Genomic DNA, 72,089 nt, shown 5'->3' on the forward strand with positions numbered 1-72,089 from the left:
AAATGAAGAACACTATATCTGCTTTTGTATCAAAGTTTTCCATATTCTAAAATTATTCATTTTACTTTATGCTACAGAGCACAAAGTCAAATCCAAAGGTTCTTCTCTGTATTATGGCTCTTCAAAAGAATTGGGGAAAGCAAGAATTATGCCTCAAGCACCACACAGACTTGGCTAAGTTATCATATATACCCAGTCTTAAGACCTGTACCTGCTTCATAATATCCCTTTGTAGAGTCTAATCATGGGGAAAAAAATGCTACTGAAAACATTTCTCAGAAAATGGCAGGTGCATAAAATTTCAAGTTGGTCCTTTTCACAGGACAGATACTTTCCTTGACCTACAAAATCATGAATTTTATCTGTAGGCCTTTTACAGATGGACAGACAGAAGGATAGATAGATAAAACAGATTATACATGTTAACTGTGGGAAGACTCTAAATACGAATTCATTTGTAAGACTATGACTGGAAGCACACCCTCTTCTGCTGAGTTTTTATTAATGCTGATGATTTGCAAGGCAAGATCTTGCAGAACTAAAGTTAAGTTTGCAGGACTGGCTATGTTGAAAGTCAAAAAGCTGAAAGGAAAAATTTGTCTTTTTACTTTGTTTAATTTTTTGGGTGTGCTCTCTGGATCAATTTTATTCTTAAATTCCTGACAACTCACTGATCATGAAACCCTCCATAAGTAATTTTTACATTCATAGTTCAAAGCAGCACAGTCTCCTAAGAGCAATCAAATTAAGTGACCAGCATTTAAGAACTCTAACATTCATCCTTTAGTCCTTTACAACCCCCCCCAAAAAACTTCAAACAAATTAAATGTAAAAATCAAATTAAGTTAGAAGCAAGTGAACCACTCCCAACAAGAAACTTAGCATGCTACTTGGAACTTTTCATTCGCTCATGTGTGATATTAGACAACATATAACTGTTAAGAGTTCAGATAGATACAGATAGATATTTCTAGTAAGCAGAAGTTTCTTTTACAAAGTGCATATTTTGCACGCAACATAGATCCTAAGAATCCAGTCATGAATCATAGTGCCCCCTTTGTACCAGGTGGTTGTAGAAAGTGTCCAGCAAGATCAGTAGCAAGTGTTCATGAATATACTGCACCAACTTACCAGACCTTGAAAACTATGCTGGGAACATGATGTTTGTCACTTTCTAAACTGAAGCTTGGATAGCTACCACACTGAGTAAAACAGTAAGTTACCCAACATCACCAGATTTGTGACAAAAATATATAGTTGACAACACTGATTTCTGTGTTAATGTAAACTTCAATATTGCAAGAATTGAAGAGGCTGCATATGCCATGCAGATTGTATAACTGAAGACAGAGCTGAAAATTACATTCTGCCTGGCAGGGTAGTGAAACAGGCAGCGGCATTTCCCAGAGGCCAGGCTGGGCTAACAACTGTTGGCCAAATGCCTTAGTGGGTAGCCAGCTGGGACCTCCTTCTCTCTGTCAAAGTGGAAAAGAATTTGTTATTTCAGTAGTTGTCTCCAGAAGACAAAAGTAATACTAAGGGCTATTTCCACAGATTAAGTATGTATGCAAAAGGGCTTGGGCACAGCCCTGGTCAACTGGGGAGAAAGGGAATGATGCACACAAAAGTGCTCACATCATAGTGCCAGAAACACCTGCTGAATCAGCTGCTGCAAAAGCAGAGTTGAAGGTCCAAGAACTCTTCCTTCCCTTGTTTCTCTCCTTTCCTCACGCCCATCAGTAAATCTATGCTTAATATGCAATAAAAGAACATGCAGCAATTTTGGTTTGATCCAATGACATGTCTAGAGCACACTGCATAGCAACACTTATGATCCTTACTAAGGAAGGAGTCAAGTACAGACCTGAGCTATGCAATATGTAACCTACTGAGTCCAACAAGTCACATCAACTTTCAGTCAGATTTCAGAAACATTTAAGTGTCTCCTGAATGTGTACCCTTAAATTTTTTACCATGGGATTATACTATTTCTTGTGTTTAACATGTACCCATGTTACAACAAATACGAACAAAACTGGCATGTGTGTTGTGAGTTTTCTATTTAAAAAAAGAAAAAAAAAGAAAAGCACCAACAACAGCAACAAAATTTTACTCCTCAGGAAAAAATAGGAGCACTTCAGAATTCAAAGAAAAGTAACATTGTAATTGACTGCCTGTAATGTATAAAAGAGATTCCTTTTTTTCCCTTAATCACACTGTTAGACTATACTCCAAGAAACAACTTTTAAGTTGTATCTAATTTCCATTTCAGGTACATATAGTAGTATTTGACCCATCAATTTAATATGCAAAAGCGATTTCCAGTGTTCCGCATAAGTGAGATGACAGGGCTGTCTGCAGAAGTTCATTGCTGTTCTGAGAGGTACAGAGACAAAGTTGATCAAATACAATTCTTCACATTTTAAGACTAAAATCTGTGTAAAGAGTTTCTAAGAAAGATGCAAGGAATATTGTCAAGTGCAGAAGTTAGTGATTAGAAATCACTTAAAGAGACCTCAAAAAAGAGCTGACTAGCTGCGCAGTAATCCCACAGGCGCTCATACTAACAGTTATACCATGGCTAACACTAGCTTTATTCCAATAATATCTCCAGGAAGATCTGCAGACTTCACTCAAACACCTAGTCAACACTAACAGAAAATACACTAAAACTTCAGACTTCACAACTGGCAGAGAGTTCTCATCTGATGAACTCTCATCTCAAAAGCAGCAGAAGTGGACTTATGATACATTAATGGAAAAAGCAAAATATTTATTGAAGCCAGCAATGCAACTGTAATTATACTAAATTAAAATATTCATTTGAAGAACATGTGCAAGTGCAATTTGCTTTACAGTTGTTTTACTAATAAACAAATTATGCCAACAGCAGTCTGTTTCATATGAAACTGGGTATTTGGAACTCATGGTACTACACTAAGGTAGCAAATTAAGAAGGATGGGCATCTGTCTGTGCAGGCATGTATAATGAAGAATAAATGAACAACTGGCTGAGTGCACAACAAGAACATAAAAAAAAGAAGGGACATGAAAGTGGAAAGGATACGGTAAATAGAGAAGATACAAAAGGTAAAAGTATCCTGGGAAGTTCAGAGGAAAAAGATGATAATCACAAGAGGAACCTGGGGTGGGTGAAAAAAACACCGTGGAACACACACAATACACTGGACTGGACAGTTTGTGGTGGCTGTGCACATATTCCAATCACCTTCTAAGGTAATTAGGAAATTTTTCCCATGTTGACAGATTGCTATATCCAAAACAAGAGATTAATCAAAGACAGAGATTAATCTCTTCAAAAGTACAAGCAGCAATAGTAAGTGCACATGATGAACTTACAAGTGAACAATGTTAACGACCTCACAAGAACTAATACAGCATATTATGGGAGAACACTCTCTAAATGGGGAAGACAGGTAAGAGTCTTCTTATGGTAGAATAGCACATTAATAAAACCACTTCCTCACCTGTTGCCATCATCCAACAGGAAGGCAGTGGAACTCAGGAAGAGTAGAGTGCTGAAACAAGGTTAAAGGGTTTTACAGGAGGAAGATTACATTCATACTCCAGGTGAGACAGAGTGAAAGCTTGGAGACAACCTTCTCTCCTCAAAACAGTCATCTGCACAGGAAAAGTTAGTGATGGATCATTTCCAAAATGTGTTAATAAAGCTGCTGGCTACTTGAATCATATTCAACATGTCTGTCTTCCTGTGGTGTCCACATCAATGAAAATAGACAAGGAAAACTACAGAATTTAAGTTACACAAATTAAATGGAATCCCCCTCCCTCATTTCACTCCAAACTTCAAAGTTTTATTTGCATTCATACAAAATCTGTTTACAGTCAACTCCTCTGTGACACTGGGGCAGTGGGGGGGGGGAGGGGGCTTCCCCCCCATCTCCAAGTAAGACACAAAGCAAAGCTGGCCAGGTGTCTCTAAACCACAGAGCCAGCTGCTCCTAACCAAGCTCACAGGAAATAGCAAGGAAAATATGCAGCATTTGACACATCTGGAATAGATTGCACAGTCTTTGAAAACAGCGTCCCAATTCCCTTCCTCCTGCTGATGAGATTTCAGGCTACCAAACTGCTGCATCAACTATAGAGGATTAGATAACATGTACATTTTTAACCCAAATCGTCTCTCTGTCTGAAGGAGAATTCTTCCAAGCTAGCCCAGAAAAAAAACAAGTATCTGGATGAAGCATTCTGTAAAGTGTTAGTGGAGCAAATGGAAATAAAGCAACTGGAAGACTGCTATTTAATTTGGGAAAAAATTCATACAGTTGGAAAATAATACTAGCTAACATTGGTAAATATAAAAAAGGAATCAATATTGCATGCCTGGCACACTTGTATTAACTCATTAAGAGAAATGTCCTTACAGTATGCTCCAACAAAACATGAGCTGAAAAGGAAAAGAGAACAGAGGATTGGTTAGTATTTAGCCAATTTGTTTGTAATTCCATGTTAACACAAACATTGCAGTGTGTAGTTTTCAATGTGAAGTGCAAAAAACCAAAAAGCAGAAGTCTTACTTAGCAAAACAAAGCAATGTTTTATTATTTGCTTTTTCATAAGGACAATGAATGCAAAAGAACATAGAAAAAGAAAAGGTAAGTATAGAGGGAAATTCCAATCAGATATCGAACATAATACTGAACTTTTTTCCCCATGAAAAGCTGAGAAGTGGAGGTGCCCCTTAAGTTAGTCTATAATCACTTTTAATATCTCTGAAAGATTAAGAAAATGAATAATGTGACCAGTTTATATATGCATTTTTAAACATTATAGATAAAAAATTGAATACAGCCCTAGCTTAACAACAACATAAACCTCATCATTTTTAACATTAGTAATAAAAAAAGCAGAATTCTAATATAAAAGGAAAAAAAACTGGAGGAAAGGATCTGCATCTTTTTCTTCCCAAAGGTGCAACCCATAACTACTGTATTTTGCAACTGAGATTCCAGTTGTACAAAGGATTGAGAGATGTATTCTCCTACTTAGGGAGAAGCATAAACTTCACAAACATTTAAGGAAATTCAATGTGCATGAACAGAAAACAGTAACCCTTAAGAGATGATATTTTTAAGAAAGTAATGGTATAACTTAAATGAGTACGGGGAGAAGTGTAACACAATTTTTCCACTTTCAGAGTCTTAAAAATATGATTTTTCCCTTCATAGATTATTTCCAAAATTACCTTGAATTTAAACTGATTTTTATGAAGTGACAATGTATTTACTCTAAACAAACATTGTAAGATACCTGTATGAACTTTTTTTGAGAAGACTCCCAAAGGGGATGTTGTGTTTGTATTGAACTCAAGACTCTAAAATAAAGCCAGTGTTATAAACCAGGAAATGCATGTGCAATACTCTGTTTTAGGAACAAAGGTGCACCTACAAGGATCCAACTGCATAATCATGGACTAAGGATACACAGCTGCCCATCCCTGCTAACATGAATAAATATCATCTTTTAACAGGATTAGGCATATGAATAAGGACATTCAGGCTCAGGCCAAAATCAATTAATAGAAATTCATGTGAGCAAACTTAGGATGAGACAATTCAATGCCTTTACGTCCAAAATTCTACCTAACAGTAACTATATCCTTAATAGACGTATCAACAACAACAAAAAATATAGGTAGCTCATATGAAGATTAAACATAATTTAGAGGATATGCTGTTACAAAATATATTTTGACATTTCCTAAGAAGCAATTTAAACAGTAATTTATGCAGAGTTATTTACAGGGGACTCAAAGTGATCTATCAGTTTTAAGCAAACCAGTATATTGGTTTGAATTTGATAAAGTATTGATGAATACAAGTTTGTGATAACAAGGAACTTCAGGTTTTAGTAAACTTAACAAAAGAGTTCTACACAATCATTAGATGAATCTAAATTATATAAAAAATTGTCTGATCTGGTTAATCTGAATCATCTGATGCATTCATTTTTACTCAAACTTCAGATCAGTAAGTCAGTGGTACATACGTGCTGTAAAACAAATTACCACTTAAATCTTTCAGATATAACAAACACAGATTAACCAAGTCTGACTATACTTAATCTACTATACTAACAGATGATTTGTTCTTACTTCAATACTATCCTCAAAGCACATATGCAAATGTGCTGAAAGAAAAGGCAGTAATTATAAATATTTACTAGAATGACCAGAACTGGCACTTGACCATAAACCATCCTGGCCCTCATTTCTGAAGCTGTATCTTCACTAATTTGTCTTCTGCTTTTAGTAGTCTTGTATCCTATTAACTTGGAGAGTTACAGATCATCTGGAAATTTCACACTGGTATAGGAAAGGAATGTCTGTTCGATGCAGTCTGGAGATAAAAAAGAATTGTACTTCAGTTCAGAGTGATTAGCCATAAGCAACACTGCTAACTGAGGTAAGAACTAGAAGCAGTAAAAAAGCAGCTTCCCCTCCCCCTGGCCCTGCCATGTCAGGATGGCAGAAGAAAGTGAATGCTTTATTATTATTTTCTCAAAGTTACATTCTGAAAGAACACTTGAGAATGTTTTACAATTTTAGAGGTAACATTTGTTATTTATTTAATAAAATTAATAGTCATTGGTCAGGACTTATCTGTCTGCATAAAAACAAAGTCATTTAAGCTTGGTAGAAATTAATTTGAACTTCTTGTTTACATTTCATACTTAAGACACTTCAACAAATAATATTTAGGTGTCCAGCTCTCTAAAGAGACTCAACGAATCTTGTCAGCCCATACAGCACAGTGATGAGAAGTGCTTTTAGCTAAGGGACCAATTCAGAAGCCACTAAAGTCAAATGGGACAACTCATTAACTTCAGTTGATACTGAATAAGGCATTAGCATCTTGTCCTAAAGTAGAATTTTAACTCCAGGAGAACAAAGAATCACAGACTGCATCATCATACATTCTCATTAATCTCTTCAAGCTTCAGTTTTCAAATACCAGTTAGTCCCTACAGTTACATTTAAAGTCATATTTTTATGTTTTATTATACTGAAAACTAACATTTAGATAAGTACATATATGTTTTCATGCAGTCTCTACTCTACAGATTTCCTTATTCTGAAGAGGTCACTGTATTCCTAAGAAAATGAAAGATACATTACTGCTGTAAAAAGGAAATGCTGCAATGTAGATGCCAGTTTAGGTTGATTACTAAAAGGCAGTATAATTCTGTTATTTAACACTTGAACTTACTGCATAGTTTTGACAAAATGGCACATAGTAAAAACATACTACATTATAGTTATGTTCACTTAACAGTTTTATTCCATGATCAAGAATCTTATAGTATAGCGCAAGTACTGAGTTTCCATATTTATCATTAGCCATTTGTTTAAATGTATATCATTGTCTGAAATAAAAGGAACCATCTTTTCTAGGTAAATACTCTCAGTTTTTTTCAGACTTCCAATAATGTGTTGCTGGTAACTTCATATTGATCCTGTGGCCAATCTTGAAAAAAAAGAAGTTAAGAAAATTTGCTTTATTACAGTAAACAAAGCTTCTCAGTTAAGCCAAATATATCATTTAAGCTTTTTAAATAAATTGCAGAGTTACGAAGATGCTACAGTACTTTTTTGTGGATTGAAATGTACTTAGTCATGCAGGTAAGGTAAAAACATTAAATACTACTGAGACCCTACTTTAAGTTACATAGTGAAGTCCAACAGATCCACCTAATGAATAAAAAGAATAAAAAAAAAAAAGAAAAGAGTGGCTATGTGCCAGACTGATTAGTCAACTACCTGAAGGCTATATAAAGCACATTGTTGAATACACAATAATCATCCTTGTACATGACTGTCTTAAGACAGTCATGTAAAGAGAGGCAACACTTATCTATTGTTTGCATGTTGAAACCCATGTTAATCAGATTTAATATGCAGGCAGATCAGTGCTTCCTAACTTGCTGACAACAGGTTGACTACTAAAGCCAGTTTCCCCTACACAAACGACAGGATCTGCTGCCTGTCCAGACACTGTTTCTTGCTTAGGAAAAACAACATGTTTTACTGCGTTTTCGTTTCTGAACTTCAGTTCCAGGGAGGACTGGGGTAGCAATGAGGAAATGGGTTTACTCTCAACTGCACGATTTCAAGATATTCTAGTTATTTCCAAGCACATATAGAACATATGCAACATTCCTGACAGAGATCTTTGGAAACTATACAACAGTAAGGAATTCTTGCTTCGTGACTAAAGTCCGAATTTTTTGATATAAATATTTAATTCTGCTTCTCAGAGTTTTCCTGGGAGAGATAAGGTCATCTCGTCATTAAAAACAGCTTACCTTTAGTACAAGAAAAAAAATCTTGTCCTATGAGCAGCTGCCATACTCTCAGACATATTTCTGACTTTAAGATAATTGACAAATCCTCGAAAGAACAGGAGGAGTCCTGAAAATGTCAGAAATGCACAAAATGAAATATACCAACATGTCAAAGTACACAATAACCTACATTAATTCTTACCAAAATAATTTTTAAAAGTCTGGTTATATAAAAAACAGTCAGAAAGGCCTGTATGCATTATTCACAAACAAGTTCAACGGGCAAGCATTCTGCTTTTAGCTTATAGGTATGATAGATATATCCTTATGGAAGGCTTTTCAGAAGTTTTACATTCATTCTAGGTTCAATTATCACCCACTAAAAGGATTATGTGAAAGATGCTTAAAAAAAAAAGAATAAATGCTCTGAAAATAAGTGCATACGATTTTCAAGTAGAATTTTTAGAAGTTGCTATGTTAGAAGACTGCCTGAACTCCAAGGGTACTTTGGAAATGTTTAAGATTATGAATGTATTGCCAATCAAGGAGAAAAAAAGAAACAAGACAGCACTGAGTGCTCTAGCACCGAACCGGTAACAAATTATAGTAGCTGATGGCTTGAGATTTAGCCATCCAGTAAAATGCACTTGTCCTAATGGAGGAAAATCATCAGCTGATTCAAAGAAGATTACTCAACATCTGTTATGACTACATTTATTACGCTTACCTCCACACTTTAAATGATTTTTAAATATTTAAATTTAGCCATGTTTGAAAGAATATTTCAGCTCTAATAATTTACTGAACTACTATAAGAACAAGAGATACATGACTGTCATACAGAAGTTAGTTGTAACAAAGGAAGTTACTCACATACATCGTTAGCATCATTCTACCCATTGACAGATTCACCAGACATTTGAACAAACACATCAGGGAGTGGGGGGCACTCCACACACCCCACAGTGCTGCATAGTGGGGACAGCTCTTAGATCTATTCTTCTTTTGCTGAGTAAACTTCAGCACATTATTCTACTTCTGTTGGTAGGATTAATCTGCCCAGAAAAGTCCAGTCTCTAAATCTGAATTTCACATACGTGGAAACATTAGTCTAGAGGGACATTCTTTTCATCCTAGAATAAGTAAGGTGCACTGCCCTAAGCAGGTCCTCTCCCCCCGCAGATTAGTGAGGGCCTACTGCCAGTGTCTCAGGCATACAAAATTCGCTCTTACATCTTCAAGGCAAGGCAGAAGAATACGCATTAGTTTCTCTCAAATTAGAAATATTATGCTATCCATATGACAACACGTTTTTAATTCTGACACACATCAGAAAAGTATAGTACGTTTGAAGTATTATTAAATGTTTTAAAAATAAAAGAAAGAACACTGCCCCTAACATTTGAAATTTTTAATCACTCAAGATTGATTTAGATGTTGGTAAATTAAATCCTAATAATTTCTAACAGCACATCTGTACAGTGCTTGCTCTTACAGAAAATGAGACACCAGCTAAGATCAACCCTCAGTTTGATTCAGACTGGGAAATCCTATGTTTAAGTTGACTATACATCTTTAGCATCAGTTTTGCTTCTCAGAAAATGAAGTTAACCATATATGAACCTGAGCTGGGTAACTCAATACCATGTGCATCATTACACAGGAATTAGATTTTTTTTTTTTTTTTTTTTAAAAAGGACAGTGTAGGTGCCTTGAAGATACATACATGTATGCATGTAACAGATCCCAAAGGCTCAAATGAAAATCTAAACTAAACACTTAAGATTAACAAGTTTTCTTCATTTTCTCTTCCATCTTAATAAACTCCCTATAGTTACACATATACTTTGCTCTTTGATGCACTTTTCCTTTCTTTTGTCCTCACCAAGACCTTGTTCCCAGCCCCCCCATGTTCATTTCTTATCCAAATTTTTTTTTGTCTATTTTTTATTTTTTTAAACCAAAGCCTCATTAGGAAACAAAAAGCCAGAGAATGATCCACTAATGGCTGGATCTTTGACCTAAGCCAAATACATTTTTGTGATTAAAGCAAATTCTGCATGGAGGAGAAAGTAGTAAGATCTGGATTAGAAGTCTACTACAAAAGCTGCTAGCCAGATATTACCAGAGATAGTCCCAGGTTTAACTGAAAAAAGCAGCTAAAATCGCAAAAGGTGAGTAGGCAGCTTTCAAAATGCCCAAAAGCATATTTTTTGCATTACACACACTGGAAAGCCAGTCTAAGTTCAATCCATATTTTACATTTCTCATTTGGGGTGGGGGGTGAGGAATTTTCCATTGTGCTCCTCAAAAAGAAATATTGGCCAATATTTAAATTTAAAAATTAGAATTGTCTTTCTCTTCAATTTGTTCACTGTACATGACAGCTCTTTGGAAGTAGACCATTTCACTTTTCCACAGAGTGTGAGCACATTTTTCCAGTCTCCAAAAGAGAAGAGAGCAGAAACAGATACAAGAGACCCCACCTGTTGTCATGCTCTCTCAAGTATGTCAATGGACTATCCAAAAGACAAAGAACCAAATTCAGTTTATTCATTTTTAAAGAAATACAGGATGTATTACTTGGCATATTCTGATTGGAAAGTTGTCTGAACACTGAGATAAAGATCTGTTTGGCAGAACCCCCATGACTTGATAATGCTCTCTTTCATATCCTACTAAGTAGTTCTATTGGGGTAAATTCTGCAGCATTCTAGTAATCTCAGTGTATTCATTTCAGTAGTTTAAAATTATCAATAGCATATTTCAATCAAAATATTTGTAAGACAAGGGAATGTCACTTGCTGGATATATATTGCATACCTCGTGATGCCTTTCATTCTGAAGCATATTATAAACTTTGAGTTGACATAAAAAAAAAAGAGAAAATCTTCAAATAGACAAGGCTGCAAATAAGGCTTTTCTAAATATAAGTGGCCCAAGTTCTGAATGAGCCAAGTGTCCCAGAAGGCTAGTATAAAGAGGAACTACAAATGCACAGCTCTGACAGATAGGGTGGAGGAAGATGTTAGGGGAAGAACACACCACTTTTATACAAGTGAAAGTGTTAAACCCCAGTTTCAGGCACCACAAAAGGCTTGTCTTAATTAAAAGTTTATCTGGAGATGTTTGTATATGTAAAGAGTCATTTCACTTGCTACTTGAATGCAGTCACTTCAAATAGAGTATGAGAGTATTCAAGGGGACTGGTTCTGTGAAGTGTTAAACATTTGCAGTTTCTGTATACTGCAAACAACAAAGTGCACAATAGTAGAGTAAGGTGAGTATTAAAAAGTTTGACAAATGCCCTCAAGCATTATTAAAAGGAGGGTGGAGAAATATTCAGATAACTTTGCTATTTATCCCACAAGTAATACCAGAAACCTTAAACAATCACAAACAAGATCTCAGCTTTTATAATTTACTCAACATTCATCCTTCGCTCTCAGTCATTAGCTCAATTGACTCAAAGGAAAGACTGCCACCTACTGAATCAGCAGCAGGTTACTACGTTTCTAGGGACAGAAAATAAAATGGATAGTAGCATTCATTGCTCCACTAGAAGTAAACTGTTTCAGATTTCATATTCAAATTATGAGATCCACACTAGGTAAAAGGTATTATAATTAAAAATAGACAGAAGAACAGAACTAGAAGTACATAAAACTTTGAACCTAGGCATACAGACGTTTTAAAAGAGAACCGACGTCATGGAAGCACTGTGATCAGAAAGCATGAAGCCATTCTCTTGTCTGACTGAGTAACAACTAATGCGGTATGCATTTCAAAGGACTGGAAAGGGGCGTTTCATGACCTGTGTACAAGACAGACTCCACGTTCCTAGGATCAGTCGCATTTCTTAAAATGTAAAATTTGACATATAAGTTTACATATATAAACATTAGGTATCACTCACTCCCACTAGTCTTCTACATAAAGCCTAGAGCTTTCTTGAAACAGTTGTGTACAATTGTTTTACACAGTTTGTGTAAAAAAAACACAAATTATAATTATGTACATGTCAGAATTGTACGTGCAGAAAAAAATCCGAGTTGAAGATTAATCAAATAGCCTGCAGTTCACACAACATGATAGCAACCAATAACCTGGTGAACACTAAGGAAATAAAAGCAACATACAAATCATAAATAGCTAAAGAAAAACATACAGCTAAATATGTTACAGAACTGTATTTACAAGGACATGATTCATCTTTAAGTACTTCCACATAAAAACATAAATGTTTTCAACTGCCACTTACCAAGTACAAGAAATATCCACCAAAGCCAGTATTGTCCATTGAAATATCCAGTAAAGTAATCTGAGAACTGAAATACATTCACAAGGCTTAACTTCAGTAAGATAGGTGACTAAAACACATTTAATGCTTATTTAAATACAGAAAGGATAGAGGAAAAAGCAAATTTGAATAAAAATAATATATTAGGGTAAAGTACAAAACTGATATATTTGTACAGCAATAGACTGCACCTGATACTGGAAGTGTTATTTGTATTCTTCAGCAAAGTTATTTCAAATCCTCCAAAAAACACTTAGTATTACTTGCTGGAATCATCTGACATTTTCCATTACAATGAATCACTGTTGTCGATTTTTTTCCCCAATGCCTGCCATTCCAAACACATTACAGCAGCCTGCTGCTTTAGATATTAACACCAGAAACCACATTAGTTTAATCTTATCAGACAGGGATGTTCTGCTGACCCCTCAAAAGAAGAGCTTTTGACCTTCTGTATACCCCCTACTGTTAATCGCTGCCAAGAATACCAGCCCCATAAAGACCCCCAACTCATTAAAATCTTTTCATTTTCAAACCAGTATTCAGTTCCCAGCAGTGAGCTGAACGCAGCTAAATGAACCTTGAAGTGGCATTTCAGCTGTTCCTGTTAGTGACCATGGTAGACAGTTTTGTCCTCTCTGTGATGTGGGAGGCAGCTGGAGGGCAGAGCGCGATAGTATTGGAGACAGGTATCTTTGCCTTTACCAGACTCCAGACTGCATGCTCCACTGATAAAAAGGCTAATCAAATGTCTCCACAGTTCGCATTGGAAATAGGAATAAAGAGATGTGTGAAAAGTCACCAGGAATAAAATAACCTATTTAGTAGCAGCTATACTTCCCATCCTGCTATCATGTATAATGCATCCTGCCACAGTACTTGCCCATTTGTCATTTCATTTCCAGCACATTTCAGTAGTGTCAACCAGGAGATTGTGTAATTCAGACATTGCTTACTTTAAAAACAAGATATTGGGCCACACCTCCAATCAAATAATCATCAGTGCCATTTAATAATTTTAGATGAAAAGAGAGCATAGCTCATCCTTTTTTCCCCTTAAGTAACTGTGTATGGAGATCCACAGATATTTTCTCCATAATAAAGCCAGATCATGTGCATTCTTTAAAGGCCTAATCCTGTACTCATATTCATTTCTATGAACAATTCAAGGAAAATAAAATAAAAATCAAGCAACAGAATTCCTAAATTGAATTAAAATAATTAGTACTTATATTACCCCCACATAAATACTTGCATTTCTATCATCCAGCAGAGAACGCATTTTGTATTTTGATGGTTCATTAAAATAACAGATGAATACTTGATGCCCAGGAAGTTCACAGCATTACTAAAATTCTCTTACATTATAGTCAATATTTTAAATTCTCTAAACACATCTACCAATCCATTTTCTTTGAAATTCCATTTAATTGGGAAGAAGATTTATTAAAACCAGCAATCGGGCACCTATATGTATTATTCTCACACTTTCTTCAGACAAAAGAAATCATTGCTGCAGAATTTCCCCAACAGCAAAATTGTACTTTTATCAATTTTTACTAGAGGGGGGGAAAAAAAAAAATCTAACAGAGAGAGAGCATACATGAACTAGGATTGTTTAGACACTGCTACACTTCATACCACTGAGGGAGTGGCACAAGTCTTCTGAAGTATGAAACAAAGAAACAGAATAATTTCATGCACGTACACACCTGCGCATCACCAATAAGGCAACATTGTCAACATATACCGAATGAACTTTTTGGGTTATTTTCTCTTTGAAAAGGGGGAAAAACACAGAGATGACAAACTTTGTTATGAAAAAAGAAGCCCTGAGGTCTTGAATTGGTCAGCTCTAGTATTTTAAATGGGCAACAGATTATACATTAGAATTTAAATACCAGCTACGACACAGTAATTCTTCAAGGAAGTTTCGTATATACTAATTTTGGTTTTTGTTAAAAGAAAAGAGCACATTCCTGTTTGCTTGACAGTAAAAAAAAAAAAAAAAAAAAAAAAAAAAAAAAAGCTGTCACAATGATTAGGTTCTGCCCTCTGCTTAGTATGCCTCAAGAAAAGTTGAAAATAACCCAACGAATACATAGTTGCAAAATTCACATCATCTCTCCCATTCAGACAAATTCCATCCCAACCCCTGAATTCTAACTAAATGCACCAGAATCACCTCTGGTCCAGGAGAATTTCTCTGCCCTGGGGAACCAAAAAACCGACCCTCAGCTGTAATAAGGATGCAGGGCATGTCCAGGAAGGACCAATCTCTTCTCTACAATCTCTATTTGATTTTGACATGATTTAGTATATACGTATCTTATAGGGAGAAGACACCAGATTCTCCACGGGAGAATAGTTTAGCAAAACACTTCTGAAGTGTTATTCTGATAGGCCAGAGCCATTTATACTTGTTCATACAGGCCAGTATTTCTGAATGGAACTAAAACTTTTTTTGGACTTTTTCCATTTTTTTCCTGTATGCTGCTTAATATTTGTTCAAAGAATGAGTCACTCCACATTTCTTCTAGTGAAAATAAGAATGTAAAATGATAAATCAGATAAAAATAGTCTAAGCTTCATTAGTAAATAATATATAGAAAGAAAATTCTCTAATGAAATGGAAAATTAGAGCAAATTCTAGGCATTTTAAAGTTTTTTAATATACTGGAATTTTTAAATATACTGTGTTTCTTTTAATTCCATTATTATCTATCTTTAAATAAATTTCTATACTTTCTGTCTGCACACAAAAAAGCCTGTATAGTGTAAATCAAAAAACATACCCGTACAATGAGAATCCATTTGATCAGTGAGAGACCAAATCCACAGATCGCACCATACCTTCCAGCTATGGTATTTGTTATACAGAAGGATAAACAAAATCCAATCCAGTTGAAAATAAATGCCACTATAAAATAAAAGAAACAGTAGCTTCTGTTAATCTGCATAGCTAGGCAAACACTTGACATTAGTTTCACTTATAAACTAATAAGGATATGCTTACGCAGTCAGAAGTTCCCTTCTAATAATTCAAGCTTTCGGAAATTTAGCTTGAATGCAGACATTCCCAATGGTATATTCACTTTAAAATAAAGCAAATGGTAAATAGGTTGGAATCTACTGCTTTAAATGAGAACATTCCCAAAATAAAGTATTACATTGCTGCTGAAATCTGACTAGATGAAACTAGACAAGAAAGGTAACGCAAACAAAGGACTATAACACACAATATTTGGCCTAAAACAAACAAATGAAAACAACCTTGTGACACTTTTATAGCTAAGGATACAGTTATTATGCACACACATGTTCATATATCAAGGCTGCGTATTCAGCTTTATCCAGTTTGGACAGAAAAGAATGAAAGTATCTTGTTCTGTAAACACATTACAGAAATGAAGATAAGTTGAGAAGCTGATGTTTCATTGGTTACTGTCTTGTCTTTAACAAGATCTATATATGAACACCTGATATCAGAAATCAAGCAAAGGACATTGTGTATAACTATTTCTGCTACCTCATTAATGATCTTACACAACTCATAGTTTTACAATTTAAATTTTCATATTTGCGCATGTATCTGGCAAACAACAATATTTGTATTGACTGCAGTTTGAGTAGATTAGGTTAAAGTGTGGGAATCCTGATTAGGTGATGTTCCAGTCAGAGAGCAACTGAAAACAAACAAAAAAAAGGCATATGCTGGGGGAGGGGCAGCTATTCCAATAATAAGAATATTTTAATCTGTACATCCAGATCTCTCTCCAAAATAGATGAAAAGCATTTGAGAAAGACTGGGTAAGTTGTTCTAAAAGTCGGATTTGCTTTTTTTTTTTTTTTTTTTTTTAAAGCAAGCTCTCTAAACTCACTCTACTGTTACTTTTTACAGACTTCAGCAGCTAGTTCTTTAATGTGTCTCTGCTCCTGTCTCAGCAGAGTAATTTATTGCTCTCCTTCTCTCCCTGCTACTCAAGCTAGAGTGACTTTGATAATGGCTCCAACGATAGCTATGCTAAAAAGGTGAGAAGATGGACATGTTTCTAACGGACTACGAATACTAGAGGAATTCCTAGGATACCTAAAACTTTAAAGGTTATATAAAAAAAATTAAGGATTTGTATACCACCTGAAAGGTAGGAGACTACCTTTTCCTTCATATCACTTACACTTCCCGAGACATTCTCAGATAGACAATATTCCTGACCAGACACTAATACAGGTTATCATAAAGAAGACTGTCATTCCCAAAAATGAGATAAAGTCTGACGAGCTGCTGCAAATCACATCTTTGTTTTAATTTAAAAAGTATTCTTTACTTCTACTTGCTCATCCTCTTTACACAATCAGATCTTACATTCTTTTTTTAGACTCTTCCTGTAAGACTAAACATTTTGCAACAAGAACTGTTTTCTACCCCAGAGATCACTAGACTTTGTGCTCATACTTGATGTAACAACTTTCAACTATTGTCCTCTTTCCTTTAATAAATTCAAGACATTTAGTTGAAATTCACACTGTATGCAATGGAACCATTACTTCACTCCACTTTACTACTCTAATAATATGCAGACAAGTGGGACTGATAAAAGTAAGCCTTTCAGTTTTATACATTCATGAAGTGATGACAAGAGGAGGAAATGAGATGGAAGGAACAGTTCACAACTTAGCCTAGAACTGTTCTCCTTAAAGTGTTAAATGTGGCTTTTTGCCCCCCCTCCCCCCCCCTTTTTTTTTTAAGGAATACACAGGCATAAGTGTATATTAACGTAATTCACATAAAGAGAACATGGCCATTAAGGTTGCTTCCTAATCACAACAAAACTCATAACAAACATGGAGGAAGAAGTTGCTTGGTGATGGGGGTGGGAGGGAATAGACTGAAGGACTTTTTTATTAAAAACTCTTGATATCTAATGTAGTGGTCAAAATAATTCTGTTGTGAATGACCACTTACATCCTTTATTCCCTGACTTGTCTGTCCCATGACTTTTTCTTATTACTTTTAACACCAAGAAAACACCAAAGGGTTCCACACCTGGCATAAGCATACTGTAATAAATAATACTTCTCAATTCTTCATGCACTACCAGAGATTATTTTCCCTACTGCTGTATAGAATTTATTCCATTCTTGAACTGGGATACATTTTTCCTCCTTTCTGAAGGCTTCACTTAAAGTCTGTTGATGATCAATAGGATGCTATGAACTTCAAGGACAACTTTTGATCAGATTTCAAATACATATCTTATTCTAGCAGTAAAATTACTATAGAAATAGCAGGCACTTAAATTTTAGTTACTTGGTTTCAAATCTCTGTGGTACATTGTGTCATCTTCTAAACAGAGTCTAAAATGTAAACTAGCAGAAAGATTTTCAAAGAATCCCTTTAACATGCGTGTTTGGAGTAGAAATTGCATGCATGAACATGCATCCACATATGTATGGGAGAAAAGAGAAACAGAAGATACAGTGATCTCTGTAAAGGAGACCTCTGTTTAACTGAACTTTTTCCATCAGAAATACACACCTTATGGACTTGACATTTTCACAAGAAAAAAGAACTTAAGTGTTTTGAATCTCAAAAGAAACTCAAGCTAATTGCTTTCAGTCACAGAAAGCACAATTTATCTTTTCTGAAAGGAAGAGAATATCTCAGAAAACAGCATGCTTCTTTCCAAAAATCATATGCCATTAACAGTGTATTAAAAGGCTGGATACGAAATGCTGCAATTTCCTTCCATGCTGCAATTTCCTTCCGTTCACCTACCTTGTATTCATCAGCCTTTGAACAGTAACTTTCTGCATATCTCTGACTATTCTTAAATTGAATGTAAAACTTCAGTAGCTAGGATTTTTTCATCCTAAAATACCTCCAAGTAGTTTAATAAAAAGCTCTCACTGGAAAAAAAAATACATTTAATAAGGCTATGGTGATACGGCAAGACCAAATTAAGGGGAGAGGGACACCTGAGTCAGAGAAAACAGGGCTGAAAGGGGTCCACAAGAAGTCATGTATTTCATTTCACTGTTTGAAAACAGGATTAGCTATATCTATGCTATTCCTAAAAGTGTCTAATTTGTTTTTCTACTCACCGATGAATGTTCCAAAACTTCCCTATGCATTTTACTTCTAGTGCTTCGTTGCCCTTGTTGAGAATTTCTTTTTTTCCCTAAAGCCCAATTGGAAGCTTCCTTGTTCCAATTATTTTTTATTACATGCAATATGCACAGAGAAATTCGATTTCTCTCTGCAAAAACAAAGTTGGTGACTGTGTATGAAGGTCAAACAGGTTCCCCTGATAGTCAGAGGGAAATAGGCATACCCCAAAATGGTTCCTTTATCTCCTTCCAGCAAAGGCAATTTCAGTCAAATGACTTCTCCTCAGCTCCTCTTGCATGACTAAGGGAAAGCTATGTAACAATCATACTGCAGACATCTAGAAGTCAGGTTTTCTAAATCCACAGGAAATTTAGAGCATGCTTACAGAGTATTTTTCAGGAAGCACACAATAGGAGGCTGTGCTCACCCTGAGCTTGCACTAAAACTCTGCCTCTCAACTTCAAGTAGATATCTTCTTATATATCAAAACTTTAAGTAGATACCCTAGTTTGTACACACTTTGTTGACTGTTTGAAGCATTTACTAGCTTTGAAAACTGTGTGAACATTACCTTGCAAATTTTGCTGAGGATATTATCTGTTCCAATATAGCATTTGGAACAGAATGTACATTAACGTTTTTCTACATTGTGAATTTTATTGGTGTGAATTGTAGTCACAATGTTTAAATTGCCAAGATACCAATTCAAAAAAAAAAAAACAACAAATCAGATCTCCAGATGAGAACTTAAACCACAACTGACTGATCAAAAAGTTTTCTCCCTTCTTTTCTCCTTACTCTGATGTGATCATTAACTCTTTTGAGAGATTCAAATTAATATATAGTTTTTCTAGGGTATGGGGAGACAATCTTCATTTTGGACAGCCCCAAACTACCTGTCATTTCAAAAATCCATACGAGTTCTGCAATCCTTCTGGGGTCCACAGGTGAAAAGGCTAGTTTATATTCTAATGTACTCATTATATATAAAGAGAAAATCATATAAGCCTTTTACCACCGCCCAAAACTACCTCCTTTCCATAAAGAAGCAGGATAGGCCAATCATTAGTTGAACAAATAGCAATCAGACACAATTTGAAGATTTCTGTTATGGGCAGACTAAGCACAAAAACAAACCTGTTTGGGCATAACAGTTACTCGCTGCATCACCATTAAAGCTGTACACAATATGCTGTATATGGCACATCTGACTTTAAAATACAAAACAGACAAATTATATTAAGTGGTCTGATAGAGTAATTTGCTGCCTTTGCTCTAACATATTCACTTAAGCTAGAAATTGAAAAACACCAGATTCTTCACACACCAACACAGCCACAGATTTCAAAAGCAAGACAAATTTCTGAAAGTATATGATTTTACTACACATAAGAGATAAAATAGATACTTTATTTATATTTAATTGGTTTCCAGACTTCTCCCACTGTTTCTGAATCAAACGCCAAAGCAAAAAACCCACATAATCCAAAGTCATTTTGCAAACACAAAGACATTAAAAACATCTGTTCATGTGAAGGGCTTTTCTTTTGACTGTGGTGACTCATTCTTGCCAGTTAGGCTAATCACAATAGTACTTTACAATCTAGTTCATACCTAGATAGGAAACAAGTTCATAGCTTGTATGCACCAAGCTCTTATTTGTAACTGCACCACTAGGGAACATGTTTTATTTCTTGAAAAAACAAAACAAAACAAAAAAAAAAATGCAACATACACAAACACCCCCACCAACAACAACCAAGAAAACCCACAGAGCTGGCCACTAGATGGCCTGCAAGACAGCAATTTTATGCAATTTAGGCAGCTACCACTAGATGGTATGTAATGATAATTAGTCAACTGCAACGAGCAGAACAGTAAAAAGCTTTTGGATTATATTTCAGTTGAATTAACAAAGTTAACTGCACTGTTTTATATTTAAAACTACGGCAAAAAAGCCCCTCCAAGGTCCCTCCCTCCCTCATTAGCTTTATAGTCTTTCTACAGATGCTATACGTAATAGTCAAAGGAGGAGGTGGGAGAGTGAATTTAGAACAGCTCATTCTTTTCATGACTCTAACTCAAACACAGCTCCCGACAGTGTTTTCCCACATTTTAACTACATGAGAGAACTTATTGTAGGTTCTTGGTGATCAGCCACCTCTGCTTACAGCATTTAAAAATACCCACCCACACACAAGCGAAAGACACCCATTTTTTAAATTTCATTTTAATTTCTTACTCCCTTGAATAGAATTGGGACTACACAAACACTCCCATTTAAGATTGGTCCTTGTTAAGTTAAACTTATGTTTCATTTAGTTCTCTAATTTCCTAAGAAAAAATTCTCAGAGCATTATAGGTCTATACTTCATACAGGGTTTTGTACACTAGTCATATGAACATAAATGACCAGTAATGTATTTAAATTTCCATATGTAACTGGTTTCCATAACAGCCAACCCAGACACTAATTAAGCACATGCTTGCATTAATATCTTGTCATATGTTTAAATCTGAAAGCTTACTCATTTTATGCATTGCATTCAAAGGAGAGGAAAGCTGGATAGTCGTATAATCTCAGAATAATCAAGAAAAATTCTGATCTACAGTTTTTGACAAATACATGGGCAATCAGTCACTGCTACCTGCTAAACTAAAAAGAAAACTGCCAGTTTATCCAAGTAAACCTCTCCATTCTTGGTGTGTACAAAGGTTCTGGGTATGCAGTTTTGGCCAAACATATTTGTATATAATTAGAGCCTTCACTTTCCTTAATTCAGCTTCTGCAAAGAATGATTTTTATTACTTGTCTGCTCCTAGATGCAAGCTAACAAGACTGTTTTCAGCTAAGATTAAGAACTTCAATATAGCAGAATCAAAGATCTGCATCTGAATTTTCACTGCCGACAACATATCTGCTTGTCCTCCAAGTGCAGTGCAAATGAAGGCCTGAAGCAGGCTCTAGAAGCATGAACAAGTTCACACAATACAGCATCCATATTGGTTGAATACAAAAGGTTGTAGCAAATGGGCCAAGGAAGAAAAGGAAAGAGACCAATTAAGCCAAACCCTCCCCTTCCTCCCCACAAGAACATACCTTTTTTATCCAACCACAGAAAGGTCAGACTACAAACTCACTTTGTCTCTCTACATATGCATTTGCTATAAAAGGTAGCCGCATACTTTTGTACACCAAGATGCAACCCCCAAATTGTCCAAATATGTTGTACCAACAAGAAAAAGAACTTTTGTGAACGTTCTATATTCTACATTCTCAACAATTAAACAGACTGTAAAACACAAGAACTTGAACTAAGATGAAATCTAAGCTGAAAGACATAATGGGGACTTTACTGGGTATCAGTCACCTTTCATCCTGATGAATGCTAAAAAGAAGAGTTGCAACTCCAACAACAAATATTCATAAAGGTTGCAAAATGGTTTTATTTTGGAAAGGGGAAACATCCTCAGAAATTAGAAATAAATATACAATTGGGAAAATGGAGGCAGATTCTTTCTAGAAGTAACTTACAGTGGACATATCCAAATTTGCTCAATGCAGTACTTAAGTTAGAAGATAAGATGTGCACAGCACACATAGTGCCTTCAGTTAGCACTAAAGTAGTGCAGGTGACAATCAGATCACCAGAAGACTGTGTATTTTATATTTTTATATGCTTAGTTCCACCTGAAAATAAATAAGTATGGCTGGATTTGTTCCACAAATCCACCCACAGCTATTTAATTCAGTACACTAACAAAAGCAACTTTTATATGGCACATCGTATCTTTCCCAAATTCTTTCTACCGAAAAATTGATTGTCAGTTTCTAATCCAGCTTTTAATTAAGTTGGTAGTCCTACAGATAACGGAATTTCCCAGTTCATAGTTATCACAATCTTGCTACACTTCAGAACACTTACTGTGATCTTGTTTTGTCCCCTTATCTGTGATAGGTGTTTGACAACTGGAAAAAAAAGTGCAACATACTTGCTACTTCTGGAAGAAGAAGTGTTTATATCTGTGCACAGGTAGAAATAATCCATTTGTTACAGTAAATTATTGCAGTTTACCACAGCTGTCTTTTACAGTCCATAGAAATAAGGTTAAAGTAAGATATACCTCAATAGGTCTGGGATATAAGATAACTTACTGAAAAATGCCAACATGAAGATGCCATCATTGCCCACTCTAAGCTGATCTGCATCACTGAAATCATCCCGTGGTGGATACTCTTCTTCCTGGATTTACAGGTTAGTGATAATTTAGTGAAAAGTTTATTTTAGAGTAGCTACCTGCAGGTTTAAAGTATTAATTGTTTCTAAAGCTAGAAGAGAATTGACATTTCTGTAACAGGTCCACACAAGGGAATTTTAAAAGAAAAATTAATTCTTATCTATAAAACAAGTCTTGCTTATACTGACAGAGCTCAGATTTAATTGAAAGCTTTCTGTAGAAGTAAAGATATGTACATATTGTATACTCATCTTAAATGAGAATAGAAATTCATCTTAATGAAACTGGAAATTATTTCAGACATGAGTATTTTTTACAATCAAAACCAGCAGAAATCTCTATCATTGCTATATCTCTCATATCTTAATATGCAGCTAAACAATTAAATATTTCTATAAAGAATTATTTCACAATTTTTTTTTGAAAGGCAAGCCTTTCTATTGCTTCCTAAACTACAGGATAAAATTTCAGAATAAGGTTAGTATCTTAAGACAAGTTGCTGATGCAACAGCATGGCACTAACCAATCCCACTATCCTCTAATTATCCTCTAATCCACTGCAGAACACATACGAAGCAAAGAGTCTCTAGTGACACTAGAGGGCGCAAACATATCAAAAGTGTTTACAAGTCTTCTCTACTCAAAAATCACAACTTTGTTAAGTCAAACGAAACTAAATAGACAGATGTCAGTCAAAACAATCTAAAGGTTTCTCCAGTCATGTCAAAATATTAGATCTTAAAACACTTAAAGTATGGATTTTTGTTTCTCAACACTCGATTTTCAACAGGACTTGGTAGATCTTGCAAATACAGTTCTGTGCAGATCTAAGACATCACCACAATCGTAGCCTGGGAAAAACAAATTTTCATGATGAGAGCACTTACTAAGGACAGCCTGATGAAAACTGTAAAACCAATTAAAAACATCAATTCTTACAGGTAAGTGAGCAACAGCCAAACAACACAGGATGATTCAAGTTAAGTAGCACAGTCAGTAACAGTAGTAATACAGTATGGATAAAAGCATGAGTAACATTCTTTTACTTTCCCTATAAATTTTTTCTCCATTTAATCATAATGGGTTAGAATTGAGATAAAATGTGCTCTGTAAAAACATATATTTGAAGGTAGATTCATCAAAATGAGATTTATTTAGCTGTTTTCCCACAGCAAACAATTGCTACTGAAATAGCACTGTGATTTTATCACATTATTCAGTTGCTGTATCAAATGTTATTTTGTATATTAAGTTCATAACTAAAAGGACCTTAAAACAAATCATAACAATCTGCCAGGAAATGACATGTTTGCTCACCTTTGTGAGCATAACAGAATAATTTACCAGGGGACAATGACGACAGAACAAACTGTCCCAAACTCAAGGTGGCTAGCACTACCCTTCATAACATGTGCATGAAATTCCAGTTGCTTTCTTTCATTTCAGACTAATAATCCAGGATTCTGTATCAGATAAATTACTTTAAAAACACTGTCATTCATACAGATAATTCAAATGAAAACATAAGAAAATGGCTGCAGCAATCTTAAGAGGCTGTAATTCAACTCTACATAATTTCAGGTATCCCTAAATGGTGATCTTAGGTGACTATGAAAGCATTAGTTTATTTAGCATAACTTTGCTGCAGCTATAATACTGATGGGGGAGGGGAAGTAAGGGCTGAAAATGTATTAAACGAAAGGCTATATTTGAATGTGCTTATCGCCAAAACATGTACCTCAAGTTCCTTTTTTCAAGTTAGGACAACAAGAAAACATTTTCAATTCAAATTTCAAACTACAAAATCTCTTCAATAGAAGAAATTTTTTCCATGCTTTTGAACTGTCTGGTAACTACTGCACTTCATACTGGCATTTCTGTATCAATTAGGTAGCTACTTTCTATACAAAATGTTTCTTCAGAAAAACAAAATTTTGCTCAATTACAATAACAAGTTTAACAGGTTTCCCTATGTGCACACTGCTAAGGCTTACACATGTGAGAAACACAAGTCAATATATAACCCTGGAACATGTGAGCAAACATTTGCAAGTGTGCACTTTCATAGTAAGTGTAAACCACCTATAATTTATCATACTCTATGTCAAAGGGGAGTTATACTAAACCAAGTCCCACTTACTGTCTTCCAACACTGGCATATTAAATTTATCAGAATCTTTAAGAATGATGAAATAGGGTTTTCTACCTTTAAATCATATTCAAATTAAATTTCCAAGTACATCCACCATTTAGTATTATATGGTTTAATGATCACAGTCCTGCAGATGGAAGATACCAATGGGTGACTAGTCATGCCCTGCGAGTGTAGGCTGTCCTTCACAAGACAATGGTCTTGCTTGAGCTAATTAGTATGAACTGTCCCAATTTTTCTTCTAATATAATTGTTTGCCACCTTTTTGGCCACATTTTAAGGAGCTATGTGGAATGACTGTCCTCTCAGCTGCTGCTCAGAACTAAACATAACTTCATAGCAATAATTCTATTAGATATTAATGACATTGTTCTCAATTAGAATAATTATTTGAATACACACACACAGAGAAATTGCTAAAATATGTAATACTGTTTAAACATCTTATATTGATTTTTGATATTTAGTCATGTTAAGGATTGTGGACAATTTTATCTGCTAAATGTGTTAAGAAATCTGTGTACTTACTCTTCTTGTGACCAGAGAAACAGCTAAACAGCAAAATACATTATCAACATAAATGCATGTCACCCAGTAACTTCTCTGAGCAAAACAACAAACTGCACACAGCATGTATTGAAGTTGAACCTATTAAATTCTCTGGAACTACAGTTCTGCAGCTGTTCTATGAAAAGAGGGTCATTTTCTTCCCCAAGGCTTTGTAAGTTCCTTCAAACTGAAACCTAGTATGGCCTATAGTGAGATGACCACCTTTAATCAAAGAAAGGATCAGAGCCTTCAGAAACCCCTTGGATAACTAAACTGGTATAATACTATGCAATATAGAAGATTTACACAGAAATGCTTCCCTAGGAAAAGGGTCAAATTAGTTAATAAAACTCATTAATAATACTTTCAGCACATAAAACAATATTGAGAGGTTGGAGGAGGGGGTGGGGATGGGGGGGGACGCATGAAGAACCCCAGCAGCATTTGTTTGCCAACAGGAAAATTCATAGTTAAAGTCTAAACCAGAGAGAACTATACCATACCTCTGGAGGACTGAGGAATATTTCATCAAACAGACTCCTAGACTCCCTAAACTGGGCGTGCTAAGCATGTAAAAACAGAAAAATATAAGACAAATGCAACTAAAGAGAATTAAGTAAATGCCATTTATTACAACATACAAACAACTCATAAAAATATTTTTGTGCATTTAAACAATCTTTCAAAATTGACCTTGAGAATTTGAAAAAATCAAAAGCCAGGTAACTAATGCTATCACTACTGTTGACAAAGGTTTGTTACAATTTCTTTGATATATTACGCTTACTGGGAACCTTTGAAAGAAATGCATGTTTACACTCAATCTATTGTTTTAAGACAAACTTCACAAAGGACTACAGTCAAGCACTGAAAAATATCAGTAAATGCTAAGCTTAGATTGCTTATAAAATCTGTGGACACAGGGACTATGACAGAACAATAGGATCACACTAAAACTTTTAAGATTCCTACCTTATGCAGAAAAAGAAAAGGATGGAAGCAGTTCATTTAACATACTGTTGTTTTATACATTTTTCCTCTCTTTTGCTCAATAAATAGTTTTTTGCATGCTTTACTGCACACTTTAGAAAATACCATGAAACAATTTTCAGCTTTTTCATGGATTGCTCAATGTAACCTATGGACATTTCATTTTTTCCAACTGTTAACACTATTGCAGCAAAGGGAAAACACTACCCTTAGTTTACATGTAAGAAGCTAAAGGCATATGTCATAGCAGAGTTCACATACATACCAGAGCACTAATTTTGAACAGCCGAAAACTCAAAAACTACATGCTATGTACAGTATGTGTATGTTTTGAAGATTGTGTAAGTCAACTTTGACACTGTCTGCAGCTGTCACTGCTTGTGGTCTCAAACCCAATGAAAGTGAGAAAACAATTAGATAGTAGTATTGCAAAGTTTAAGTGACTTATCTGTTCTCCCATGGGTATTCAGAGGCAATGATCACAATCCTTCCCTTCAGAATGGCAAGCCACCACTTTAACTACAAAATGACCTTTTTTCTTCCAGTTATCTGCCAGATTTAGGCAGTCTTACTACACAGCCTTAGCTGACCCCAGTGTACATCTATCATAAGTACTAAATAAGGTAGGGATTCTGTGAAAATATCATGTGGTCAGGTAATTTAAAATAGCATCAATTAAAATTGGCTTATGTGCACTTGGCACGTAAGACTAATATCATCCACAAAACAAAAACTTGGCTTTGGCTTATCCTACTTTTTTCCAAAGCTTCACTTTGCAAGCTTAATATTGTTTCTTTAACATAGCTTGTGGGGGTAGCTCTTTTTTATTTTTATTTTTAAACAAAAGCAAGGTGAACAAAAACTCTATCAAACTTGAGATTCCTAGCAGTCAGAAGGACTGTTACTTTTAGATATACTGAGTAGACTTCTGCCACTAACTTAATACTAACTTAAGTCTACAACCTTAGGGAACACCCGCAATTTTGGGGAATGATGTTTGTTCCCATTGATTTTTCAGAAGTAGGTTGTTTTTGTGGTGTCAGCACCTAGTTACTGAATTTTGAGTTCTACTGTATGTTTTGGAAAAGTATGTATATGGACAGACTTTACACAAATGTTTGTTTTTCACTTTGCCACCACATCCTACTCTCCTACTTCTCATTCCAGATTCCTTTTCCTTGCCTCCATTTTACTCCTAGTTTCCTCCCTCCAAACCATTGCTTAGCATATACCATTGCCATTTCTCATTTTGACTATTAGCCCCATCCTCCCTGACCCAGTCCACTCCTCACTTTACCTCTTAGCCCAAACAAAAGCAGACTTCTCTTCCCACAATACATAAGCTTCAGTCACAGACTCAAATTCCTCATCCCTTGTTCTTTTTCCCTCGACCTACATTGATGCCCTAACATTTGAATCAAGTGGCTTTCCTCTTCCTTATGGACCAAAGGCCAAGAACAATAAAACTACTTTAGCGCACAGGAGAAATTCTCATTTCTCAGTTCCAGTTCTTTCACTAAAAGTAGCCAAGAACAGCCATAAGGTATATCTACTTCCACACTTATAATCCCATTCTGATACAGAACATCTGAAAGTGTTCTCTGTGGACAGCACATCTGCAGTCCCATCCTCTTCACAGCTGTGAGCAGTCTAAACTTGTTCGAGGAAGACAAATTCCACAGATTTACCAAATTTAAAGCTGTATGTACAAACTGTGGAAACTCACTTTTCAAAAGCTTATAACTTGGCCAAAACCAAGCAGATTTTCTGAGGAAGGCAAAAGACATTTGTGACACAGTGATCAGAGCATGTGAGCACTAAAGTTCTCCAAAACAAAAGCCTAAAGAACACGGGCAAAACGAGTAGGTTTTGGTTAGATATTTTTCTTGGAATTAGATGAACCATAGCCTGAGATGTTCCTAGAGAAATTCAGTTCAAAGATGACTGCCTGCGTGTCTGAAACTTTCACCCTACAGCAGTCAAGATTTGCAAAGTTAAAAGTAGCAAGAGTCTTGCAAGAGTTGCATATGCCCTATCTGAAGTGTCACAGGATTGGCAATGCTAAGAGCTAAGATTCAGGGTGCTGAAGTTCCAAATAAGTTTTAAGGTTCATATTTTCAAATTGTGAATTCAGACCAATATTTCAGCAAAAGTTTTGCTTGTATGAAAAGTAGTAATAACAGTACAACCCTTGCTCCTACTAAAGCAGTTAAAAGAGTTACAATCCTTCAACTGGAGATCATCCCTTCATAGCAGAAACTTGGCAACTGACTACAAATGCTCCTGATGCACTGCCACATTTAATAAAACAGATTTGTGCAACACCTTCACTGTTAATGTTACACAGATCCACTTTACCTTTAGCTGTTCATACCTTAAAGAAACCATTGTGCATGTGATTGCTTCCTTGACTGCCATGCGACAACAATCTCTGTCTGGGTTAGCAGAAATTTTTTTTCTGGTCACAAAGACTCCTCTGAGCACACTGTGACTGACAGGTATAATATTTATAATCTGACTGACTGGATATCTCAACTGCAATCACATACAATTTCAACATGAGGTGTTTTAGTGAAAGCAGTCGAAATCTAACTTGAGAATAGTATGTTATGGCTCATCACATCAAGTACTAGAAGATCCACCTTCCAGAATTTGGATGAGAAAGAACAAAATCATCAACTGTTTACAGAACAAAACTAACGTTTAATACTAACTGTAGATACCAATTTTCTACTTTGAAGACTATATTCTATAGAATGTTAATTCTTACAAAACCATAAGCACTGTATATATACTTATTAGTTAACTTACTGTTTACCATGACTTTTTTTTTTCTTTTTTAAAAGTACTTGGAACATCATTTCTTCAAAAAACAGTATTAAAGTTTCCATGAAACACATAACAGGGACCTTTCCTTCTAAAGATCTACAGTATTTGGAGTTCTGCCCCTTCCAGATTGTTGGAATTTTCTTCTTTGGTTATTAGTTTATTACCATCTGAAACACTCAAAATGATCACTTACACTAAGAAGTAAAATTAGTAGGGGTTCTCAATTAAAAAAATGACACCATATGGGATAGGCTATCAAAACAAGGCACAATTTGGCTTTTAAGGTTGTTTAGCAAGCTGTTGTGCCTCAGAAGAAAGTGAATATGCTTTTTACAGTACTTCACAATTTACTTGCACGATCTATGAAGGACTAAAAATCCAAAATATTTAAAATCACTAGCACACCATTATTTTGATAAATAGGTCATCATATGGTTCAAGTTATTACAAATAATTAAAATTAGCCTTACAGATTTCAAAGTTGAAATAAAGGAGAACTGTGTCACTTACTCGTTGGGCAACTTCTGCTGCAGCAGCTGCCATTGCTGCAGCTTTGGCCTTCTCTGCTTCATCATAAGTAGGAAGAGAGGTAGCTACGCTGTATGGAGGTGGTACAGGATAAAATTCATTCTGTGTTTCTGTTCAAAATAAAGAAGTTTATGCATTTTTAAACAAGAAAGATGTCAAGAATAGTAAATATTAAAAACAGAACTACTGAGCTTTAAAGTACCTATCATCAAGTTCAGCCTCTGTTAAAAATATTTGTACTTCAAATTCTTACAAGCTTTAGAAGAAATAAAATATATTTTTATAAAGTGAAATAGCGAGCAATTTAAGGATGCTTGTAGTTTCTGCTCAAGGCAGAAACCTTAACCTAGATGTTGCAAAAAGCTAGTATGTTTAAGGAACAAAGACTTACTTGCTGAGTTACATATCTGGATATTGTAACCAAAAAGTTGCTTTATCAAATCATACAAAAGACATGCGAAGAGAAATCCTAAAAAGGGCTGTTAGTTATCAATACTGATTAAGTCCTGTCATTATCATGCTATATTTTTAATCAGCAGGACCTTATTACTAATTCCAGTTCGTCCATGCCACATTCTTTGAAAAAAATGTTCCTTATATTAAAATGCACAGACTTCATTTTTATATATTGAAATAAAGTGTCATCATGAAATTATTAAAAAAAATTAAAAAAAAAGAATTATTTAAACACACTGAGTTCCCTCCCACAGCCAGCAGTAGTTTGCAACAAGATTCCTTCCACAGTAAAGATCTGTCAGCACACGTGCCAATACCAAAGATATAATACACAGGATAATTCTGCATGGCTATTTGTTATACTCTTAAAAACATCTTTTGAAAGAACAAGGGTAGGAAATTGCCTCCTCAATCAATCAAAAAGAGAGGCCACAGATTAATTCTGAAACACTTAGTTTGTGCATGGGAGATGCAAATTCAAGCAACCCTGCTTACAGCAGGCAACATCCAAGTCCCTGTTTAAGTCTCCCATAACCCAAAGGTATGGGAGGTAACAACCTCATGAGAAAGGGAGGAGTGAATAAAGGGAGAAAAAAACATTTCTAATTTTCCACAAAAAATTTTATCAAGAGCTTTTAAAACAAAATACATCATTCCATGGCAACATTTTCACTAAATACAGCACGCTCTTTTAAGAAGTTTTAGTTTGATAAAATCGCTTTTTCTTATAAAAAGGTATCAAAATTGCTAATGAGGTATACTACAGAGCATCGCTTTAAGATGCAAAGATTAAATGCGGAACTGAACTACCATGCAGACTTAAATAAAACCTGAGTATCATACTAATTAATGAGCATTCATTTAGTCCAGTAATTTGGAACAATCAGCATGACTTAAAAATGTGCTGCTTCTGAACATACTGGACAAAGACCTGTGCATGAAAGCTCACCTTTTTACTGTAAGTGTCTGCATGGAAAAAAGAAAAATAAAAACCAACCCTGCAGCATCATACCACTTTGAATCAAATGCTGATTCATACACACCCTTCTCTAACAAGCTGTTATATAAGAAGAAAAATACCTGAGGTTGCAGCTGCTTCTACAGCTATGCTACAGTAAGGTGGAGGGGAAGTATCTGTTTCAGATAAAGCTGCTGTCTGAGGAGTCTGTGTAGGCTCTGTAGAAGTGGAAGGTTGCTCAGCTGCTGAAGACTCTGGAGGGTCATCCTCATTGTGAAGCTTAAAATAAATAAATACATTTCAGATGCATTCAAGGAATTATTTTTACAAGGCAATCCTATACTTGAAGAATCCTTTTCAAACTTAGAAAAAAATTCCTCTTCAACAAAAATTATTTATAAATTAGCGCTTGACTACTCTAAATAATCCAACTAAACCAGATAAGCCTAACTATGGATTTTTTCAGGAATGGATTACTGACCAGCTATGTTAGTAGAAGCTTAAAACTGCCTTTCAACATTTTCTATATGGGAAAATGTTAAGTTTAAAATACTTTCTATTACATGAATTAAAAAAAAAAAATATTACAAAACTTTTTCTCTTAAATACATTCATAAAATATATTAACCCACTTTAAAACACAACAGGTGAACAACAGTATTTTTTTACTGTATTAATCTGGAAGAAATAAAAAAATAACATTCATATATCCATTTGTATAGCTGAGATTTTTATATTCACCTATCTCATCAGATAGCTTCTCCACTCAAATTCTGAGCCTTTCGAAGCATTCTGCTTTTCCTTACATTCTGGAAGGAATCTTTTCCCTGTATACCTTTAAGTTCTTGTGTTTTCTTCTTTTAAAATGCAGTTTTAAGAGGACACTTCCAGTTAAGCATACAGAAAAATAAGAATTAGAATAAGCAAGCATGTTGACTAAAACCCTAGAATTCAAATCTGGTAACTAGCCTTTTTTTCTTTTTCTTTAAATGGTTCTGATTGTTTTAGCTACATGAATAGTAGTTTTTAGAAAACAGAAATCAAATTTTGTTAAGAAGAATGTTAGCTTTAGGCAGTGTGCTAGAGGGTGGCTACGGAAGCACCCATAGTTAAAACCCACAAATTCAGATAAATAAACTGAACATATCTGAAACAAGAATTCTATAACTAACTTACACGCTTTCAAAAAGATCCTACAGAATAATACTGTTTTCCTATTTGTAACAAGAATACTATGGATACATCTACATTAATTTTGTATTAAACAAAGTATAATCAGACTATAAAAAAAGAATATTTTCACAAGACAGGGTGCTAAATAAGTTTTACTAAATAATGTTATGTTCCCACAACACTTGTTTTTTATTTGGAGTACATCAACGTTCTACAGGTTACAAATTCTGTGCTTATCTTTCTAACAATAAATTAAGGATAATAGCAATTTCAATAGTAGGCAGGTAAGTTGAAAAGATAGTTCAAGAGAAAATACAAAATACTTCACAAGAAATTAGCACGACAGAACAATTTTATACAATTTTCATATAGTTTGTCACACTTTTAATACGTCAAATTAGAAAAGTGACAAAATCATTTACTTTTTGATTTTGCTTAAAGTTAATGATTAACTTTAAACATTTAAAGCATTTTTAAAAGTCCCTCCAAATACTGTATTCAAAGAATCGTAGCCCCAAAACAAAAGGTTTTACCTATATATAAATATTTAAATATGTATGCATGCGTGCACACACACACAATTAAGCTGAGATCACCGTCCAGGTAATGAAAGGGAGTATTGAGGGTGCAGGGAAACTGAGCAATCAGGCCATTTAATGTCTCATCAATGACCCAGAAAAAGTAGCAAACAGGTGGGAAATATGCATAGCTATTTAGAAGGGTTAAGGCCAGAAAAACAAAACCACTTCAAAATAACCTAGTATGTTTAGGGATACAGAAAGCAAGTAAGACGACGAATAAAATCCTGATTTTGAAAAGGTCAAACAGGTCAGAAAAATAGTTTGACTGAGAGCTATAAATGTTACGATTCTAAATTAAGTACAATCACTCACAAGAAAAAGATCCGGTGATGAAATGGATATAACTAAAATGCAACTTTTAAAAAATAAAAGCATCATTTTATTAGGAATGAGATGAGCAATAGCAGAAAGTTACTGGCATACTTATACATTATTGGCAGGTACCCCCTCATCTGGAATGCATGGGTAGTTCTGATTACCCCACTGCAAAAACTTGGTCTGTGAGCAGTGGAAGAAATAAAGTCTAGTTAAGGGATCTGTCTGCTATCGCCATTCTTCCTTCAGTGAGGGCAACTTTTTCTTCTGCCAAAAAATAGTACATATAAGACGACTGACTGACAACAGCTCATTGGTCAAAGAACATGCAACTGCTCAATACCCACTTTTCCATTACCAAAGGAATTAATTTCGTGTGTTCTATCTGCTTTCTTGAAAACTATTTTCATTAAAGTTATCTGAAAGCTAGTAACAGTTTCAAATGATGGAGGTGACAAGAGGATGGGAAGAGAACATTCACATAAGACTTTTTTCCTTCAGAAAAAGCTAATAAGGCAACCAACTGTAACAGCAACTGCATGTAGGGAACAGAAAAATTCCATACTACAGACTCCAAAGGAGTCCTTTACGCCCTTCAGTCAAGTGTATTCAAAAGACACAGTCCTGGTCATTGTTTTGAATGATTTGTGTTAGGGGAAACATTTCTATTTATTTTGTCTCTTACTGTACAGATCTTTCAGAAATTCTGAAAGGCATCACAGTTATACTAACACAGCCACTTAAAGAAAACCACAATACTCCTTACAGAATACCCCATTTTATATTAAAAAAACCCATACACAAAAAACAGATTAAGAAGCTCACATATTTACAGCTGCAATGAATAGGACAATTTGTTCCATGAGCAGATCGTAGCTTTTATTAAGTTCTGCCTCAAGTGCCTCGTCTCCTACATTCTCCTCGAGGCAGTAACTTCAGGTCCCCTCTGTCTTTCAGGAGACTCTGCTGGGGCAGGGGGCCTCACCCGGGCAAGCTGCAAGTTCTGCCTCTCCCAACTGGGGAGGCAGTTGCTACCAGACAAAATGGTGGGATCACCTCTCCTGCTTTGTCTTCACAGGGCATTGATTCATCTCTGTGCGGACATCTGCTTTCTGGAAACCTCTAGGAACCAGCTACCTTCAAGCATCCCTCCTTCCTGCTTCATTCTGGCTGATACTGGCTGGTAAATTTGAAAGTTATTTTCAGAGATAGGGGAAGCAGAGGTCTGACAGACAGCATAAGTTTCATTTCCATAGAAACCAAGCTAAAAACATTCAGATGAGAATAGAAGGCATCTGTTTCAAGGCATTACTTAAATTATTATACTTTAATGTCACCTTTTCAGGATTTAACATTAAAAGTTAATAAAATTTATCTAAAATTCTTTTTCGATAGTAAGATTTTTCTGCCCACTTTTTAACTGAAGGAGTGGAAAGAACCCATAGTTCAGCTTGCCCCTCACAACAAATGAGCTATTATATAACTGTGAGCAATACAGTTGCTTTTGCCAAGATTATGGTCAAAATAATTGCTAGGACCTTTTAAACAAGTACAGGCAACTGTAAACTACCACCTTCCCCTGCTCCCCACCACACTATTTTAAGAGCAGGACTCACAGGCATTTTTTTTTTCCCTGTGCTAGTTCCATATCAAATGTTCTTCTCAGTAAGGCATTTTCTAGTTCAGTTTGCCATCTCTAGCAATAGCCAGCTTTCTTGAAATCAATTTTTAGAAAATCCAAAGCAGATTCCCTCACACGTTAGTCTGCGTGCAGTGTATCCAGCTGACTATATAGAGCTTTAAAATTAAAAACAGGACATACTTTAGTATATTTAGATTCTGCCTAAACTCTTTGCATGAGTATTTCATTTCCTGCTTTCTCAGCCCTACAACTACAGTGTATTACAGCTTCAAGAGCCACGGTGCTTCGATTTGCAAGCTACATCTAATTTAGGACACTTATAAAGTTTTAAAGTCAAACTTAGATATAGAAGCAATGGTTCTTCTAACATTCATGGAGACTACCAGAGAATATACAACACAGGAGGAAAATATTAATTTCCTTCACATGTTTTTTTACTTTATATTATCTTCAGCTGATATCCCAAACAAGGTCTCTAAAGCAGTAATTCAATATGCAATTCCAGAAGAAGCTGAAAAGCATCTATGCATTAATATTTTCAGATCTTTCAACATCAAAATATTATGGAATATAGATAATACAACCACTTTTCTTCTGGCATTTCATTTTTATTGTGAACCACTTCTTTAAGGAAATAAATAACAGGAGGAGATCTTCTTTAAGTCCTCTATTTTGTTTGTGCAATTAATAATTTCCAAAGCAACCAGATGTGATGGCTGAAATCAGCTGACATCCTACAACAGAACAGCAACCAGAAGTAAGCGCTTAGTAGCGCAGAATCCCTTTACTGAGGGAATAGCTATGGATGGTTTTACTCTAAGTTTTTACTTCTGAAAAGCTTAAAGTGGGAGGAAGATGTCATTCTCTACCTACACTTTTCATTTACCCCCAGACTGTGATTTTGTGTGAACTACAAATGTCTGCTTGCTTGTACAAACTGAGTTTGCTTCCTTTCTGATATATTGACTGATTGTAGAAGCGTGGCAATATAGGCAAATTAGTAAAATATGTCAAATTTGTAAGAGCAGAGGAAAAAGATATACCAGGATGATCTCTAGTGTCAGCTGTATCACACTTCCACAAGATTAGCCAGACATTTTCTGATCAAGTGGATTAAAGTTGCACATGTTAGCTCTTATCATCCTGACAGTGTATCATACAAAAATGATATACACTCAGCCTACTTCTGTTACCCAATTTTATGCACACTTTTAAAAGTTGCTGTATTTTCCATTTTCTAAAATATGATGTACAGAAATTCGGTATCATGTAAATAAGTATTGCAACATAATTTCAACAATGCACTATAAGCATTATATAGACCTTTAAAAAAAAAAGCTGTTTTCACATTGCATCTTATTTAGTGCAGCAGAAAATCATGCAGAAGATACTACCACTTGGAAAAAAAGGCATCTAGCTTCCTTTCTCTATTTTCATTTATACCTGTACTACAAGATCATCTTGACAAAGCTTGACTTAGGTAAGCTTTTTACATGAGTTTTAGTAGTGATGGTTCTGCCTTGGTCAAAGAACTTCACAGAATTGTCACTAGTGATCTTAAATTACAAGCAATTTTAATTTGTCCTCCTTTCTAGCCTTTCAAATGATAGTACATTTACACTTTAGGAAGTTCAGCTCCTCTAGTTTTAACCTCATACCAATCAGTTCATGAGTTTATTCAAACTGTATTAAAATCAATACAATGCATGGAAACTGTTTAACCATGGACCTAACATTATGCTTTAAGTAAAAAATGTGGAACTAACATAAGTAGATCATGCTTTAATCAAAATAACATTGTCTCAACAGTTTTCACTGTGGTATAGATTACTCCTGTATTTTTAGAAAGGCCCATAAATAAGACAATATAAACACTATTGAAGAGCAGTTACACTTAGGTAAGAATTACAAGACCAGAAGAGATAAATAAATGCTCCAATGGAAAAAGTGCTGCAAGTTTCTTGTTCATTAGTGGAGGGGAAAAAAAAAAAAAAAAAAAGCAAAAAGCTATTCACGCTGGCCTTTGAGAAAACAGATGCCTTGAATGATCTTGTAAAAATAAGAATTTTTAAGAAAAAATGCACAGAAACAATATAAAATTTTAACTTTATCGCTTTCTTCTCAATATCAGTTTTCATTCTCTACCAAAGCATTGATTTACAAGATTATGCTTTTGTCTACAAATTCCTGTTGTAACATCAATCTACCAGGAACCCATGCAGACAAAAATTTTAACTTCCTATCTACTGAAAGCTATTTGTAGTTCAAGTGCACTCTCTTCTAAAATACACAGTACTGGCCACAGTCAGAGATCCTCCCCAAAATTTAACTCTCTAAAGATGTTAGACTGAGAGCCTTTAAGGGAATAAATACCTATATTAAACTACAAAGTAATGAAGCTACATAAGGTACATTGGTACATTCCAGTAAAACAAAAGCCCAGCAAATTTCAGCAACTTCTGCTTTTAATCCCTTGGTTTACACCTAAAACATTAACTGATCAAAGCTGATCAGCATACCAGAGTGCACAGAGCAGATCTACATAATTTTTCCTCCACCATCCCATCACTTCACAAGTATTAACCAGCACAAATATCCAGATCTAGTACTACTCCTTCGTGACAGTGGGGTGGTTTTTTGATACATCTCTGCAAAAAGTTTTCAACAGTAGTCAACATGTTATAAGGTCACAGACATAAAATCTGCACTAGAAGCAGGAAAGCAGAACAGAAGGCCATTGCTGCCATTCCACAGCTGTGTAGAAATACCAAATGTGTCTGCTAAATAAGGATTAGGTACCATGGAAACCCACAACCTCTGGAGGCAAATTTTTACTGAAAAGAATCCAAAGAGATTTATACTGAATGTTGTTGAAAAATATGTTGCAACAGAATGGTTCTTCTGCCAAAGTTAGACTTTTCATATAAAAATAAAGTGATCCATAGCAACCGAAAGTGTTTAATATGCACTTTGCTATAAAAAAAAAGAGACACTCATTCACATTAATGTAAACAGTGAAATCATTTTATTCAGTTCTCTTATATCAGAGCCTATGGATTTTTTTTAAGGTTTGTTGTTGTTTCTAAAGAAGCATATAAGCATTTGAGGCAAAAATACAAATAGGGATCAGGACTTCCACCGGCCCGGGGCAGAATATCCTAAAGGCTACTACATGTATAAAATGTGACTTACTATTTCATTTCTCATGGATTGTAATCCAGCTTTAAACAATTAATTATACATCTAACAACAACACAGTATATGCATTTGTATTCATTCTCTTTTGCTTCTAAGACAGCTATTCCTTCCCATCTCCCACATCAATAGCAAATGCAGGGCAATCCTTAGTGAAGGACAGTCAATAACATACCATGTGTCAATATTAGAACTCTTTTCCAGAAGCAAATATTCTGAGACTAACACTACCTAAAAGTGTTTTCCTTCAAAACAGTTCTGTTTCTTTCTACTTTATTCTTTGGGGTTTTTTTTCCCCCCTCTAATACAGAAATATTCAGAGATAATTCTGAATGCTGGAATTTTGATATGGCTGACACATATGTTTGATTTTTTAATCATAAAATTATAAATGGGGTATAGTTTCCAAGAGTTTTTCCCTACTGCATGGTTATAGGAATTACTTGTGAAAGTTGTCTCTGAAAAAAAAGAACTGTTATCTCTTAAAAAAAAAAAATGTCTTGTACTGGCATTTTTCAAATCTTACAGCAGCAGTATGAAAATGATTCTAGAAAATATGTGGTAAAGAACCTCACTAAAGTTGTACACAATATAACAATTCTGAGTTATTCTAAATCTAAAAGTTTTTAAAAAGATCATCATGTACCATGCAGCCTTCCATTGGTCAAATGACCACTCAGGAACAGTTTAAGGAACTAGTCTAAATCTTATAAGCAAAATACAAGATGAAGCTCTCCTCCCTAAAGACTTTCTAGTTAGAACTGAGAATGTTTAATACAGATCCATTAACATAAAAGTATGTTACTCAGAACAGTGGTCAGTCTGCGGCACTGTTTTGTCTTCAACCATACAGGGCCTGGTCTACTACACAAGCCTGGTCACTATTTGCCCACTTTTCTCAAACTTCCCCAAAATTGGCAAGCGTTATGTTATGGATGCTACACACCTCTGCCTATTCCATTTAGCAACTGTTACGGACTTGTCCGTGAATTTGCCTTTTTGAATCTGCTAACACTATTTGCCTCCCACATATTAACAAATTGTTCACTTCTCACTGTGTAGTTACTTTTGTATGATTTAAACCAAAGTTTCAGTGTGTGCCCTCCAGTTCTAATATCATATGATTCATATATAACAGCTCCACAATCACAGCTCTGATCATTTCCAACACCCAACTACCCATTTTACTCTCTGCTTTTAAAGCAGCTGCTTCAACTCTTTAGCTGTTCTGCTGTTTACCTTCTCTCACTCCACCGTGCTCCTCTTGTGAGAGACCAAAACTGCATACAATACTCAAAATGTGTTTGGTACCAAGGTTTCATACAATGACAAAACCAGACTTCCTGTTCATACTCAATACCTTTCCTGGTAATGGACAATGTTCTGTCAGGACTTGTTGGCAGCTGTCATTACCCAGCAGCTTCAGCAAAGCATCAGTGACAACTCCAAGAACCCCTAATCAAAAGGTCACTTTTTCTTTGCTTAAAAACACCTGCATGAAACCAGTACACCAAGTAAGTCCTGATCACTCTGAAATAACTCAGCACACACAAAATACATGAAGTGTAAAAATAATAAGCATATGAAGACCTGTAAGATTGGGAAATGGACAAAACTGTCACTAATAACAAACTCATCATTTAACAATCAGTTCAGCTTCCATTCTAACCTACATTCATCTGGGCTAAAAATTACAATGTTGATACAAAAAGCTAAGTATTTCTGTAAATATTATTCATGTTTCACCTAAAGGCTAAAGTACAATAGGAAGGTTCATGCACAGAGCTTCCTAGCGAGGACAATGAGGGAAGATGCTAAAAACTGCAAATTCAGTTTGTAAGGAGAAGGATAAGGAAGAAAGGGAGGTCTTCCTGGAGAAGTATTATAGTAACTGAACTGCAGAAGGGATACCTTAAGAACCGATTTGAGAGAGGTAAGAAAAAAGGACTTGAGTTTGTCTCTCCTGTATTGCAACTGAATCACCTTTGAAAACTCTGGAGTAAAACCCTAAGAAAAGCTTAGATAACATTATAGACAGCACAGGGGCTTCTCTCTTGTGTATCTGAATAAAGCTAGTCAAGCAGGAACAGTTTCCTACTCCACACTACTAAATAGCGCCAATTAGAATCACTGGATTAAATCTACAAAAATGAGAGGGTTAAGTCAATAAAAGCAAACCCTGTTTATCCTTATTAACAGGTCAATCCTTACTTGCCTTTTTATGCATAACTCATTTCTTAGCAACCGAAAAATGGAGTACTCAAGCTCCTCAACTTAAGATATCAGCAAATCAGATAATCAGAGAGATGATACACATATAAGTTCCAACAGCTTAAAAAACAGAAAGACTCATATGTGTGACCTGATGACTTTTTTTTCTGCATTATTTGCAAAAGAATAGGCCTTATCGAAGATACTCTTGTTTTGAGTTGTGGACTTTTCTCCCCTGTACACTATTGGGCTCTCAGCTTTAATAAAATTTAGTGACAAAGACAAATACAACTCAGAACAGCAATGAATTTTAAATGCTCTATCTTTAAATAATGTGTTTTGTGTCTCAACTGATAGTAACAAGCTTTTCTTTTTTTCTTTTTTTTTTTTTAAGCCCTGATGTTACAGCCAAAGAGTGCTGACTAAGCATTTTAAAGCAAGTAAACATAGTATGTGGTCCAATGGGCAATTTTTCTGGATCTGTCAGTCGTGAGAGGTATGATGCACAGGTCTAGAAGCAGGCACTTCCCAACAGGTCAAGTTTTCTGACTATTAGTCAAATAAACAAAAAATACATTGTAGCTGACCAGGAAGATCAACTGTTTAGAGGTGGGAGAAAGCAGATGACCAAACCAGTGCTACCTAGTGACCTTGGGAAGTCAAAGAAAGGGAAGGTAGCAGACATTGGAATAAGAGAAAGGAGAGACTAATGGAACATAGTGACACACTGGTCATCAGATGTGACCCAATCCTGCAGGGCTTTAGTGGCCTCCTCATCCATTTGAATTATGTACTCTCATTCTAGAATTTGGAACAGATTTTTAAAAGCAAACAGCTTTTTTGTTCCCCCTCATCATTTATTCTATGCATTTTTTGCTAATCAATTTTGTGACCTCTGCTCTGGAGTTTTAACAGTCTCACTGCTTCAGTATATTCCTTCAAAACAGCTTAAGTAATTTTTCCCTTAAATTTAAGAATATGAGAGTTGATTCAAAATACCAGACCAAATGGACAATTATCCTCAATTTCACTTAGTTCTCCTACTCCAATTGTCTCATGCTGTATCAAAGGCGTCACTCACTTTTCAGAGCTGACAAGTGTTAATTAACTATGCTGACCATTACTAAGCCATGCTTAATGTTAACTTGTAACCTTACCACACAAACAAAATCTTTTATTTCCTGCAGTAGAGAGGCAAATGCCATTGTAAGTATCCTCTTGTCAATAACTTTTCCTCAAAGCTCGTCTACATAACCTTTTCAGGTTAATTAGGGAAAAGCAAAAACATGTTCAACAGTAAGCTGTGCATACAGCTTTACTAAGGACATGATTCTGACCTTTATTACAACAATAATCCATCTGTCAACATTAATAGGATTGCTGTCAAAAGGTAAAATACTATCCAAAACTAAAGTGGACAAACTTATGTTTGTCAATATGTTAAGTTACAATACAGTAGTTAGAGACTAACATTATTATTATTATTTATTATTAAACACGTTTTACGAGAAAGATGACGACAAATCTGTGCTAAGCATCCTGAACAGCAACTGAAGAAGAACAGAATTACAAACAGAATACAACAGAATTAGTAATATACAGGATATTGATCGTGTTTTGTTGCATCTGCAGTATTCAAAGTTTGGAGGGTTTTTTCCCTGAATCATTCTGTTCATTCTAAACACAGATGGGGCACAGCCAGGGGTGTTTGGGGACGACCCAATATCTAATGCTTAGGGTACAGAGTGATTGAGAAGTAAGTTACACTATCAGTTTTAGGCTACTCTTAGCCTCTGATAATGGAAACAATGTTTAAGTGGAATAAACAGTTAAATGTTAAAATGGAAATAATTTTCCACTTTCATTCTAAGTCTCAAAGCCATACGGCATCCACATCCTGAAACATGCTGAGAGTCCAGGCAATGCAAGACGTCAGCACAAAACAGAAGTTGTTAGTCATTTTCATCAAAAACACAGCTGGCAAAGAGGGTGCTCATTTTATTAAAATAGGATAGCTGTTACAGTACTTGTCCAGGAAGTAGGAGACCTAAGCCTGAGGCAGCTCAAACCCACGTTCTTAGCTGTACAATAGCTCAGTTTCAGTAAGAAGAGTTGCCAGTGCCCCTCCAACCTAATAAGCTTCTAAGTTTTCTATTCCTTCTTTGCCCATACTCTCCTAGGATTAATTTCCTTCTCAAATTGAGAACGGCTTGCCTAATATGGATGTATTGCTATATAGTCCATTTGTTCATTCTCCTGTCCAAAGCAGCCTAAGCACCTCTAGTCTGGAAGCAGGTTTTAAGCTATGAAACTGAACACAGCAATCACACCTAGGATTGTGAACTCCATCCTAGGACTGAGGTCCCAAAAAGTTAGGTATCATGACAGCACCAGTTGCCACATGTTCATTTTTTGTGGATACTGTCTTTAAGAAGACTGTTTCAAATATAGACTAAAGTTAGGCATTTGTCAGTGTGCCTCAATTTCCCCATCTGGAAGATTGCTACCAACATTTTGTATCAACATAGTGCTTTTTAAGCACGGGATTTCTGAGGCTGTTCTATTGTGGTTCCTACCTCATTTTTCAGATATGAACATGCTCAAACAGTGCTCAGAGTTTCTTTCTTAAAGCAGCATGATAGGAAGAAATCTAGCTTGGCCACATCACATATGACTTTTGCCAAGAATCCTGTTATTCAAAAACATCTTATTCTTGTTACTGAATATTCCCCTCTCCCCCTTTTTAATAGGATAGCAAGACTTATTAAAAGTGGCCTATGTGTGCATGACTCAGTCCGAAGCTGTCCTTTTACATTACATGACTTAGTGTAGTTTTTTTGCATGCATGCATCTTTGAGGAACTTAAAAATTCAAGAGTACAATTTCACAAGATGGGCTCAGCCAGTCATCAGCTTGCTGCTACCAAAAAGGACAGCCCTTTTCCCACTCTTTCCTACCTGCAATTCCCTTGTGCAAATTCATCATTTAACCTTAAGTTTAGGCCTACCAAGAATTATTTCATAGAACTGAATAATATAAAAAAAAGTACAAAATAACCAACCGTAAAAGACAGAACAAGATGGTGAGAGCGGCAGCTTAATAGGTACGAACCTCAGGCATTTTCTGTTTAATTTAACTTTAGTTAGTTATAAATTTATGTTTAGTTAAACATTAGAATGTGACGGTCAGAAATTATTGAAAGGGAAGAGGAAGAAGATTCAGAAGTCAAAAGTAAGCCAGAACTTTTTACAAAGTTTAGAAATACAGCTCCATCACAAATCAGTCAGCAGATACCCACGTCTAGAAAAGGTGATATCCATATACCTTATTACTACTACAGCATTTTTAATCTAGAGGAGATAAAGAAGATTGCTTTTTTTTTATAGATACAATATTCCTCTACCTCAAAAAGCTTCATTCATGTGTCATGAGACTCCCATCTACTGTTTTTCCAAAGCCTGCTCTGAGGATTAGATGAGGTTTTCTTCCCTAAATGCAGACACCTAAGCACATTCTTTGAAGTGAACTTGAGTTTTAAATTTGAACATCTATATTTTTCCCTTTGTGCTTATATCAGTAATACTTGAAAAAGTAATTACAATTTGCTTACACAACATAATAGTCTAGTAACAAGGTTTTAGGTTATGTCTAAATTATTCATTACTACGAGAAGCCAGTCTCTTTGGGAGACTGTGACCAACCAAGGTCAGCGCTTCTCAATGCTTTTCTGGGATTTTGGTGGACTGAATCACCTCACTCAGGGAGGAGACAAGAAGCCAAAGTTCTGTTTACTCTACAGTCACTTTTGACAGTAACAAGTTCTTCTATGAAAAGGAAAATGAAGAATGGGATTACATGATGTCTAGAAAAGTTCCCATGAATTTTTGGAGAAAAGCTTGTTACAGTGGAGTAACTCAGGTACATTTTACTGGCTTCTACTGCTGAAGTTATTCTGTTCAGCACAGTAAAGTTGGTGTCCTATATAACTGATCCAGTTTGTAAGCAAGGCTGATTAAAACAAACAGAACACTGCTGCTCTTCCCCATCCCCACCCCCACATACACATACAAAGACAGGAAACTGCCCAAATGTCACAACCTGTGCCCACATTAAAAACAAAAAAACACAACAAATGGCAAATATACCACAACATTTATAATAATTTTTCATCTTCATTTGTTGGGGATTTTTTAAGCAAAAAATGGGGGGAAAATGTTTTTTTTAAAAAATTAAACTGTTCTTTAAATAAAAATGTATTATATTCAATTTAATATAATTTTCTGTTGGAAAAATACTTTGAAAATGAGTAAGTTACAAATTTTAAATGTTTACTATTAAATTCTAAAAATAATTAAGGTATAAGCACAGCCCATTCTTTGAAAGTTCAACTTACCTCATTTCAGAAGACCCTTATAAGCCCTTCTAAACTACTGAAAGCTTAAAGTGCAAAATGCCAGTGCACTCAAAAATTTATCTTCAATGGTTAAGAGTTTTGTATCACTAAATGCATCAGCTTAACTGTCATAAGCACAGTCAAGCAACAGCAAAGCTTATCATTTAACATATCTTTACTCAGTATTCTTCTGTACTATAAATACAGAAGTCTCCTAAAAGCAACAGTTTACCTTCCAGTTAGGACTTCACAACCAGATGTGTTGAAAGCAACAGACTTTCCCTAACATAGCCTAGCTTGATCTGTTCAGTAACACCAGTTTTCCAAAGATGAGAAATACTACACCATATTCTAGATGTAGGCTATGATTCTTACATGAAAGATGCAAAATAAATAATACTTGGGTAAAAGTTATATGTATTTGCCAATCACTATTAGGCTCAGTCCCATGAAAAGAAACAAAAGAGGAAGAAATTTTTCCTTCTGTGCACATTTCCTGTGTAGGCTGACTTTCATGTGTGTTTCAGACATACAAAGACAACTTGACTTTGATTCAGGTTAAAAAGATAGAATTATGACCATAAGAAGTCAATTATAATGGAGTCCAAAATACTGAATATTAAGTGTTCATTGTAACTGTACAACTCTTTACAACGTGTAGCATTATATAGGCAAAGTGTTTATAGTATCAATTTCCATCACTTAATCCTGTTTCTAAACAACATACACAGCTTCACACACAAAATTCATGAACTTTAAAAAAGAAACAAACAAAAAAATTATGATAAGTAGCTGGCTGCAGTCTTGGAGTTCTTCATCACTCATTACTTAGAAACCAAAGCAGTATTTCCAACATCCCACTCAACTCCAGGTGCTACAGTGGTATGACGAGTTGAGTGACAGCTTAAATGACATCTGTGTGGACAGCTGACCTTTGGTTTCATCCATCCTGGCTTGCTACTTACCTACTTTACCCCCTTAACACTTAAACTACCCTATAGCGAAAGGCAATCAACTAGCTGACCAAAGATTATTAAATTATCAATAAAAAGCCTTAATGAAGTAATATGGAGAAGGGATTAATTATAATTCTTAAGCAATTCAGCATTTATGTATGTGGCTTTCAATGGATGTACATGCCTATATCATTCATAGGCCTGTGAAAAAGTCTCCCTCATTACTCAGTTACTTGGAAAAGCATGTTTCACAGAAAAAGGCAATGCCAAGCCCTAATATTCAGTTGTTCACCCATTTTTACATACTGCAAAAGACTGCTGAATTTCTTTTTCTTAGCTTCAGTACAGATTCATAAAGCATCATTTAAATCACCTTTTCTGTGAACATGCTTGGACCAGAAGCAGATATTTCAGGCAACGAGATAGTGACGCACAATTTAGGGAGAGATGACAAAGAGCTGGCAAGTAAAAGGACACAGAAAAATTATCACTGAACAATTTACTATTACATTTTACTAAGTTGATGCCTCAGTTCCCCAGTCCAACAAAAGGAGAACAGAAAGAAAGGAAAAAAAACCACACACGAAAGGACACATTTACCAGTAACACTGCAGTATGCAAGTGACTAAGGAAAGAAAAAGGAAGGAACACAAGACAACAAAGATTATCTAATTTATTTCTGATGTCATACTCCTGCATGGAAGCATGACAAATTCTTACCCATCAATTAGTTGTCTTTTCTGCCCTACAAAGAGAGAACAGAAAAGGAGGAGCAGAAAGCAGTACAAATCTCACATGCCTGAGGCAGATAAAGTTACGTAATGCTGATTTACTACCTCTTCTTAGTTTGCAACACTTACTGTGCTCTACTTCCAAGTAGCAGCTTTTTAACAGTTGCATCATTTTAATATTTTTAAACTTAAAAAAAAAGAGGCAAAGAAAGTAACAGAAAAAAGTTTTAATACTGCTTCTGACAGAAGAAAAAACACAAGAGAAATCAATGTTTAACTCATATGCTGACATTTTCTGTTCCTTAACAAGTCATAAAACTGGCTAGTTGTGTTAAAGCTTAAAATAAAACTAAAAGACTTTAAGAATGGCAGGCACTTTAACTCACTTAAAGAAACCACAAACGAAAAGAGGCAGCAGTGAGATAGCTTCTTCAACTTCACTGAAGTGCTACTAATTACTGTCACTGCTATGAACTGACTATAAGCCAATAATTCTTTTTATTTTGTTTAGAAGAAAACTTGCCCTGAATACAGTAAAAAGGGTCAATCAGAAGTAAAGGCAGAATGGATGGAATGGGAAAAAAATTTGCTATTTACTAATAAAACCCCACAAACAGTGAACAGCACTGGTCGGATTTCATGAGCTTAGCAATAAGGAGTGGGAGGCTCACAAAACTATTGCTGTGTTAGCCACATCTCTCTCCTCTATATTTTGCCCCTAAAAATTATGGCATGACAACAAAACGGGCATTTTCAAAAGCTGAAATAATCTATTGCTTATTATCTGTCACAGTCATTATGTAAGCAAATACATCATAACTCTTAAGACTACAGCTTTAATAATCAGGTGCTAATTAAGTGTATCAGCAATTGCCTTGTTCTTCCATCCTCTGACCCAGCACAGTAAGTAAATAACATTTTGAAAGTCTCAATGTCAAGCAGTCAGATGTACTGCAGAGTGAAAGCAAAAAAAAAAAAAAAAAAAAAGTCCTTCCTAAAAGATAGTAATCAGTAAGATCTTATTTTGAACTCTGGAGTGCATCAAAGATTAAAACAGCACTTTTGTTGTTCTATTGAATTTTTAGTCAGTTATTTAATGTGCTGTAATTGCAAAGGCTTCAGGGAACACTTCCATAACAAAATTCAGTTACATAATTGGCCACAAAGTTTAATATACAAGGGGAATTGATTGGACCAACTCTTACTGTATTTCATCAATACTGGCCCTTTTAGAAGTCCACACCGAAAAGCATTTACTCAAAGCTGGGCATCAGCACCATAGTTCGAAGTTTCAAATCAAATATAACATAACAAAATATTACAGAGGCAAATTATTTCTTCACTCCATCTTACCATGCTTTTTTCTACTCCTTTCTTTGAGTAACAGAATTAAATTTTCCATTATATCTATCTGACCTTTAATAGCATATACTTTTAAGGACACTTAAAACACACCTTGGTTACTTCAGACCTCAGGGAGACTATACTGTTTGAAGGCTCTTCAGAAAATGCTCTGCCAGCATTTTCATTCACCTTTGTAAAGAAGAGCCAATGACTTCAGGACTTCTGCTGAATCTAAATTATGGTAATGTGGCACAGGAAGAGAAGCATGTTAGAAGGCTGTTAACTAAACTGTATAGTGCACTGGGGCCTGCTAGTGTCCTAAAGGTATACATCACTCCTGAGAAGATACAGACTGCTGGATACGTTCTTTGCATATATGACTGTCCCACAATATAATCACTCAAGAGCAAACAAAAATCTCCCATACTGTTAGTAGAACTATCAAAATGAATATTCACCTAACAAAGGCTTTCTTATTACTTATTTTAGAGCATAACCTAGGAACAATCTGAATACTAATTTCTGTATCTATTTTAACCTAAGTTCACTCTTATGAGTTCTCTGCCTGCAACCCAGAAGAACCATTTACACCCAGAAAACTATGTAATATCACCAGACCCAGAAATACAAGTTAACAGCTCAAACAAAAGTAAATGTGACTACTTTTGCGGTCATTGTTCTCACTGTTGAAGCTGTAAAAAAACAAACAGTAAGATAAACAATTCAAGCTTTAGATGGAGAACTGTAGAAGAGATCTACATTACAGTTAGCAAAGACTTCAGATTTTTATTGTATCCGTTTAAATATGTAGCAAAGCTATGAAGTACATGGAACTAAAGGTTAAAATTGAAACTTTTGAACACGCTGACTACACTTAAGTCATTTTTGTGTCCAATAACCAGAAAAGCTTGTGTCTTTTAACTATAATTGACACTAAACTAACAACTGAATGAAACAAGCAGTACAACCAACTCAGGCTGAAAGAAGAGCTTCGTAGTTCAATTACTGTTTCAGTAATGAAGTTTAAGAGGAAGGAAAGAATGGGCATTTAAATTAGACTCAATGAACTGTAAAGTACCAAAGACTAATCTTCAGTAAACCACTGTCCTTGGTGTCCATGTGTGTGTATGTATATGTGTGCATGTATGTTTGTGTATACACAGACATACACAGGCTTACAGATCTGTCTTCAGTGTTTTAAAGTACACTGAATCTAATTTTTAGTAAGCCACTGTACACACGTGTGTGCATATTAGTGCATACAATGGCTTACTTAAGATTAGAATACACACGCATTAAAATCTCTCCCTGTGCTAGATCACTAAGAACTACTTAAAAAGGCTTTAGAATAGGAATGACACTTCATTCTCCAGCATGTGTATTAACTAGAGATATTCTCCTATCCTTAATTTCACAGCTAGACAGCATAAAACACTGTTGTTCTTCAAATAAACTTTTGTCAGGACAACAGCCTGAGCTATCAGTTAAACACCCCAAAAAAGCCAGCCTCTACAATTTTCTCCTGAACATCGCCGAAGTAACAAGCTCTACAGAGTCCAGCTACTTCTTACCCAGAAGGAAAGCATGAGCCACCCGGCTAGGGCAGCGAAGATCACAACTACCACGCACATGTCGCCAGACAAGGAAAACTAACCGCGCTCCCGAGCGGAGAGGGGACCGCCGCCACCCCACCTCAGACCTCCGCTGCCCCCGCACCACCACCGACCAGGGGAGGCCGAGCACAGCCGCCTGCGGAGGAGAAGCGCGAAGGGCACCGCGGTTTTCCGCCGCCGCGAGTAGCTCGGCGGGGCGCACCGGCCCCCGCAGACGCGCGGCTCCACGGCGGGGCCCGGCCGGCGCCGACCCCCCTGGCGAGCAGTTGCAGGGCGGAGGGAAGCGGCGGGGTCGTGCCCGGGCCCATAGCGGCGCTGGGGAAACGCGGGGCGGCCCCTGTCAGAACCCGGAGCCGCGCAGGCCCGAGAAAAGAGAAGGAAAAAAGGGTGAAAGGGCCCCCGGGCGCCCCCCTCCCCCTCCGCGCCACGGACCGACCCCGCGGCCGGGTCTGGCGGCCGCACTCACCACTTGGTAGCGGCTGGCGGGCTGGTGGTGCTCCATCCCGGCCGCCCGCCCGCCTGCCGACACACACAGAGGCGCCGCCGCCGCTCCTCCGACCGGCCCCGCACTGCACTGCACTGCACCGCACCGCACCGCACTGCACTGCACCGCACCGCACCGCTCAGCCCTTCCTCCTCGGCCGCTCAACCGGAGCCACCGCCTCGGCCCTTCTCCCCGCCCACTCCAGCGGCGGAGCCGGCCGCCACCGCCCCTCCCCCCCGCCAGGGGCGGGGCCGCACCGCCCAGCGCCGCCTCGCTTCCTGCAGCTGGGCTGGGGGAGGGGAGGGCGCCACCGCCCCGCCCTTTGTGACGCGACGGGCCGCGCATGCTCCGCTGCGCGCTGCGCGCTGCCCCCTCCCCGCCTTCCCCCGCAGCCCAACTGCCGCCCGCGAGCGCGGGCCTACGCGCAGGCGCACAGCCCCGCCCTGGCCGTTGGGCGGGGGAAGGCTGAGCGTTTTTATGTGTGTGCGTGCGCGCGCTCTCTCTCATGGGAAAGACAGGCTACCCGTACGACATGTCCGCCCTCCCTGACTGCACCCCAGCACATGGGTGTGACCGCGACGTCACTCCTCTTTGCGCAGTTCCCTTCTGTTTTTTTGAGCCCCTAGTCTAGCCTGGAGCCTTCTCCCTCTTTGCTTCTGTTCCCACAGTCGCAGAGATCTGCCCCTCTGTGTTACCATCCCCAGAGCTGCTTGGGAGGTTGAGTTGATGGCCTTGGCAGCGCAGCAGCCCCGCAGGCTGTGCTGAGTGCCCTGCCACCGCGGCCTAGCTCCCTGCCAGCTCGTGTCCCCAGCCCATCTCAGGGTGGTCACATACGCTCAACACCCAGCCCCCCACAGGGTTAGTGCACTGCTGCCCTTTCCCTCTCTTTTCTGCAGCATTTCTCCTCCTCCTGCAGTATTGGCAAGGCTATTCTGTCCACAAAGCACACACAGCTTAGGAGCTTATCCCCATCTGGCAAGAATAAATAGGTATGGCATAAAGAAGGCACCCTTGAGGCCTAGAGAATGATCTGGAATAGATACCTTTCTCTACTATTTTTAAGTCGAGCCTGTTTGTTGTCCTCTGTTCCTTTGAAAATTCAAGGCAAAGCGCCATTCTCAGACAGGAAGGGAAGAAAAATGTTGTCATTTTCTCCTCTCCTCCTCCTAAAACTGTAAATGCCTCTTCCTCTTAAAGCGGTAAATGTTTATGTATTTATGTAGTGTTGATGACCTCCTGAGGTAAAAACAGTGAAAACTTTCACCCTGGTGGCATATCACATCAGTATGACTCATTCCTAGGTTCCCAAACTGTCAGATACGTAGTCATAGGTTAAAACAATTTCCAAATAGCTGGGCATACAGCTTCTAGCTGTAGCAGAAAGCGTTTGTATAGTAGAGTATAACTGATCCATGGGATAAATACTCCCATAAAAGCAGCTGCTTGCTATCAGCAATGGCTTGCGGCAGAACTTTATCCTGCGTAGCCCAGATCACTGCCGTTATCCAGGCAGCCTGCTTATTCGGAGGCTGACCTGAGCTGCAGGGTAAGCGTTTTCACGCAGGCAGTCATTACTGATAAGCTGGATAAGGCCTTGCAGGAGTGGTGTTTAAACCCTAGCATGCGTGCGTGGGAGGGCAGAGAAGAGAAGAGCTCGGGGCTAGAAGTGAAGATGCACAGCAGGATTATGAGAGAGGAGGGAGTGGGAGCACCATGTGCCCAGGACCTCACTTGAAGCCAGTACCTGGTGGCTGCAACAGTTACTAATACCCAAACAAACCAAGTTTGGGGAACTTATGGTCTACTCTATTGTTTGTCGCATTTCTTATGTTCCTCATTCAAGAACTGTGTCAAGCCCTAACAGTCTAGAAACAAAGTGGGCAGAGAAATATAGGTTAGAAATGGATTAATGTTATTATTTTCCTAGCGGGATTTCCTCCCTTTTCCTCTATACAGAATGGAAGTTTCTGTGTTTAATTATTCTGTCTTAAAAGGAAGATTTATTAGTACAGGTCATGTTGAGTTTAAGAATAGTGTGTACAGAGTACTGTACTGTGCTTCTGTTACCAAATAGAAGGAAAATCTCTTAATTATATTACCAGATTTCATGGGAAAGGGAATTTAGACCATTAATAAAATAGGTTTAACTTCTAGTGTCCTCTATACTACCAGAAACAAATTTCCCCAAAGTAAACTGTTTTCAAAGTGTTCAACATCACATCTCAGCCTAGGAAGATGTTTTCTGGAAAGTATTGCAGTAATCAGAAATGGAGTTTCGAAGTGAAATTTTGAAAATGTCTGACCTCCACATTTTTTTCTATTTTTTGTACCCCAGCTCTATGGAATAAAGAGGCCTAGAAACTTCAAGTTGGACTCCAGATAAGTTCTGCTCATAGATTCCAAAGAATATTTCACTCTGTAAATATTTAAAGAGTACAAACACAGACTACACAACTCACAGAGTTTGTGAGTGCAACTGAATAAGCATTTAATAAAAAGTAACTTGTAATTTTAAATTTAAAAAATATTTATCTTTTTTAAAGGAAGAAAAGATAACAGATAGGAACCAGAATGTCTTTAATGTGGAAATTAGAAAATATTCCACAGAAGCTTGCAAAAAGAACCAGTAGAGGAATATTGTGTGTGTGGGAAGGGGGCTGCATACTTACAGATAAACTTTGGATGGGTGATACAGCCTAAGAGATAGAGAGACTCAACTTCTTGTTCTTTAGCAGTATTATCAATGTATCGTTAAACAGACAATATGGCTTTTGGTTCTGAGTATGTCCATCTTTCAGTGCTTGCTCTTTCTGGAATGCTGTAACTCTTCTTTTTAAAGTCACGTAACTGGGTGGGTGGCTATGCTATTGCACTGATAGAAGGCTAAAAAGGAAGGTCATACATTTTTGTCAGATCTTTTTATTTTCAAAATAGCGTTATCTATATATTTTGACTGTCTGGTTCCAGAGATTCTGTCTAAGGCAGAATATTAATATATAGTACAAAGTAATCAGCAGGCACTAAGGCATCTATAAATATATATTGAACATGAGAAATATGTATTTCAGAACTGTTAGAACTTTATTACCTAGATAACCAAATCATGTTGATTAAAATATTTGAATAATACTAGTTTTAATATTTACTTTTTTGTGTTTGACCTCCTTAAACCATGATATACCATGACAGTAATGGTTATCACTGTTTTCTGGATCATGTAGTAATTTGTTTACTGTAAAAGAGCTGTATTTATGGAAAGTGCTCAGCATGTAAAGAAAATAATGTCAAAATGACATTTAAAAGAAAGCATTGTTTTAGATTTGTTTTAGGAAGGAAGAAACTTATTTGCTTTTAGTCAGCAAGTTTACAACAGTTTAAACTTTGCTCTAACATGAAAGTGAGCCAACAAAGTAATCTTCTTGGTAGTAATAACTGTTGCAAGCTTGATACCGTGAAAAGTTAACTTGGAAGATGGGAATCTGAATTCAGACACATCTGAACTTAATTACACAACTGCGAGCAGCACAAGACTGTTAACAATTTTAAACTTCTTTTTTCATTCAGTATTCTATCAATCGTCTGCAAATAAGGAAGTGCTATATTTATCTTTATGCTTCTTTACCTGTATAAGTCTATTCAAATTTTTAATGTTTGTGATGGAATAGAAACTTTACACAATAGGTAAGCATCAGAATTAGGTCAATTTCATTTTAATAAACATACATAAAGCAATATTGCATTTTTATACTGTTTTACTGTTTGATACTATTTTAAGTCAATATTATGCTTACTATGCTGTTTTGCTTGCTACACTATGTAAAAAACCTAGAGAGAATAAAAGCTGTTCATTTATATCCAAAAAATGAAGACAAAATTTAAAATCTCATTTTTTGTAACTTAATTTTGCATCTTGAGCCTTGGTTTTCAAGCCTATAGTGCAAACAATGTCACTGAGATATAAATAGATTTTTCCAAAGGTAAATTTAAAGAAATTAATGTACTTACGTAATTTACTTATGGACTGACCTGAAATCAGGTCATGGATTTACTGGTTGGATTTGTTTTCTTCACTGTTTGCAAACTATGCTTATAAATTATTTAGTTTTAATTCCATGTTCTTGGTTATGTAAACTGCATAAAATTTCTGATCTCTGTATGGATTTTGATAGCTACTCTAAGGAGGAAGTTGGCTAAAAGAAACCACTGGGACTGCATTTCTCAGAAAGAAACAGCAGGAGGTTGGCTTGGTTTTCTTCATCTTTTCTTCTCCTTTTCTAGGCAGCACCGGCAATGCCAGAGCCATCATTAACAGGAACACTAGGCTACTTCTAAGATTTCTTAGCTGAATACAGAGTTTCAAATATCATCATCTTTGTTCACATATGTATAGTCTTGCAAATCAGGTCCAGTATCACACAGAGAAATCTGAACCAGCTTTAAATATAAGTACTGCAGCACAAAGCTCAGAGTGGGAAACATCTCAAATATTTGCCTTGGTCTAGGCTGGATTTTGCAGTCTACACTGATCTGTATACTGCCACAGCTATTTCCTGTTAGTGACAGAGACAGTTTAAAATTAGTTCAGGTATATCCAGACAAGCTCGTCACAGGTCTGCAAATTAAACTTATACTTTGTCTAAATCTGTAGTGGCTCTGTGGGTCTGTTGTCTTCCTTATAACTTAACACTCATTATCTTTACTGGACAAGTACACAAGTACAGTTAAAAGAACAGAGCACAGAAGCACAGGAAGGAAAATTATGTGCCAAACAGATATGGCTGTGCTTTAAAGAAATTCAAGGAGTCAGCTCTCACGTTATCATCAGTATATAGCTTCTTCAGTACAGCTTTGTGTTTTTTGGAAAAAAAAAAAAAAAGAAAAACGTAATGAGCTGCACTGAGATATGATCTGCCTAGCCAGTTTTGTGGAGTAAGCTTCGGAGGAAGTGGTACTGAATGCATAAATAAAGGCCAAGGCAGATGATGTCAGTATGTGCTAGTCTCTGAGAGGGGGTTCTTCTTAAAAAGTCGCATTTCTACATAATGTGACATAGACTAGATGTTACTATGAAGAATGAATGGAAAAGCTAACGCAGTTTCACACAGTTCACAGAAGGTTCTGCAAAAGGGGGTCTGCTAAATTTCCACTTCATCAGGTAGGTATGTGTTCTTCGAAAGAAAGTAGTAAAAGGCAAAAGAATTATACTAGTAAATTGTTTGCCAGTTTAAAATTATCTTAAAAATTCTAGTTTATCAGATTAAAATTTATGGGTTTATAACTATTTTTGTTGAAAACACCTTGTAATAAAAGATAATAATTTAAATATTTGTGTGAACACTGCTGGAAAAAAACTGAATTAATTAAATTTTTTAAATAAGTTTTATATGATATAGTTTTTCAGTAATTTTTCAGGTATAAATCTGATGTTAAAAACCTTTCCTTCACAATACCCCACATGTGGTGTTATGGAAATAAATGAATGAAATTCACAGAAGTCAGACAGAGTCAGTAAAACCAGTGAGAGTAATGTAGAAATGCAGTTTAAAGCATGTAAATACATACCAAAATAAGAAGGAATGTGGGAAATATGTGAGAAAATATATCCAGTTAGAAAATGAAGGAAAAAAAATCCAAAACCACTTGAAATCTGATGGGAAAACATGGAGGAAATGGTATAAAATGTAGCATGCTTGTGCAGTGAAAGTCAATACAGATTGATGCTGCAAGAAGAAATCTATTGGTATTATGAAGCCCTATTTGGACAAGATATGTCCACTCTGATCTTGGCAACATCTGTATTGTTTGTACTACCAACAAAGTATGATTAAGTAGAAAATAGTTTTAGTGTGTATTCCTTAGGAAATAGATTATTCAAATATTTGTTCACCCATTAATCAGAAAGATAATTTCTCCAAACTGCCTCTCAGTCTTCTGTGAATTGTCACCATGTAGAAACACTGTGAATGAAAGTACTTGAGAACTTTTCCTTAATGAAGCAGGTACACATATAAATGTAAACAGTAAAAGGCTGGATGTTATCTGAAAATAATTTTATTATTCAACAAAAGGAGGAAAGACCAAGTAATAGGTACATAAGTAAGTCCATACTCTTATAGTGCCAATGTTGCCTTAAAATATTAACTGCAATGCATGATCTCTGTCCTACCAAGAACAAAGAATACCATGTATTCACAGTAAGTTTAACGTATTGGCATTTCTCCTAATACTTAGAACACAATATAAACATCTATTTTAAGATGCTATAAAATGAAAATTCTCTTTTCAGTATCAAAATGAAAATTCCATCCCTGATTATCCAAGTTAGATGTAATATAGATTAGATATAAAATAAAGCTCTGCATAAATTATAAACCTCTTGGATTAGGAACCATCTTTTTTGTTTTGTGTTTGTAATATAAATGCATTAAAAACAATGCAATGCTTTACTGCTTCCTTCCACTGTTACAGTGGCTCCACATAATGCTAGCATAGGTTCCTTTGGAAGAAAGTCAGAATATAAACAAAAATATAATATTATGATATCATTAACTAAGATATCATCAAGGAAATCTAGCCTGTTGCAACATTAATTCAGTCTAAAATCTAGCCAAGGCCTTGTGCCCTAAGTTTTCTGTTGATAGGCCGTAAGCATTCTGTATTTTTCAAAGCTCTTCAAATGACTTTTAAAGGGCATCTTACATAAATAATTCTCCCCATTTAGAGATAGAACACTTGTATGGAGTTAGAGCTGTCTGAATATGACCTCTCATTTCAACAAGTAACTTTGTTAAACAAAGAAAAATATTCTTTTACACTGGAATAGCACATTTACACTCAACACATATTACATGAACAGAATACACTGTACTATTTCAGCTAAATAGTGGCAGTCACCCAAGTTTTATACAGACACACCTCTGGAACTTGTGATGCACAAACACATAGTCACAACCGTAATTAGAATTGCTCAAGTCCCTGCTCCTGTTTTCAAAAGCACTTAGCCTTCTGGAAAAAATGCCTAATATGCTGAAACCGAGTGGAAGTATCTTTCAACATTTGAACTGATCTAGCACTGAAGTGGCAGAAAGTTAAACTGAAATTTGAGAAATAATCTTCAATTACAATTTTCACTGAAGTGAGCCTCTCTTTTGTTGTGTGGAGCATGTATGTAACTTCAGGAATAATATTTCAGCATTCATATCAGTTTCAAGGCAAAAAAAGACAGTGCTGCACTTGGATGGCTTAAATATATGTATTTAATGTACAGAATGTACAGAAGTGCTCTAAACTCAGAAGTTCAGTAAAGGTTTGATCCTGCACAGGGCTGGATGAGTTCAGCTAGGAAGGAGGAACACTTACCTCAAAATTCTTGTTACCTGTGTTGTACAGATTTATTCCACTCGTGAAAAGTTATCTCATCTAAATTTAGATGTTTCTATTGCCAAGGCCTACATCTGGTCTAGATATCTAGACTTTATTTGAAGAACAGGCACTTTCAGAATGCAATTCATCTCATTCTAAGAAAAATGCATAAAGTAAGTCTGATGGATTGCTCTTTCTAAGTGTCTTATTTCTCTCCCTTTACCACAAAGGGATCCTAGGATGACTAGCTCAGTTGTAGATGTCTATATAATAGACATAGGGATTATGTGAAATTAGTCTTACCTTACTGCCCATGCACTGAGATCAGAGTATGTTGGCTATCAGCATCCAGTAAGGATATGACCACTTAGTTTCTTTTTGCCTCTTGCTAAAGTTATAAACATTGAATTGAGCAGTCCATAAGTAAATTGATCAAAATAGTATCTTAATTTACACGACTTCATAATAATGTGTACAAATAAATCATAGAATACATACAGATCTCTACTATTAGACAACTCCTGGCCGTCAGAAAGGACAGTCTACATCTCATCCCCACCAGCAATAACCAAAAATCTCAGATAACTAGTTACTTTAAAATAAATAAAGAAATATTCCTTGAAGGGCTGGCTCCTATATGCTGATCTTTTTGATTCACAAGCAGTGACCTTAGCTGAGTACCATGGCATTGTTCTGCCAACAGAAGCACCAGCTCTGCCCATTTCCATCAAGAACAAATGCCACATAAAGTAGATATTGAAACCTGGCTGCTCTGTATATCTTTGATAAGGATACGTTTCTCAGAAAAATAGCAGAAGCTACTTTATTTCAGTGTTAAATCTCAGGTTGTGGTAGGATATCTTGGTTCATTAGCTCTTAATAGATCTTAGTGGCATCTTCATTTAGTTTCTAGGGTTCATCTAATCTGTTCCTCCAGCCTTCAAAGGCTTTGAAGTCTTGCTCTAAATGTCTTAGTGTTAAGCAGACATAATAGAGGCAATCGTATGTATTTCTTATGGAAAGTTGAGGGAAAGGCCACTAGAGAGATTATTTTGCTTATCTCAGAATAAAAGGGAGATGATGAAAGTTGGAAAGGATACTTAAAAGGTTAATAGTAAACTAGTCTCCTGCACTTCTGGAACTTTGTTCACATCCGAGTTACATTCTCTGAATAAATCTGGGTGTGAATCAGCCATTGCCCCAGTTCTCCAATGTGGCCATAACAGAAAAGAAAGAGAAAAGGCACCCATCTTAGACAGGAGAACAAGTGACAGACGATCAGGACCACGGCATGTCCTAGCAGATAAGTGCATAATTTAATAGCTGTACGAATTAAGCAAGCTTAATTTCCTTCTCTTTTGGAATACTGTGTAATGAGCATTTCCAGAAGTGCCAAATCATGTGCTGATATTATTATTAGGCTGTTTACACTGACCAATGTAATAACAAGCAAGATAGTGGGAGCTGAAAATGGGAACCTACAAAATCTCCAGGACAATGTTAAGTCTCAGAAAAAAGAGAAGGCTCCAGACTAGAGGGGAAACAGAAGAATGATTTGCAAGAACCTTTCAAAACCTAGCTAGCAACAGATGTGAGAAACCATATAACCTAGGAAGTTGGCTGATAGTTTGGGAGAATTTAACTGGAACTAAGAAAGAGTCCTGTCCTCTCTGTATTTATGGGTCGAGGATCACTTTTCATTTCCTAGGTCTTGTTTCCCCAGACCACATCCAAACATTTCAAGGACAGACTCATGCATGTCTCGCACCCAATTTCCTGCCCCTTTTTGTGTACCATATCATGTTTCCACAGAAATGAAGCCCAGAACTGCAGGCTGAATAGGAGCAATGATGCTTTCTAACATTTTTTCTGATATAAACAACTGGAGATGAAGATCTCAGAGTCTGGTGCAAGAATCACAGCAAATGAATCTACAACACAGGAAGTATAGCCAAATGTCAGCATGTAATAAGGAATACGACTGGAATTTAGGTGTCAACAAGTGATAAAGAATGTTGCTTAACTAAGCACAAAAATTTCTTCTACTTGGAAGGACATACTCATCTGGAATATTTTTACTCTGAGACAAATGTTCCAGTCACGAAGAAAGTATAATATTTGTCTCATTTAGACAACATCAAAGTTATGAGCGATAGAAAAGCTGATATAGCTGATACTAAATGTATAATGTTCCAGTTGTTCTGAGGCATGAAGTCTCACAGAGCTAAAGCATGTGTAGATAAGACCATGGTATCTGCATTTCAAAACAGTTTTGCCAAGCATGTACTTTTCAGGAGGACTTGTAGAAACATTATTTGATTTCAGCACTATCAGAACTAGAGTAAGAAAAGATTAATAATTCACTCTCCTTGGAGATCAAGGAATGCATTCACAATGTATCCTAGACTAGAAGAAAGTCATAGGAGGATTCAGAAAACATTTAGGACGCTATATGTGGGATTGAGCTGATCAGATAAAGATATCTATTACAGGGTGAGCTCTCTAGACTCTTTAGCCTTGTGGCCCAATACATATGGTGCTACCATTGCTAGTAACAGGCTACAGGCTGTGTGTTAAGCTGAAAAACAGGCCTCAGGACTTGTCAAGATTTGTCTGGACCTGCCTTGGTCTGCCTGGAGCTTTATTTTAGTTTGTTTAGATGTAACAGCAATTTTCTGATAACCAGGTGACTATCACTTAATTTGTTTTAGCTTTTGTTTAGCTTTATATATTTGAGTGGTGTAATGCTTATTGTTATCTATCTATCAATCTATAACTGATAGATATTAATAACATGCAGGATTTTTTTTCCCCCGATAATGAACTATCTATGACCCTACAATAAAAATGCAGTATGGAGGAGTTCAGGCAGGGATGATACCAGGAGCCTTGAAAGGACAGACACAGGATGATAACAGAGGCCCCAGAGCCATAAACAGCTCACCAATAGTCATTTACTGGCCATCAAAGGAATGCAACCTTGGAAACTGGGTAAAACAAGCCCACTAAGGGGTAACAAAAGAACAAAGAATAAGTACCTGACATATGTAAAACACACTGTAGTGGATGTAATGTGAATTGTGAACCCATGAATAAAGAACAAGTGGACTGTGTTAGCCCATATGTAATAAAAATACTAAGCAGACCCAAGAGTGAGGAGGAAGAAACCATCAGAATCAGCATCGTATTTCTTGAAGAGAGGAGGAAGAAATCCTCATCATACTTCTTCCAGTAAAGGGAGGGATGCTGACAACTTACCATAACACCCTCACCCAAAGACTGAAGCCATCAACCTTGGGAACCAGAATCACAGCGGAAGGGTGAGCACAATACCAGAGAAAAGGACAGTTACTGGAAAGCTTTGGCATTTCAATTTTAACTGTATCATTATTGTGACGAGCTGCAGTAATTGGATAATTTGGACTGTAAGTATTAGTATCATTGTGACTGGTCTAATAATAATTCTTTGATTAGACTATCAAGACTTTAATTAGACTAACAACAAATCCCAGCTCTGCATAAAAGGTGTGTGGTCCACATAAACTGCACAAGTTGTAGTGCAACAAATTGGCAGGGACAACCTAAGCTGCAACTTGGATGCAACAAATTAGTAGCAAATCTGTGGAGAATGTGGGCAACCTAGGTTCTTAAAATTTAGTGCAACTATTGATCGCATTGATTAGATCTCTACTGACTGTAATGGGAGCTTAGATATCTAGCTTATACGTAGACAACTGAATTTAGGTATCTCATTTAGGTACTTCACTCTGAAACTGATCTCAATGTACTTCTGATGCCACCAGATTGTATACTAGATTTCCAAACATCTCCTAGCTTAAAGGACACCAGTCGAGCAGAAGAAATCTGTTAATCCGTAAGCATGGCACTGCTACTGGCTATGATTCATATAGTAAATTCTTTGATCTTGAATTCTTTCATGTTCACCATGTAGCATGTCAGAATTCACCTAAGTTCAACTCATAGGTCTAGCTATAGTCTGCATGCCATCAAAACACTACAGAATGTCAATGTAAAACCCCACCGATGTTTTTGTTGCATAAATGAATGGATCCCAAATAAGTGTGAAAAGGACTTGCCTTTTTTTCCTATCAGGGAATTAGCAATGTATGCATGCCAAATAAAAAGGATGGAATTGTAGAATTGTGCAGGTTGGAAGGGATCTCTGGAGGTAAATTAGCCCAGCTCCCTGCTCAAAGCAGGCCCAGTTAGATCAGGTTCCTCAGTCCTTGTCCAGTCAAATTTTGGATATCTCCAAGGATGGAGAGTCTGGTTAGAGTCTACATTTGCTCCATGCTCTCCATTGGTGGTAAGAAGGGCCTATTTGCTATCTTTAGACAAAGCTTAATAAAAAGTTGAAGAAATCAATGTATAATTATGCTAGCACTATCCAATATGCCATACGTTTCTGATCAGTCTCAGAGAGAAGATCCAGGTCTACACGGGCCTTTTGTTTGACCCAGTATAGCTATTCTTATGTTTTTATGCAACATAAATTATCTTTCCCCTTCAGCAGTTTTTAGAGATACAGTCATAACTCTGAGTAAGCACTCAGACAAGGGAAAACTCCGCTCATATAAACTCTTAGTTTCAGGAGGATCACTAGAGTATTTTTTAGAAAAAGGAGTCTACGGACACAAAAAATTTGGAATTCTACCCATGCATGAATATTTATAGCATCAGATGTTTGAATGGACTAAAAAACACTTAACTCACCTGAACCAGATGCTCATATGAACAGAGCTAAGGGAGGAAAAAAGACAGCTTTTTGTGGCTTTTCTCTGAATTAGAGAAAGAAGAATACTGCTTAAGTACTAGAGAGATTTTTGTAATGGGAGCCTATGGGTACGTCGCAGAATTAGCCTTTTTTAATTACGAGAAGGCTACCTATCACCACACTGGTGATAACAGATACGGAAGTTGAGATTTAGCAAAGGAAAAAGCAGTATGAACAAAACTAAATACTCTACCGTTCCCAAACATTATATCTGACATCTACTACTGAAAAAAAAGTGTTGTGATTGATGTGTCAGAGAAGGCAATAGTTAGTCAGTATTCAAGCAATCAGTGTTGAATAAATTCTGCAGGCCAATATTTATTGTCTGTCTTTAAAATAATGCCAAGAGGCTGATACCATGCTCTTTTATCAAAAATATAACTGTGAAATTAATATCTCCAATAGAGGAAGCTGCTAATTCACTTCACTATTAGTATTGTTGCTAGTAAATGTGAATAATTATAATTAGTGCTCATGCACTTGTAAATGCCATTTAGAATTGGTTTATGTGATCACCATGGCATAGCCAAGTCACAAGAGCTCTTAATCTGGAAGACTTAAATTAAATCCCAATACGAGGAAAAAAAAGAATTTCTGTAGAAAAAACAAATGAGTAGGACAAAATGTCAATGAGAAAAATATACTGAGGTCTGTCTCTAATACTTTTTTCTTTCCGAATACCTCCAATAACATTTTGAGGGAAGTGCCTCTAAATATAGCCTGTCAGGATCTCTCTGATACTGCTGAAGAGGGTCAGAGTCCAATCCCTAGCCCTGATACCAAGCGACATTGACTGGCTTACATCCCAACAGCATAAATAGGAAAAGGAAATAAGCAGTGACTAGGTTTCTTTCATTCTTCATGTCTTCAGTACGGAGACTGGCAATATTCAGGACACAAGCACAATCCCAACAGACCTTGCTAACTAGAATACTCCAGTCTTAAGTATGTAGACTATGTACACCAAAAATGGAATATTTATAGACAAGTACTCAAAATATGGATGCTTGGTACTTCAGAAAAATAAACCACTATAAATTGGATCTGTACTGAATATCATGCAGAATTTAAGACTTGAAATATCTGTCTCCAAATCTGTGATTTGAATCCATGATAACCAAGAAAAGATGCAGAACCACAACTGCTCTGTGCTGTTTTTGCAAAATGAAATAGGCAAAAATGAGTGACTGCTTATGGTTTTTGAATAGTCCCTCCATGACTCTGTATTTCTTGTAGGATATAAAATCTGCCACAAATTTCTCTTCTTTTTGTTTCAAAGTGCAAGGTATCATCTAATTTTCTCTCATAGACAAACGCAGACAATGACAAAAACTGTCTGTTTTCCCTTTATGACAGCAAAACAAAAGAGGCATCTGATGCTCATTATCTCAATGTCAGGTTTCACAGCAAGATGGTGGCAGTGGATGCCAAAAGACATAAATATAGTGTGATGCTTATGAAGATGGCAAAATGGATTTAAATGCCAGACTTCAAAGTGCCCACAACTGAACATCTTGGCCCAAAGCCATTTCATGCTTTGCAAAGATGTAATTGTACAGCCTGCAGCTGTATCTGTCCTTGCCCCAGAGACATATTTTGTGCATTTGATGCAGTGGTTCTTTTAGCATGATCACATTTCAGCTATTTAATTTTTTCTGTAACTTCAGTTGATGGCTGCAAGGTAAATATTTATTTAAGACTAACTCCAAAGACATCTTTTTTAAATATCTAATGGGGTCATTTGCAACAAATAATAGGAGTATAGGTTCAGTAGTAGTAGTTGTCTGTAACAATAATTGAAGTTTTTGGTGTTTGTTTTATGATAGTACATACAGTTTGTCTTCTAAGGTCATAGGAGGATCCAAAATGTCTCATTTGGTTTTAAGACTGTTAAACACAAATATATGTAGCTGACTGCAATGAGATTTTAAGGTTATTTCTGAATTGCAGGTAAATGCAGTGGAAATGCTGTTACTCTGAATCCCGTTACAGAAGAGTCATAAAGGCACAGGAATGAATTCCTCCTGAAGCCCCATTTCCTTCCTGTAAATTTCTATGGAACAAAAGCAAATTTCCTGCAGAAGATCTCATTCACCCCAAAGAGAGCAGAACCATATACTTAAAAAAGAAAGAGGATTAAAAAAAAAAGGTTACTTAGCAGCTAACTGTAAGGGAAGTATGTTTTCCCTGGCTACTATAAAAGAGCTACTACGTTGTCTGGCATTCCCCTGAAGCAGTGTCCTTGTCAGCACAGAGGCTGAATGAAAGCTCTTGCATCACCTTTTATCAGAGGGAGACACAATTGCTAAAGAAGTTGTGCCAAAGTACACATTAGTATTTGATTTTTTAAAAATACCCTTGTGTCTAAAACTAAAGAACAAATACAATTTTGTATTTTCCTATATCCTGGTACAATTACATGTTGTCACTTCAGCTAAGTATGAATAATTCATTCAATGAATCACTATCTTTTCTTTTTAAACAAGTATTTGGCCTAAAAGAGGGTAACAGTGCCTACAGTTAGTACCATAATAGCACAACTTCCTAAGGTTAAAATAAGCAAGGTTAAAATAAGCATCTTTGAACTGTAAGGGACAGATACTCTGCACCTCCCTAACTGTTTTGATCTGCACAAAGCCATGAAGCAGCTATAAAACCAGGATTCACAATTCCCTCTATACATAAATTCTCAGATGTCATCAAGCTGCTAAATTGTTCCAAAACTTCCCTTTTTTGTGTTCTTTTTATGATTTTCTGGAATAAAGTAGATATCCCTGAATCAGAATGTGGGACACCGGTATTTAGAAAGAACATAGTCATGAGACTGTATTAACTTCAACAGTGATTTATTTGCCTTCAGTTTATGAGGAAGAAAGGCTGGATAAGTGCAGTGCTTTTTTTTTGTTGTCTCCCTCCCAATTACAGCTGTACTACACAACTTACCAAACCAATCAGAAATGCTAGTTTTTTGTTTTGTTTTGTTTTGTTTTTTTTTAAAGACACACTTTTTACAGCATTTAAGACTATGTGTGAGAGTCTTCTCTGATGCTCTAGGATACTCAAGACATCCTACTAGGGCTGGCAGAACCTAGGGGAGTCCTTAGCTTTTTGAGGTGTCTGATGGCATCCATCCCAAACCTGCAGGCTTCTTAGATACTGCTAGATGCTATGTTTAAGCAACCTTTTGTATCTTTTCTGTCTTCTGTCTGTATCTTCCCCCTCCCCTCCTTCTCCTGATGCCCAAGCCAACACAGCAGCCTCTTGAGGAAAAAAGGAGTTGTAGCTCACAGTAGTAGTTAATTTCTGAAAGGATAAAATTATCTTACTGAGATACCTTTTTTTAGCTCTTCAAAATTTAAAATGGAGAGACTAGTTTAAATTTTCATGGAAACACACAGATAAATGAAGGAGCAACAGGCTGACAACAAAGGCTCGGTAGAATACTAAAATATATAGATCCATGACTATTTCTATTAATAATCTGCTATTATAAAAATAATGGATAATTTTTAGGCAAATTTCTACTCAAATAATGAATAATTTTAAATTATACAGAAGTTACATAAAAGAGAAAAGGTTTGTAGGGAGAGATAATATCCTGAAAAAAGACTTTTACATTCCAAAGCTTGTCTTTTTTCCAAATTAGCTGTTATCTAGTAAATAAAAATCTCTCTCCCACAGGTCTTGCCTCACTTTTGTCCTTATACTGTCATGAAAATCACAACACTTCTTCCATGCATATTTGACAAATCAAATAAATGTTAAACATTACCTGGGATATAGCAGCAGATTAAGAATACTGAGACTGGCCAAAACTTGAGCTGTCAGATTCTCTTCTCCAAACTTTATGCTGCTTCACAAGAAAATTCATTTTTTTCTGGAAGTTGCTAGATAATAAAATCTGGTCCTATAAGATTCTTTCTGGAATCTGACTGGGTCCCAATCAAGTATTAATGAAAACTAAAAGATATCGACAATAATTACACAAGTCTAATAGCCTCAACCTCTCAACTATCATACTTAAAGAACATCTTTAACTTTCATTACTCATATTGGCTTCTTTCCTATACTAGATATGCAGAATATATAGATATGCTTTACTTGTGCAAAAGGAGGAGTTCAGAAGATGGTTTGAAAAAATTCTGACACCAGCTGATAGCGGCTTATTTTTTGGGTGTCAGAATACTAATAAGGGAAGTTGACTGTGAAGCTGTAAGGCGCTGAAAGGCTGTGAAAAAATAGTCACAATTAAGATTAGATGAGTTGCTCATAAAACACTCTTTTTGAGGAATCCAAAATAAAGATAGGAATATCAGAAAATAAAACAAGCTTGTGGATTTTAAAACTGGGTGAATGTTATGGCTGAGCTTGACAAACAAGGAGGCCATCAGATAGTATGACAACAGGAGGAACAACAGGAATAATATGAACAGTGTTTTGATAAAGACTGGAAAACAACAACTGAGAACATATGCCTCAAATAGCTTATGTCTTCAGAGGCAGAATCTCTGAAAAAATATGATAAGGCAGAAGAAAGGCCAAGAGACAACCTTAGCAGGTTATATAAAATGTCCCTCCCCCCCAGAATCTTGCTCCCAAAAGCCACCAGTAGCAGATGCACAGAGAAGAACAGGACAAGGGTGTAGTGATACGTCCACAGAATATTTGCCCAGCCTCCAGCAACCTGTGGCTCACCAATCATATGTAACATATTTGTATCTAACAGTCCTTGGTAGGATTTTCTTCCATTAATTTGTTCATTGTTTTCTGATCTCTTTAAAAGCTTTAATATTTCAGGTCCATATGGCACAGAGTTCTACAGTACTATTATACATTGTGTGAAGACCTATTTCCTTTGTGTTTTTTAATCTGTTATCTGCCAGCTTCATTTGATTTGCCTATGACAGAGTGAGCAATTGATCTCTCTTCATGCTCTTCACCCTACTTGTATAGGCTACTGTCATGTCTCTCCTGAGCCTTCTCTTTTTCAGACCTCCTAGGTCTTGTATTGAAAGGGCCAGTGTAGAGTTGGTGGTAAAAGCACTACATATACAGCTCTATGAAGGAAGTGGAGTAGGACAAAAGGAATACGGGAAGATACTATAATTGAACTGAAGAAGAAGTTCTGATGGAGAATGAAAATGGTAATCTTTTAATTTCAAAGAATACAGTTACAGAACTATAAAGAGAAGACTTGAATAATCTTAATTATCTTAAAAGCAAAGTAGATCTTCTTCTGGAAACAAATTTTGGAGAAAAATTTTCTTCAAAATTTTCTTCAAAATTTCTTGCTAAGGAGAAATTACTTGGGAACAGCAAAATATAAGATATTCATAAATCTTTTTAATTATTAAACACATAACAAAAAGCTAGGTCTAGAAGTTTGGAAATATCTCAGTGGAACAGAAGGTTATCACATACCAAATTCTAAGAAAATGTGACAAGATTAGATCAAAAGATTATCCTGGCATTTCCACTACTGCAGCCATCTTTATTACATTATCCCCAAATCAAAGGAAATGAGAAGGAAACACCAATATGGGATTCAGAATAAAGGTACCCATGGGGATCAAATATTTTAAATTTGTCAGCTGCTCAAGAAAAATGGAAAATAATATTAAATATATTAATCTTAGCAACTCTGACAAAGCATATCATGACATTTTGTAAGAAAGACAGCCTTTGGCTTTGGAATCCCAGATAAAACATTTGAATGATATAATTATATGCTAAGAGCTGAAAATGTACTATAGAGGAAGAAAATCTCTATTTTTGTATCAGTTCATGAGTACAGCAGCATATACTCTATCCTAGTACTCCTTAAAGAGCCTATGGAAAAACTGGTTTAATAAATGGTGAAATTTTCAGAACATCACAACCATAAAAAGAATTCTACCATCTTTTTAGATAAGTTAACAACTTGCTTACGATACAAGATATGGAAAATGTGGAAAAAAGAATTATTGGATTAGAAGAAAGGAATTTAAGATCAACAAAGGGAAAATCAGATTTATTGTTGTACACTGACAAGAGATATTAAACATCAGCCTGTAACCATAAATATCCATAATTTAAAGCAGTTTAAACACCTACAGGCATTAATTTCTGGGCAGAGTAAATTAAGGCCTGGGTGCTGAGAAGGAATGCTTATAATTTTTCTTTAGATAATTTTAGCTCCAAAAATTAATTGTGAAATACTGTCTCATATAGCAAAGTTTCTTAAAAGTTTTGTTTTCTATAGATGTAACATTTGGATGCTAGCTAATCAGGAAGAAAGACAATTCAATATATTAGAAAATAAAATAACAAAATAAACTTTCAGGTCAGTGAGTGATTTTTTTTGTTTTGTTTTCCATTAAATTTGTAGGAATATAATTATCATTTGACTCTCCCATCCCTTCTTCCAAAATACTCTGAAATAGTAATAGGTTCAAAAGGGAGGACATGCAAAAAACTATTAAGGTGGTATGACCACACAAGTGTCATTTTCCCAAGGCTCAGATACTTTTACTTTCTCTATTTTTTCATTGTGGTTTTAAAGGATGATCACTCTGCAATGATTGCTAAAGAAGCTGATTTCTTTAACAGACTAAAAGTTTGAAACACTTATAACAACACTAGAAGATGAAGTAGAAGAGTGTGATGGAATAAAGTACAATACTGATATAATAACTGTTTTTCTTATTAAAGCAGTTTGAGGATTCATGAACATCCAGGTACTTAGGTGAAAGTTACTCCCTTGATTTTTTCACTGTTTTTAAGGCCAAAAGATTCTGTACACATCAGGGAGAGAAATATGGGCAAAGGGGTTTTCTTAGCTTTGAGCATCTAACATGGGGATTTATTTTACTCAGTTGAAGCCTGAAAGTTGTTAGCTGATCAGCTAGGTTTTAGACACAACTTGCTTGAAAATTCAATATTGTAATGAAGAGCATAAATAAGTATAGGCAAACCAAGTCAAGTCATTTGTGTTGCTATATTTGTCACAACTCTTTGGTAGTGATAACCTAAGTCTTTCAGTGGGTATAAATTATGTACAAACAGGCAATGGAAGAAACATTTCTGGGCACTTACTGAGCTGCCAAAGGAGGGGAAAACCAATACAGTGCTCCGAGTGCCTGGAAGCTGGCAGGTCTCCTAGCCATCAAGTTCCCTTTGGCATTATGGGAGAACGCTCTGCCTTGTATTTGCTCAAATATTCAGGCCAACATTTTTTAAAAAAAGAAGTCTATAATTAGGCCCTAAATCCATACATTCAACTTAAATAATCAGACTGTTCAAACTGTCGAGCATCTGGAAATTTCCACTTCAGGGACTGGTTTATAATAAAAAATCAAATATACCAAGGACTGTTCTCTGGCTCTGAGGCCAACTGGCATGGGGCAGCCCTTACCTATGCTATTCAATTGTCCAGAATAGGGAGGCCTTACCTAAATTGCCTACTTGTAATGGTCTCTTGCCCATGCTAATTCCCAAACCATGCCGGGGAACTTTCTGAAAGCTGGACAAAGCCCAAACTTTTTCTGGGGATTGTACTTGCAATTTAACAATATAAACCATTAAATTTCAATGCCTGAGAACATTCCCTAGCCTTGTTTAAATTGCTAGTATAGGCATGGATAGTAAGCACTCCTACGTGAACAGGATTTCTAAGGAACAGGATTTATAAGGAACAAGGTCTCTTGGTTTTTTATTTTTTTGATTGTTTTTTTACTCTTTTGCTGTTCCCTTTTGCAAAAAGGTTCACCTAAGCCTAAAATCCCATTTTGTTTCTGTATAAATATTAGAGAGAAAAGACCTTCCATTTGCCTTTACAACTTTCCTGCAAGACTGTGCTGTTCTTTCCAGCATTTTACTAGCTTGCTTCCTTAGCTACAAGGTTACACATTAATATTTGAAAGTTAGAACTGGACTGGAACAGTACTGTGGAGATGCAGACTTGTTCCTTGTACTATACTTAGAAAGCCAGACTACGGTACTCTCCCTTGCATTAAACAGTAACTTACTTTGAGTAGTCCATTCACATCAGTGGTATTGCTTGTGGTGGAAATAAGTGAAAAAGGAGTCACTCTCCACCTTATTTTCCATGATTCTATGATTTTTTTTTGGTCTCTGTCGCCTATCAGTTGAAACTTTGAGCCTGTTTGACAATGTACTGAATCAATAAAGAAAAGGGAAAATAGATCATAATGCTCGTTTATAAACTGAAAAGTAAAAGTGTCCAAAGTAAGATTAAAGCTATACAAAAAAGAAGAGATGTCATTCATTCAAATATTGACATTTCTTCATGACCATTTAGGCTATCTAACAAAAATAATACATATATGGTTACTTGATTTAGAAGAAAAAATGTCATGAACTTTTCAAAAACAACTCTGATTCACTTTTATAAGCAGAAATGTATCATTAATTGCCCAACTTTCTTCAGGCAAAAATCAGCATGAGATGTAGTGATAAGGATGATGTCCTGTGAGGACAGAGCATTCTCAATACTACCATCAGGATTATATGAAAGGATAACTCAGGCACAGGAAAATTCCTAGATTTAATTGACAGTAGAGAGTTTGGCCAGAATCTAATCACATGTTTTAAAAGAGCAATATTCTTTCAAACTTCACACTGTTTTGTGATTGCTTCTTTTTAGCATTTTGGAAGTCTGAGAATAAGAACAGCTACCTATAGTTATCTATAGTTATCTACCTATATCTACCTATAGTTAAATCTAACAGGGTATGGTGTTTTGAAGAAAGTGGCAATTAGGAAATATCTATTTCTTCTATAACTGACATTATAAGCTAAAAGTTGACTCAAAGTGAGTTCAATCAGTAATTTAAAATTTAATTTTAAAAAAGTTTCTTTATCTTCCATTTGGATAAAGACCACAAAAATGCAGAAAAGGAGATCCAATTCCTCCTGATCCTCCATAAAAGAGTATATTTTGTCTACGCTATCTCCTCATTATAGAATGAAATTATCTACACAGGTGATCTTGAAACCTAGGTTCAAAAACATTGTAAAAGAAAGCACCCAAATGGCACCCAGTAACAGCTAACATTAGAGCATCAATTTCCTCCATAAAAAAAAAAAGGCTGTTCGCTATTGTGAGTGCAGCAAGACTTCTGATCATTCTGACAAAAAAGGCAAAAAAAAAATAACAGAACTTTGAGGAGAAGCTTTTAAGCATCTGGTACAATTATCAGGCTGCCTATTGTGCTTACATCTCCAGTTGACCTGCCTCCATACTTTAGATACATCAGGTAAGCAAAAACAAATAAAGTAAGCAGTGGAAAATATTTAATATATTTTTCTCTGCTCTTCAGAGAAGCTTTTGGACTTTTTTTTTTTTAATCGCCTGAGATGACATGCAAAATAAAATCCATCTTTCTATTATTCCAGTGAGGTAAGCAGAATTGAATCAGAGATTATCTTTCCCATACCATATAAATGTTTATATGGAAAGCTTACTTACTGACCCTACCATGGTCAATCAGACTAACAAAGATATCTCATGTTTGTAAGAAATAGTGAAATCTTGATTCTTATTTGTTTATCCAGGGGTCTTCACATGCAGGCTATGTAAAAGGCTGCACATATTGATTCTGAGACTCCAAACTCCATTTGAAACTCTATATTCAATAGGTGTGATATCAATAACATAATTACAATATTCTAATATACCTGCAATATTTATTTTTAAAACTTCATTCAGGCAACAGCAAAAACCCAAAATGAGAATGAGTTATTAGAGCATGGAAATGATAGGTAACAATCACAGTCATTATCAAAAATACTAATTTTTCTAAAAATTGAAACAACAAATAATCTAGTATAATTTGTTATTACTCAAAATCAT

General features: G+C 36.1%; 1 protein-coding gene across 2 annotated transcripts; it reads right to left on the reverse strand.

The window, feature by feature from the left end:
* Window positions 1–4,562: 4,562 nt before the first annotated feature.
* NDFIP2 (Nedd4 family interacting protein 2) lies at window positions 4,563–50,319 on the reverse strand. 2 transcript variants are annotated; one of them, XM_026120826.2, is made up of 8 exons: window positions 50,062–50,319; window positions 31,564–31,720; window positions 30,010–30,137; window positions 22,897–22,984; window positions 15,424–15,548; window positions 12,590–12,656; window positions 8,350–8,455; window positions 4,563–7,511 (listed from the first exon to the last, which is right to left on the reverse strand). In XM_026120826.2, exons 1-7 carry the CDS (start codon window positions 50,095–50,097, stop codon window positions 8,352–8,354), a joined length of 705 nt encoding a protein of 234 aa, XP_025976611.1. In that variant the 5' UTR covers window positions 50,098–50,319; the 3' UTR covers window positions 4,563–7,511; window positions 8,350–8,351. The 2 variants fall into 2 exon arrangements, with proteins under 2 accessions (XP_025976611.1, XP_025976612.1); XM_026120827.2 differs by having other exon boundaries at window positions 4,563–6,383; window positions 50,062–50,318.
* Between the last annotated feature and the right edge of the window lie 21,770 nt (window positions 50,320–72,089).

This window comes from Dromaius novaehollandiae, chromosome 1, assembly GCF_036370855.1.
Source record: "Dromaius novaehollandiae isolate bDroNov1 chromosome 1, bDroNov1.hap1, whole genome shotgun sequence".
NCBI lineage: Eukaryota > Metazoa > Chordata > Aves > Casuariiformes > Dromaiidae > Dromaius > Dromaius novaehollandiae.

Coding starts and splice junctions, on each gene's coding strand:
- NDFIP2 (XM_026120826.2), bottom strand. CDS start 50,097: ATGGAGCACCACCAGCCCGCCAGCCGCTACCAAGTG. Junction 30,138..31,563: donor AGAAGCAGCTGCAACCTCAG/GTATTTTTCTTC, acceptor TATTTTGAACAG/AAACACAGAATGAATTTTAT. Junction 12,657..15,423: donor AATGGATTCTCATTGTACGG/GTATGTTTTTTG, acceptor AATGTATTTCAG/TTCTCAGATTACTTTACTGG.